The sequence below is a fragment of the Pongo abelii genome, chromosome 19 (assembly GCF_028885655.2).
Source record: "Pongo abelii isolate AG06213 chromosome 19, NHGRI_mPonAbe1-v2.0_pri, whole genome shotgun sequence".
NCBI lineage: Eukaryota > Metazoa > Chordata > Mammalia > Primates > Hominidae > Pongo > Pongo abelii.
In genome coordinates this window covers 28320594-28392682 of record NC_072004.2, presented here as the reverse complement: position 1 = coordinate 28392682, position 72089 = coordinate 28320594, and the positions used below count along the sequence as shown (strand labels likewise).

At 39.8% G+C, this 72089-nt stretch overlaps 2 long non-coding RNA genes across 4 annotated transcripts; one reads left to right on the top strand and one right to left on the bottom strand.

Moving 5' to 3' along the window:
* Positions 1 to 40975: 40975 nt before the first annotated feature.
* LOC129051313 (uncharacterized) lies at positions 40976 to 44490 on the top strand. 3 transcript variants are annotated; one of them, XR_010138163.1, is made up of 3 exons: positions 40976 to 41435; positions 41800 to 42086; positions 43884 to 44490. It is a non-coding gene; the product is annotated as an uncharacterized LOC129051313 (long non-coding RNA). The 3 variants fall into 3 exon arrangements; XR_010138164.1 differs by having other exon boundaries at positions 43880 to 44490; XR_010138162.1 differs by having other exon boundaries at positions 41800 to 42102.
* Positions 44491 to 45621: 1131 nt separating this feature from the next.
* Positions 45622 to 60818, bottom strand: LOC129051314 (uncharacterized). Its single transcript, XR_008515479.2, has 3 exons — positions 60553 to 60818; positions 59027 to 59065; positions 45622 to 47576 (listed from the first exon to the last, which is right to left on the bottom strand). It is a non-coding gene; the product is annotated as an uncharacterized LOC129051314 (long non-coding RNA).
* Between the last annotated feature and the right edge of the window lie 11271 nt (positions 60819 to 72089).

Here is a 72089-nt window from a genome sequence, read left to right as displayed (position 1 = left end):
TACAACTACATGGCACCAACAAATGTTGTTTTGGAAATATTGTTTTAATTATATATAGAATTTTAATACTCATAAAAGTTCCCTTGAAGTGTTAAACTTTATAAACAATTTTCATGAAATTTCTGACATGTTTTTACTGAGTTGTTATTTTCTTAACAAGAATTTATGGTCGAAACCCACAGGTCTAGTGTGAGTAAAAAAGAAATTATATGCAGTCGACAGCCTAACTCTATATAGAAAAATTAAAAAATAGAAAGTACTTAAATGATCAGTAATCATATACTTATCTTTCTTTTAAATCTTGGATTTCAAAAGTATATTACATGTATCAGTAATTGAACAATGTGTAATATACAATATTATTGAAAATAGAGTTGTTTTTGAACTGAATCAAATATTAGATGTTTACGGAAATATTAATTATAATAAACATCTATTAAATATTATGTACTTTAATGAAAAAAATCACATGCACATTTAGTATAATACCTACCTGCATGCAGCTCACCACTCTTTTCATTATTTTATTCCTCCAATCAACCCCTCCCAAAACAGATGATTTTATTTGTGCAATGGACATAGCAGTTTAAAGACGATGTGATGCCTTGATTATATATTTTTCTAGAACAACAGACAGCTTTGCAGAGGGTTAGAGTCTATTAATAATATGTATAGCAACTGGTCACTTGACATTTAATTTTGAATTTGACAACTTTGAGCCAGTTGTTTCAGAATTCTCACACAACCTAGTGTGCTGAAGAATGAATGCGGGGTATTTCAGTGATGGCAGTACATTTAAAACTATACTTAAAAAACACTTTTCAGTGATAAGTGGAGTTTTAAAAACATACAATTTTATTATGAGGGTGTGACACATTTTTTGAGAAGGCTAATTTTTAAACTGGAATCACTGAGTCTATTTATTAAACAAGCCTAGAAATATCTGCAGGAAATATGAATAGAAACTGGTAAGTGCTTTGTAAAGTCTTCCTTAAAGTTATTTTGTTACTTTAAGTTTTTTTATTTCTAGTAACAAACATGGAATGAGGTTAACTTAAGTAAAAAAAATTGCTTGAAATAATAAACTGTGGTTTTTCAAGTCAAGGGAATATTATACAAAGAAAAGAACCTAGAAAAGGTAGTGGGGAGTTTGTAGGTATATTGAACATCATTTTCTTAATTCTTCTGCAAGAAAGAATAAGCTAGAATTTTTGTTCTGTCTCCTTAAAAGTGGGATTCCCAGGAAATAAGCCTAATTAATGAGCTTTAATTATACATCATATATTCAATAGGAGAGTGGAAGAAAATTTGATTGACAAAACCCGTTGATTTTGGGAAGGGTGGATATTTGAAAAAAATGGAAAACCAATGCTGAATTGCAAAAGTTTTGTTAATGTATAATTCATTTTGAAATCTCAACTTCATTTACATTTTTAGTAACACTACCAGAAAATTAATCAACTCATTATGTTCATTGTATTTTGAGGGAAGATGAAAAACAACTGCCATCCTCATATTATAATCTTCAATTTACAAAAAATCATCTTGCTCTCCCAAATTTTCAATAAGATCTTGAAATTTCAAGTGTTTTCCCCATAACAACATTTGTACCTGATCAAGAACAGTGATATATATTGACAATATTATTATCCATTTATTTAGTATATATATCAGGGGTATATTTCTATGGGAAAGGAATAGACAATTAAATACTGACTTTTATGTGTCAGAAATGCTATTGTATTTAGAAACATGCTTTGAGACACACGTTAAAATTATTGATTTATTAATAAGAAAAAATTCAAAGCGATTAGTTTCTTTAATTACAATAAGAAGGAAGAAAGTGAATGAAATATAAAATTCTTTCCTATACGCTCCTCTATTTTATTCTGTTAGATTATTTAGAAAATAAAAACAGGAATATCATGCTGTCTTCAAAAAAATTATATTTTGGTCAGTGGTATAAATCATGTAAATTAAAATGTATTAAGTGCGGAAATATGTACAAAATTGTAGATAACACTTTCATTTTATTTATTTATTGGGAGACAGAGTCTTGCTCTGTCGTCCAGACTGGAGTGCAGTGGTGCAATCTCAGCTCACTGCAACCTCCCAATCCTGGGTTCAAGCGATTCTCCTGCCTCAGCCTCCTGAGTATTTGGGATTACAAGTGTGAGCCACCATGCCTGACTCATTTTTGTATTTTTGGTAGAGAAGGGGTTTCACCATGTTAACCGGGCTGGTCTCAAACCCTTAGCCTCAAGTGATCTGCCTGCCTTAGGCTTCCAAATTGCTGCAGTTACAGATGTGAGCCACTGCACCTGGCCTATAGATACACTTTCAGAGGAAAAAAGATATTATTTTGGTATAAGATGATGAATCAAAGGATTGTTTGTAAAAAGGTTAGAATTTGAGAACCGCAATTATTTTAAAAGACACATATCAGACGAAAAAATATTTTACGTGCAAGGAATATTGTGAGTTAAATCAGTGGGATGGGAAGAATTTAACATGTGTGGTTTTTAACATAAGAATAATAAATAATTTGTATCTATTTTATATAATCCAGCATACTCTGTATGAAATGGAAAAAACTTTTTCTATCAAAATGCTCTGAGAATAAAAATATTAGAGCAACTATTTTCACTAATATGCTTAATAACATAATATTAAAAATTTTGGAAGAAAGTTTCCATCCTACATTTCCATCAAAACTAAAATAATAAATTTCAATGAAAATAATTCCTACCTGAGTTTTGCAAAGGAGAATCTTGTCTTATTACTATAATTTTCATCAGTTTTAATATACAATTTTAATGTTTTTTAAAATAGACATTCTTCTCTAGATACTAAATATTTTTAGCTCACCTTTTTCTCATAAAATTCCTTTGGGGCTGAGGAAAAAGTGCTTTTCAAACTTTAGAGTATTTTATAAACAACAAAGGTAGCATTTTATCTGCTACCATTTTACACTTCACTGCTGCACAGAAGTGAGGAGGCCAAGTCATTTGGGGATCTGGGCATTAACTTTCTTACAAGAAGTTTACTTTCCAATATTGGACAAGTATAGAGTTTTCCCAAGAGACATATTTCATTTGGGTTGTACAATCAGTGTCAAGGTCCCGGAAGATCAGTATCCTTTTCAAGTCAGTTAGAATGACATCTGCCTCAAGCAACCTAGAGGAACAGCTGATTGTTCTAGTTCTATAGTAAGAATATAAACTCTTCCTGTAACTTATGATTTATGTCAGTATAACTCTAGTGGTAGAAGAGATGCATTTGGGAACAAGAAGAAATAGAAAGCAAGTTTATTTACTTAAAATATGCTTATAAGGTTTTATTACTTAAAATATTATAAATGGAAATATATACAAATGGCTATTAAAATAAGCGTGGTTTTAAATTTCAAAGGAAAGTAAAGTGAAATGCAAGAAAAGCAGGAATCTTGTAGACTATCTTGTGGCAGATACCACCATTATTTCTATTTTAGAGATAAAGAAATAAAAACATAAAGTAATATATATAAAGATATGAAGCTAATCAGTACCAAATACTAGCAAGAATGATTTAAAAAACCCTATCAATATCAGAAATGTAAAATATCAATTTATGTCTAAAAGCATATCTTTGTTTATGTCTAATACATATCCAAGATATAAGAAATAGAGAAAACTAAATAAAGCGAAATATTGTAATAAAATAATCTTTATATATAAAAAAGATACAATTCAGTTGGAAATATATAAAAAAATTCAAGCTATGGAAAACTTTCCATTGTGGATTTATCTTCAATTTTTAGATATGTATCAAGAAATAATTTATAACCTTAGAGTCTTGCTTAACTGAGGCATGATATTTTAAATTTAAAGGTAAAATAGAAATTATGTGGATCCAGAGTTAAATATTATTATGTTAATTGCACAATCTTACGAGAATTAAGAAACTCAGGAAATGAGTGTTAAATTGAACTATGGCATATAGTCAAGCTTTTAATTAATATTTCTCTCACAATTCTCATTAAGAATTAGAGCTGGTCTGGCTTTTTACAAATCATCAACATTGCCAAGATGGTTTGGAATAGTGCAGTGTTTCAGGGCAGAGAGGTTCATAAAGTTTTATTAGGTCCCATGGGAGAACATCAACTTGTTCTATTCTCCCCCAAGAAACAAACAAATTCACTCAGTGAAAAATCCTCTGTGAGTGAATCTTTGCACACTGATAAGGAGATGGTACAATAGTTGGCATTATAGAACTTTGATGATGTGGAAGAAACACATGGAAGTCATACTTTCTGGGTAAATCAACAAGGTTAGTTAGACACAAACAAAGATATTTTTCCCTGCGAAACTAATTTTGTAGAATTTAAATTCCACTTGTAATTATAGGGAAAAAAGTGGCAAAATATACACTGTCTGCATTTATTCTTGACCAAGAAAATCCTGAAAAGTATAATACTAAAAAATCGAAAAGGAAATGCTCACGCGATGTAAATATTAGGAAGTTTCCAACTCGGGAATTGAGGTATTACAGAAAGACTAGGAAGCAGATACCTACATCAAATATCATTAATTAGGTTAATGAGGAACCTTCAGTGGACTGGTTCTTATGCTTCTGAGGGGAAATGATATAGATGGAGTTGGAAAGGCCATGGGAAGCTCAAAGGTTTCAGCTGTAGATTTGTTCTTTTAGTCAAGCAAGCTGAAGGAAAGTATTTACCAACCTTTGGTGAATGTCTTGAAAGCTACTGTTTCGCATATGTTGTCCGGTGTTTTAGTTTTGGCAGAACGGCCACTATGGTTTGGGCTGGCATTGGAAGTTTAGAGCAATTTGTCTTAAAATATTTTCATTTGCAAAATTCAACGACACTGAAAGATGCTACAAAATGTAGCTTAGTCCCAGATGCTTATCAAAAATGCTTACTGAATAGCATTGGAGCTAATATAAATTACTAATTTCAATTATCAATAAGTATTAAGATGTAGTAAGAGTTTAATACAAGGTGATTACACCTTTCCAAATCAAACTAAGAACCTCTTAATCATCTTTGGGTAACATTTTTGAATAATTTTTTGTAACATTTTCCAAGAATGGCTAATAGCGTGTTTGCTTCATTTTCATAGTCAGATACCTGTGATTCATGTGAAGAATTCTCATACATTTAGTCAGAGTTTTATCTTATTTTATTTGAAAATAAATAAACATTTATTTGCCCTGGAATTATGTTTAATCTTGGCTCCAGGAGTTATGTAATAAACCATTGGTATATTTGAAGACTTCAACACTGGTCTTCCTATTTCATGTATCTTAGAGTTACTAGTTCCTTCTCACTTTTGAAGAAATTTTTTTTTTTTTGGACGGAGTCTCATGCTGTTGCCAGGCTGGAGTGTGGTGGCATGATCTTTGGTTACTGCAACCTCCAACTCCCTGGTTCAAGTGATTCTCCTACCTCAGCCTACCGAGTAGCTGGGATTACATGCACCTACCACTACACCCGGCTAATTTTTTTTATTTTTTTATTTTTAGTAGAGATGGGGTTTCACCATGTTGGCCAGAATGGTCTTGATCTCCTGACCTCATGATCCACCTGCCTCAGCCTCCCAAAGTGCTGGGATTACAGGCATTAGTCACCACCCCTGGCCACTTTTGACAGATTTTTAAAATTTCTATATGACTTTAATCATCCAAATTTTAACTCAAATGCACTCATGTGTGCATTTGTTAACATTTTGTTTTTTATTTTTGTGGCTACATAATAGGTATTTATATCTGTGGCATATGTGAGACATTTTCATATAAGTATACAATGCACCAAAATCACATCAGGACAAATGGAATATCCATCACCTCAAGCATTCATTCTTTTTTGTGTTACAAGCAGTCTGATTATACTCTTTTAGTTATTTAAAAATGTACAATGAATTATTGCTGACTGTATTCACCGTGTTGTGCTATCAAATTACAATGATCAGAATAACTTCTTAACCTATCTCCATATTTTACACTGACATTGAAAAGTCAGTTCCATAGAAAGCAATATTTCAATTCAAATAATAAATTATAGTCTTGTTAACTGTTATTTAAAATGTTACAGTGAAGAATATGAAGAAATTACATAAAATTTTCCCCTGGTTTAAAATAACACTCAAATGCCTAAATATATCAGAGCTATTTCTAATGATGTATTTAAGTTTGTATATCTTTACTCACAAATATTATTTGAAAAATAAGACAATCTTCTATTCCTTTATACATATTTACATATGTAAGCCATTACCTATTAGCTGGCAATTTTTAAAAAAACATAATAGGAATATATACCTTTTAACTTTATCATTCATTGATACTATTGACTACAAGAATAAAAATATATAAGTAAAAATATAGATTTTATATAACCAACACCAAATTATATGTGCATTTATCAAACTTTTGGAGGCTTTTACGTGAGAGGGCTATTACAATCACTCAAAAAATTTTAGAATATAAAAACTCCCTAATTTCAAGGAATGTAAATCTTTTAAGAGGCAAGCAAGTGAAAAGTTGAATCAAATTCATCAGAGGAAGGCCTATATCAAAATAATGGATAATTATTGAATTTTGAGAATTTTTTATTAGAAATATTACTTGAAACTTTGTCTCTGTCTATGGCTTAATTTTTTGTTATGTTTTTTGAAAAGCATGTTTTTTTTTTTAATTTAAACAATATAAGTACAAATTATAAAACCCTTCCATTGGCTAAAGTTATTAATTTATTTTTAATTATTATGGGTACATAATAGTGTCTATATTAATGGGGTACATGTGATGTTTTGATAGTGATATACAATGTGTAATTATCAAAACAGGGTAACTGGGATATTAATCACTTCAATTATTTATTATTTCTTTGTGTTAGGAACATTCCAAGTCTACTTTTTCAGTTATTTTAAAATATACAGCAAACAACTGTTATCTACAGTCATTCTATTGTGCTACTGTATACTAGATCTTATTCATTCTAATTGTATTTTTTTGTGCCCACTAACCATTTCCCCTCTATCCGCTTGTTCTGCTACCCTTCTCAGCCACTGAAAACCATCTTTCTAATTTCTATCTCCATGAGTTTATTTTTTCAGCTTCCACATATGAGTGAAGAGGTATAATATTTGTCTTTCTGAGCCTAATTTATTTCACTTAACATAATGTTCTTCAGTTCCATTCATGTTGTTGCAAATGACAGGATCTCATTCATTTCTATGGCTGAATAGTGCTCCATTGTGTATATATACTAAACTCTCTTTGTCCGTTCATCTATTGATGGAAAATTAAGCCAATTTCATACCTTGCTATTGTGAATATTGCTGCAATAAACAATTGCTGCAATATTATTGCTGCAATAAACAATTGCTGCAATATTATTGCTGCAATAAACAATTGCTGCAATATTATTGCTGCAATAAACAATTGCTGCAATATTATTGCTGCAATAAACAATTGCTGCAATATTATTGCTGCAGTAAACATGGAAGTATAGATATCTCTCTGATACACTGACTTACTTTCTTTAGGATGTACACCCATTAGTGGTATTGCAGGATGATATGGTAGTTCTATTTTTAGTTTTTTTAAAAACCTCCAAGCTGTTCATAGTAGTAATACTACTTCACATTCCAACCAATGGTGTATGAGATGATTCTATTCTCCAAATCCTTACCGGCATTCTTTATTGCCTATCTTTTGCATACAAGTCATTTTAACTGGGATGAGGTGATACAACTTAAAATGACCATGAGAAAACCGTACATATTATTGGAACTAAAATCAACAAAATTGATCGTAGCCCGTGTTGCTGTGGATGGAGAACAAATAAAATTCTCACACATTTGGGTAAAAAATCAAACTTTATAACCACCTTGGAAAATAGTTTGGCAGCATCTTCATACATTGAATATAATACCTGCCAGCTATTTCATCCTTAGATATTAACAAGAAATAAATGATAATATATGTCCATACAAAAACTTGTACACTAATCTCCATAACTAATTTTTTCCTAGTAGCCCAATACTGGAAACAACTCAAATGTCTATGAATAGGGGAATGGTGAAAAAAATGGACATATCCATACAATGGAAGAGTATTTGTCAATAAGAGAAAAAAACTTCATACATGCAACAAAATTGATAAATCTCAAGAATTATACTGAGTAAAAGAAGTCAAGCTATTACCTGCCTCCAAAAAAGACAATATTAAATGGTTTCATGTAGGTAACATTATAGAGAATACAAACTATTCCATACTGACAAAAATCAGGGCAATGCTTCCTTGGGGATGAAAACTAGGCAGCATTAGGAGAGTGAGACTGAAAGGAACATGAGAAAACATTTGAAGGTAATGGATTTGTTCACTGTATTAATACAATGCATTTTTACGTATAAGACTTACCAACTTCTATAATTTAAATATGCACAGTTAATTGTAAAAAAAGTATGAGTAAATAGAAAAGAAGCCACAAAGTCACTTAACACTGAATACATTTTTCAAAAAAGTTATTGTAGAAAAGGCAAAGCCTTATCTATGCTGTAAAAGTTAAAGGACATGCCACTAGACTAGATGCATAACGTGGGAGGGAGGGGAGAGCATTCTAGGCAAAGGAAGCAAATGAAGAATAAAGCATTAATGCCAAGAAGTGTTGAGAAGGAAATGATAACACTGGGATGAAAAACTACAACAGGGTGAAGAGCAGCTGTGAACATAACATTGGTAGATAGATTTATCCTCTAAGGGATGGCAATACAGTAAAGATTTCCAAAAAGGCTCATATAATAAAATGAGTGTCGTTGTTAGTGAAACAAAAGTCCTGGCAGAGAGTAAGACTGGAGGGAGAAAACATTAAGACAAACAAGAATATGCAACTTTAAATAAGATAAATATAAATATTTTATTGTTATAACGCTTTATACCCTATTGACCTTATGAACTTTAAAAACATGTAAAATATAAATCAAGAATATTCTGTATGGTGAGATTATAGAATCAAATAGCAATTCAAAGACCCCAGATTCCAAAATGTATTCTAAGTAGTATAATTTTTTTTGTTAGTAAGTGTAAAATCTATTTCAATCATATCTAATCAGCTTGCTCATTAGAAATAGCGTATAGTGTTTTCAGCTAGTAAATGAGTCTGTCACATTTCATTATTATTATTATTAAAGTATTATTAGTATCTACTTCTTTCCCTCAAAGTCATAACAGCCTATTCACTAGATAAAATCAGCTAATTTTTCCAACATTACACTTAAAACAAGTCTTTTTTCTGAATTGTTTGATGGTGACTTTTGAAAAGAACTTTCATGAGGTAGACAAAAATAAACTACAAAATACACATTTATAAAACCTAATTAAAACACAATGATATATGAATCTGGAATTAGAGAAAATAATCAGCATATAAATAGAATATGAGAAGAAATATCACCCTTGAAAATAATGATTGTATCATTTGTAATATATGTAATACTCATAACATTCATCTTGTGGGTTTTTTTTTTGCTTTTAAACAAACAGACAGTTTTGGATTTTGTTGTTTCATTTTACTTATAAGTGACACATATTTGTACATATTTGTGAGTTAAAGTATCATGTTTCAGTAATGTGTACATTATATAATGATTGAAGCAGTGTGATTAGCTTATCCTTAACATTAAACATTTACCATTTCTTTGAGATGATAGCATTCCAGATCATCTCTTCTAGTTATCCTGAAACATACAAAGCATTATTGTCAGCTATTGTCACCTACCATGTGATAAAACACTAGAAGTTATTCTTCCTGTCTAACTGTAACTTTGTACCTAATATTCAGATAGGCAAGTAACTTTGTCATGTATGTAACCTGGTCTAAATGAACAGTAAACAGTGATTGGCCTTGGTTTATTATGTTGACTAATAGAGAGATCAATGGTCATAATAATCTTTTTTCAAATATGTTTCCATGTGTAAAAAATTTTATTTATAATTTGAAAGTGCTCAGCTCTGCTTTTCTATATCGTTTTGATACCATTGTCCACAGTTGTATGCTTTCGATGCAAATATTTCAGATTATTTAAAAGTCTTAGTAATGAAGGTTAAAATTACTACATATTAATACATTATCTGCCATGTTTATTATAACCAAATAAAAAAGTTTGTCTTTTGATAGAATTTTAAACACAAGTGAGTTGTTCTTGTATTTTATGAAAAATGCTCATTTCAAGAGAACACATTTTGTCATTTTTATCAAATATATTATTTAATTAAAATTATAATGTCATTTCAAACTTTATTCAAACCTAATTCTCAACCTCTAGCCTGCTAGTCATGATAGTCTGAAATAATAATGACATAAAATACTCTGATGGGACAAATAAATTACTCTCACCTTTCTTGGGGAATGAGAAAGACAAAACACAGAAAAATCAGTAAAAGATATAAAAGCAGTTTTCTGGAGCTTATTGGTTATAGTTACTTGTTACAATTATCTGTGTTCATCTTAGTCGGTAATTACATAGCTGACTCTCTGAAAAGGGAACACAGTGATGAAAAGACAAAACTTGAATTTACACAATTAATTGCAAACTCTTTCTCCTAAGGCTGTATATTACACCTAAGAGAGCCTGAGCTTAAAGGTTATACTACTAATTCTCTTTTCAAATGGTACTTTTATTAGCCATTAAATATCACTCAGTGTGTGATTATTTTTACCCTTGTCTTAGAAATTGTGAACCTGAGACACTAAAATGGGTTAATGGCTCTAAATCAGACAATATATAAAAATCCCAACTAATTGGTTTTTATAAATTGTTTGGCTCGAGATATATGCAAAAAAAAATGAGTACAGAGCTTCAGGGAAAAACACATTAAATAAACGTGTGCTGTACAATAGGTAAATTATAAAATATCAGCTTTTGTACTCATCTTCTGTTCAACATCTTTATCTTTAGAATGAGTTGGCTACTTGTGTAATGAGGAAAACTCCCAGTAGTTAATCTGTTGCTACTCATATATATATATATATATATATGCCATCATATATATATATGCCATCATATATATATGATGCCATCATATATATATGTATGCCATCAGACTCCTGAAATTTTAGATATATTATTTTATTTTATAGAGCATATTTATGTTAGACAATATTAAAAAATGGGGCTATCCATTGGCTTGTTAAAATAAAGAATAAAATCCAAACAGTACTGCAATGAAAGTTGCCCGCTTAGTAGGGGCGTGTTTTTCTCACTTTTATAAATTCAGAGTTTGAATATAATACGGGCCAATACATTGATACTGCATATAAAATAATTAAAAAAGGAGCATATCATCAGGCAGTATACAAATCTTCCGGGATACGTAGTATTGGGTGTAGGCAGAAGCTACAGAAGAACTTAGGAAGTACAGTGGGTCAGGGACAGATGGTACAAAAAGAGTTATCACAAAATTTGCATTTCATATTTGGGTCCAAACACATACACATACACACACACACATACACACACACACACACACACTCTTATACAACTGGATTTGATAGTTTTTGATACTTTTTATAAACATTTTTAGGAATGTGCCCTTAAACCACGGACACAAAAGACCTCGCTCAAGTTAACTCAACTTGTCATTACAAGCAGAAGAAAGCAAAGCGTTGTGGTAGTGCATCTTGGAAATATCTGTAAGGTCTTTATCTGATCAGTTGGCTTCTTTTTATGTTTTTAAAACAAAATAGAATTTGGAAAATGCAAGCTGTATATTATATTTGTAATGAATTTTATCCTTCAAAAATGAAAGTGAGTGACTTCCCAGTAGTAAATATTTAAATACTTCAACAATTCTAATACTTAAATAGTGGATTGTAAATTTATTACTGAACTAAATAAATACTTCAAAGGTATTTTATTTACTCTGTAAAATATTGTCAGTTACCTAGCTTTATAATTTAAGGAGTTTTTCTTCATCTATAATAAAAATTTTAGTCTCTGAAACTATTATCATAATAGTATAGTTGTATGTGTTTGATTTTCTAGAGGAGCATATACTCACCAAAAAGTGTTTTACATCATCAAGAAGACTAAAGGAATAATAAAATTATTACCATATTGTAGAGTTGCTACAAATAATATGCTATGCTGCTGTTTCAACAAAACTGTCTATAATTTTTTTAGGCAAGTAACTCATTTCTGATATATCACATTAATGATTATGAAAACTGTAAATATATAAAGCAGGTATGAAGCAATAATTTTTTTTCTAATTCTTAAACTCTGGAAACATCTTTGTATCAGGAAATGTCTTTACTCTTAGTGATGTTTAGAATAGCCACACTTTTTAGTAATGCAAAAGGGATGAAAATGCCTTTTACCTCATGACTTATTTCACTTAGGTCACCATTTTTATACTTGTTTGATATAAGTTATTTAATTTTTTATTTTAATTGTATAATATTGCATGTTCTCACTTATATGTGAAAGCTAAGAAGGTTAAAATCTTGAATAAAGAATAGAATAATGGTTTCCAGAGGCTGGAAGTGTTGTGGAGAGGAGAAGATGAGAAGATATTGGTTAATGGGTAAAAAATAAAGTTAGAATCAATACAACCTAGTGTTCTGGCACAATAGGGTGACTATAGTTAATAATAGTTTATTGTATATTTCAAAATAACTAAAAGAATGAAATGGGAATGTTTCTAATAAAAAGAAATTATAAATGCATGAGGTGATATATATCCCAGTGACTCCAATTTGATCACGATAATGCATTACATTGTAAGCTTGATTTTTAAACATACATACATTTTGAAGAATCAAATAACCTACAAAATTTATCTATTACAAAAAAAAACACACACAGTAGCCAACCCTAGCTCTGTTTTAATGACAAAAACAGAAAAACCAAGGAGCAATGAGTGTATAAGCATGACATTTAGAAATATAGGGATTATATACAAAAGTACATAGCTATCCCAAGGTACGGTGAGTGGCCAGCTCCTCCCTTCAGCTAAGGCACTCTCAAAAGGCTGGCAGCTCAGGGCTGTTTGCAGGTGGCCCTCCCAGCACTGGGAGTAACACATAATCCTGTAGTGAAGGAGGATCTTGACAGTGTCACGTGGCTTCTACCCATTCCCTACTTTGGTGCTGGATCACCTTTTGTTCAGAATTGCATATTATTTCCTTTCTTGGTATCTCCTTTGTTTTGTTGTATGCTCTACTGTAGTTTCCTAAAGAAAAGTCCATAGGAGTTAAGATTTCTGAGACCTTGTACATCTGAAATCTACACTTAACTTTCAAATAATTGTCAGCATGGGACATAATTTAAGTTTGGAAATCAAATTTGCTTCAGAAGTTAAAGTCATTGCATCATTCTCCCTCAGCTTCAGAGATGCTGTTGAGAAATCCAGTGTCAATTTAACTTTTTATCATTACTATATTAGCTTTTCCTCTTTGAATTCACCTAGGATATTCTCTTTTTTCCCAAGTAATCTTAAATTTCATGCTTATTTGCCCCAGGATGGGTCTATTTTTATCCATTTTTTGTCTCTCAATGGGGCCTTGCAACTTAGAAATTTAAATTATTTGTTCAATGATTGTCTACTCTCTATTATATCTATGTTCTTTTTAAGTATTATATTATTAAATTAAATTTACAATAATTAACTATATATTCAATAATATATTAAAATACATATTAACATTATTATCAATGCATATATATTATGCATTACATTATTATATTCTATATAATATACATCGGGGTATTTTATTAAATGTATATTAAAATTGTGATGTATAACATATATCTAAATATATATATGTTTGTTATACAATGTATATGTATACATATACATATATGTATAACATGTATATACGTGTGTGTGTGTGTGCATATATGTGTACATATATGTAGTTAAAGTAAAATGGAGACCAGAACTGGAGAACCCCTGAGTAGACAAACCCATTAAGGCCTCATTAGTGATATTATATTAATCTTGCTATTAAGGCCTCATTAGTGATATTATATTAATCTTGCTTGGTTTGTAAACATAATTTAACTTGAGCTATCTCTCCAACATACCCATATTAAAGAAAACTAATATTTAAGGCTAACCAATCAAAAGTCATCAGTTAATTATAGTTAATTATGAATGTCGCAGCAGGATAGACCTAATAAGGCCTTATTGGTCTATTTTTGTATTGATGGTAATGTTAATATATTTGACTTTAATGAGTCAGAAATTGTCGTTACTTGACTTCCATGTTCTCTGTGTAAAAGCCTTCCCCTGGCATTCCTTCAGCACAGCCACTTTTGGTTTAGAGCAGCCTTATTCATGAATCACTGCTTGCTACAATTAAGTGTAGTGTTATTGTGCTTTTCTTTACACTTTAACAGACAAATTTTATATATAGTTATATATAAGCATATATCAATATACATATACTTATCATGTATAATTTGTTTATATTATATATGTATATATGGTCTACAAAAGTTCTGGTTTGGTTTGCAATTTTAAGTTTCACTTTTGTTCTTAGAGTGTCACAACAATATCTTTCAGTTTTTCCACTAAATTTCATTTCTCTGCTTAAATTCTTTTGTCTTCTGAGTATTTATGTAGTACCATAATATTGTTTCACAGACATGATAGCATTTCTTTTATCTCGGAAATGGTGATGAAAGTTTTTGCTTTTTTCTGTTTCTATTTTATTTTTAGTTACCTCCCTTCATAGTCTCTGCTTTTTCCAAGTGGCTTTCTTTAAGTGTCTCTGTTTAATATTAGAACATTCATTTCGTGTCTGTGATCTTGACTCATGTTTCAGAGAGAGTAATTAAATCTTATTTGAGAATATGTACACAGGCATGCTGTTTGGGGATTGCACATGTGGTGACCTAGCTAGACAATATTACTGCAAAATACCCAGAGTCAATGTATCAGGTCATTTTTGAGGGAATAATCAGGTTTCTGAAAATATAAATATTTCACTCTTTAGCTGCCCCTACTTCCTATTTTGGTGTGGTATTCTTCCTCTCAATTGTGGTAGAACTGTGGCCAGAAACATTGTGGTCCAGATACTTTTTCTACCTGATTGGGTAATAAATTTCAATTTTCTAAGATGATGAGAGACAGCCTCTTCTGATTGTTTGAAGTAGAAAATCCAACTTTCAAGTGATCTTCCAAGTTTCACCCTTTCTCCTAACCTACCTCATGTTGCCAGTTACTGAACCCTGTAAATGTTCCACAGTGCACGTCACTTTGCTGCTCAGTTGTCCATGCTGCCACTTTAGGATTTTACTTATTATGGCCAATTGACAGTTACCATTAGGCTGTTTTTTCTTTGCTTAAAATACTTTTGCTATTATTTCCCCTTCTAACTCTCAGAAGAAACAGATGCAAATGTTTGTGTTTAAAGCAACGGCTTCAAACTGGAAATTCACATTTACTAAAATTACCTGATTTAGCTCATTAAAAATAGAGAACAATTTAATTTATTTATATTATTATGTATTTGCAGTAACACTTTAAACTCCTTTATAACATGTGTATGACTGAATTCCAGTTATCTCAGCATCATTTATTGAGAAGGGAGTCCTTTCCCCATTGCTTGTTTTTGTTAGCCTCATTGAAGATCAGATGGTTATAGGTGTGTGGTTTTATTTCTGATTTTTCTATTCTGTTCCATTCATTTGTGTGTCTATTTTTGTACCAACATCAAGCTATTTTGGTTACCGTGGCTTCATAGTACGATGTGAGGTCGAGTAATGTGATGTTTCTGGCTTTGTTCTTTTGGCTTAGCATTGTTTTGGTTATTTGGGCTCTTTTCTAGTGCCTTATGAATTTTAAAATCATTTTTTTCTAATTCCATGTATAATGACATTGGTAGTTTGATAGGAATAGCAATGCAAATTGCTTTAGGCACTGTGGCCATTTTTATGATATTGATTCTTCCAATCCATGAGCATGGAATGTTTTTTCTATTTATTTGTGTTACCTCTGATTTCTTTCAGCAGCGTTTCATAGTTCTCCTTGTAGAGATCTTTCACCTCCTTGGTTAGCTGTATTCCTAGGTATTTCATTTTCTTTGAGTCCATTGTAAGTGGAATTGTGTTCTTGATTTCACTCTTAGCATAGATGTTGTTGGTGTATGGAAATGCTACTTATTTTTACACATCGATTTTGTATCCTGAAACTTTACTTATATTGATTATCAATTCTAGGAGCCTTTTGGTAGATTCTTTAGCATTTTGTAATAGAATCATGTCATCAGCAAAGAGAGTTTGAATTCTTCTTTTCCTATTTGGGTATCTTTTATTTCTTGTTCTTGCCTGATTGCTGTGTTTAGAATTTCTAGTACTACATTGAATAGGAGTGGTTAGAGTGGACATCCTTGTCTTGTTCCCAGTTCTCAAGGGGAGTGTTTCCAGTTTTTGCCCATTCTGTATGGGGTTGGCTGTGGATTTGCCATAGATAGCTCTTATTATTTTGAGATATGTTCCTTTAATGCCTAACTTTTTGAGGGTATTTAATATTGTTTTTGAATTTTATCAAAAGTCCTTTTTGTGTCTTTTGAGATAATCATGTGGTTTTTATATTTATTTCTATTTATCTAATAAATCTCATTTATTAATTTTTATATATTGAAGAAACCTAGGATTCCAGGAATAAAGCTGGTGGATTAGTTTTTTAATATGCTACTGGTTATTTTCATCTCTCTAGGTGTGATTTTAGGTTGTCAATTTCAGATCTCTAACTTTTTCATATGGGTGCTTTCCACTATAACCTTTCAAATTAACATGGCTTTAGCTGTGTCCCAAAGATTTTGGTATGTTGCATCTTTGTTTTCATTTGTTTCAAATATTTTTTTTATTTCTGCCTTAATTTAAATTTTCCCCAAAGTCATTCAGGAGCAGGTTGTTTAATTTGCATGTAATTATATGGTTTTGAAAGAGATTCTTGGTATAAATTTCTATTTTATTGCAATGTGGTTTGAGAGTGTGGTTGATATAATGGGTTCCTTAAGGATCCTTGCAAGGCTGGTCTGGTGGTAATGAATTCCCTTGGCATTTGCAAATCTGAAAAGGATTTTATTTCCCCTTCACTTTCGAAGCTTAGTTTGGCAGGATGTGAAATTCTCGGTTGGATTTTTCTCTTTAAAAATGCTAAATATAGGTTCCCAATCTCTTCTGGGTGGCAGAGTTTCTACTGAAAGGTCTGCTGTGGTCTGATGGGGTTCCCTTTGTAAGTAACCTAACCCTTTTCTGCAGCTGCTTTAATATTTTTTCTTTCACATTGATCTTGATGAATCTGGTGATTATGCGTTTTGGGGATGGTTGTCTTTTCCACTGTCTGACAGGAGTTCTCTGAATTGCCTGAATTTGAATGTCAACCTCTCTAGCAAGTTTGGGGAAATTTCTTTGTAGATCAAAGAACTATATGTTTAAAAAACACATAGCCGGGTGTGGTGGCTCATGCCTATAATCCCAGTACTTTGGGAGGTTGAGGTGGATGGATCACAAGGTCAGGAGTTTGAGACCAGCCTGGCCAGCATGGTGAAACCCCGTCTCTACTAAAAATACAAAAAATTAGCCAGTCATGGTGGCATGTGCCTGTAGTCCCACCTACTTAGGAGGCTGAGGCAGGAGAATTGCTTGAATACAGCAGGTGGAGGTTACAGTGAGCTGAGATTGCACCACTGCACTCTAGACTGGGCAACAGAGGGAGACTCCATCTTAAACAAACAAACAAACAAAACCAATAAACAAACAAAAGTCTGTAAAAGTAGTAGAAGAAAATACAAGTAAATATGTTTACAAGCTTGGGTAAGGAAGAATTTTTTTTTTTTTTTTTTTTTGAGACAGGGTCTTGCTCTGTCTCCTAGGCTGAAGTCCAGTGTCTTGATCACAGCTCACTGCAGCCTTGAATTCCTTGGCTCAAGCTATCATCCCACCTCAGCGTCCTGCATAGCTAGGACTCAGGCATGTGCCACACTAAGCTAATTTTTTATTTATTTTTTAAATTAATTAATTAATTTTTTTTTTGAGATGGAGTTTCGCTCTTATTGCCGAGGCTGGAGTACAATGGTGCAATCTTGGCTCACTGCACCCTCTGCCTCCCGGGTTCAAGCAATTCTCCTGCCTCAGCCTCCCGAGTAGTTGAGATTACAGACATGTACTATCACGCCAGGCTAATTTTGTATTTTTAGTAGAGACAGGGTTTCTCCGTGTTGGTCAGGCTGGTCTCGAACTCCTGACCTCAGGTGATCCACCCGCCTCAGCTTCCCAAAGTGCTGGGATTACAGGCGTGAGCCGTTGCGCTGCTAAGCTAATTTTTTTTTTTTTTTTTTTTTTGAGGCAGAGTCTCGCTCTGTTGTCTGGGCTGGGGTGCAGTGGCAGGATCTCGGCTCACTGCAAGCTCCACTTCCTGGGTTCATGCCATTCTCCTGCCTCAGCTTCCCAAGTAGTTGGGACTACAGAAGCCCGCCACCACTCCCGGCTAATTTTTTTGTATTTTTAGTAGAGACGGGCTTTCACCATGTTTGCTAGGATGGTCTGATTCTCCTGACTTCGTGATCAGCCTGCCTCGGCCTCCCGAAGTGCTGGGATTACAGGCATGAGCAACTGCACCCAGCCCTGCTAAGCTAATTTTTTAAATGTTTTTGCAAATATGAGATCTCCCTGTATTGCCCAGTTTGGTCTCAAACTCCTGGCCTCAAGTGGCTTTCCTCATGTGGCATCCCAAAGTGCTGGGATTACAAGTGTGAACCACCACACCTAGTCCAGAAAGATATTTTCAAACAAGAAATAAATCACAGCCAGATGCGGTGGCTCACACCTGTAATCCCAGCACTTTGGGAGGCCTGAGGCTGAAGGATCACCTGAGGTCAGGAATTTAAGACCAGCCTGGCCAACATGGTGAAAACCTGTCTCTACTGAAATACAAAAATTAGCCGGGCGTGGTGGCCAAGCCTTTAATCCCAGCTACTCAGGAGGCTGAGGCAGGAGAGTTGCTTGAACCCAGGAGATGGAGGTTGCAATGAACCGAGATCATGCCATTGTACTCCAGCCTGGGCAACAGAGACAAACTCCATCTCAAAAAAAAAAAAAAAAGAAAAGAAAAAAGAAATAAATCACAAAAAACCCAGAAAACCCAAGTCAGAGAGCCATTAAGACAAAAAAAAAAAAAAAGACTAATAAATTTGACTCCATCAAAAATTAAAACTTGTCGAGGCATGGTGGCTCATGCCTGTAATCCCAGCACTTTGAGAGGCTGAGGTGGGTGGATCATGAGTTCAGGAGTTGGAGACCAGCCTGGCCAACATAGTGAAACCCTGTCTCTACCAAAAATACAAAAAAATTAGCTGGGCGTGGTGGCGGGTGTCTGTAATCCCAGCTACTTGGGAGGCTGAGGCTGGAGAATCATTGGTTGAACTAGGGAGGCAGAGGTTTCAGTGAGCCAAGTCACGCCATTGCACCCCAGCCTGGGCAACAAGAGCGAAACTCCATCTCAAAAAAAAATGCATATCTTTCAACTCAGCAATCCCACTTCTCTATTCTCAAATAATACACATATGTATGTATAAAGAGGTATGTACAAGAATGTTCATTGTCAACACTCTTGGTAATAGCAAAAAACTGGAAACAATCATAATTTCCATGAAAAAAAGAATAGCTAAATAAACTATACCCTCACTATGCTATTCTACATAACAGTTAATAATGAGGATATGTATGGTGACCTGCCTGGAATCACAGTGGCCTCTGCTCCCAGCTTCTTCCTCCTGGGCTGCGCCTGTTCATCACCTCTTTTGCAAGCCCTGCCCCAGACCCACCCACTGTCGGTCCTCCCTGAACCCTTGACAGGCAGCTGTAAGGTTGTTGGCACCTGCCTGCAGAAAACCCTGCACCCTGCCCCACCTTCAGAGGCAGCCCCCTCCCTCCCACGCTCCACCCTGTTCCTGCTCAAGCTCAAGAAGAAAAATGGGCCACTGCTTGGGACCTGTGATGCCTGGCCAAGACGGACGCCCAGGACCTCAGCATTTCCTGTTATGTCTCGTGGAGGCATTGAAACCGCAGGGCCTCGCCCAGGTGCACACAGCACCCCACAGAATCTCCAATCCCAGCCCCTCCCCAACACTACGGGCATGGGACCCCTGGGCCCACTGCCTGGGCAGCTCTTCACTCCCTGCAGTGGGTTGATTTCAGTTGGGTTTGGGGTGGCACGGGGTGGGAGTAAGAGGCACCCAGGTCCGAGTAAGAGAGTAAGACCCAGGAAGATGGTCTCTGGCAGGCTTAGTGCCAACAGCGCCACCTACCCGTCAGCTTATTTGTATAAGCCTCAGGTGGCTCGGGCACCAGAGAGGGAACGGCCCCCCTTAAAGCTGGGTAGGGCCAGCCTGGGGCACCTTTTTGTTGTAGGAGGCCCACCCCAAGTCAGGCAAGAAGAGGCATGGGAGGGAAGCCCAAGAGCACAGCTGGTTTTGGGGTCCAAAGGACTCAAAATCACTCCCTGGTGGGACCTGGGGCAGGATTTCACCTGCTTCTGCTTCAGTGACTCCAGTGCGTTCTATCACTTGGGGGCACTTAGGAAAACAGAAACCACGTGAGGTGAATCAGAGGGATTTAATGCAGGAGTTGAGCTGGACAAGTGTGAGCATCAGTTCCGTGATGCAGAAGAAGCAGCTGTGCCCATGTGGAGGAGAAAGGGCTGAGAGAAGTTTATGGGGACCTGGAGCTCAGGGGAGGGGGCCCGGCTGGGTCTCAGAGCTCTGAGGAGGTACTGGGGATCCTTGAGCCATGAGGAGGGCCCAGATGTGGTGTCAGAGCTGGGAGGAGGGACCTGGCAGGGTGCGTAGCCAGCTGGGGCAGTGGTTTCTTAGTCTACAGGAGGCAGCCAGATGGGGTCTCCAAGCTCAGAGGCGGGGGCTGGGCAGCACTGTCTGGAGCCGTTTTGAAAGTGACAGGAAACCACACTGGAAACGTAGCAGTCACCATGCCACACGGGCTGACCTGTAAGATAACCGGAAGTTATTGTGCCCACATTTCTGCTTTGCGCCCTGACCACAGGCTGCCCCTCTGGGTGGCAGTGTGACTGTGCTGCCGGCGGCTCCTCCCCGCGAGCAACAGGAGGGTCGTCCTGAGGTCAGAGGGACAGCCCTTCCCTGCGGGTCTGATAGATGTCCGAGGTGGTGCCCTCCTGCTGCCACGGACCTGGCTGAGATGTGCCAGGCCTGTGCTGGTCGAGACTTCGTGACCACCCTGGGTGGTTATCTTTGCATCAGGGGTCAGCTTGGCACAGAGAGGTTAAGCTCACACAGGGTCACACAGCAAGGTGGGGGACTGGGGTTCACGCCCCAGTCCTGCCTTCCTGTCACTCACAGGCTGGTGGGAAGAGACCATCACTGTTCCCCGTGGGAGCCCAGCAGAATAGTGCCAGGACCCTGGACCTGGGTGGGGCCCTGGGACTGCCCCCCCTCTCAGCAGGGACAGCAGGCCTCAGTGGTGTGGGGTTTGCTCCCTGCAGCAGCGCCCCTGCTCAATCCTGGGGTGCACTCTGCTTTCCTTTGAGGGGAGGAGTGTTGAGGATCACCTGGCTGCCTGGAGAAGAGGGTGAGAGGGTCAGCAAGAAAGGCAGGGTCTCCAACAGATGTTGTTCCTCAGGCACTGGGAGCCTTTGTAGGTTCTTGAGAAGAGGAAGAGCCACGTGAGGCAAGTGGACTTACCTGTGGGGTGTCTGGGTGATTTCTGCTCATAGTCGACTCTGAAGAAATGGTCAGAGATGAGGAGATAAGGTGTTTGGGCAGCTGCCTGAACCCTGATGCAAAGAGTCAGCTTCAAACGTGACTCTGAAAAGGGAAGTGCCTGGGAGACAGAGGGGAGGTGGGCAGGCCTGGCCAGCAACAGGCCTCAGAGCTGGGCCACCTGGACCCTCAGTCCAGCAGTCCCCAGGGAGAGACAGGCTGGGGTGGATGGCGCTTGCTGACTGCCTCCTTTGGCCCTGCCCCATGGGACACACGGAGGCTACGGGCCGATTCCAGCACAGCCCTTCAGGAAGCACCCACTCTGCCATTCCCACCGAGGCAAATGCACTGACCCCTGACACCTGGGGCTGGTGCTGGCCACTCTGGACACAGTGCAGTGGGAGTGGGAGAAGGAGGCCCTCCAGCCGCTCATTGGTTAGCAACTGACCTTGGGGTAAGAAGGGGTGCTCAGAGACCGGGATGGACAGAGGCCATGTTTGCCACTGTCCTAAAGGCTGGGGCAGCCTGTGGAATGTAGATGAGGTGAGCTCGCTGCCTGGCTTTATCATAGGGCCTGTTGGAGAGAGTCCTTTGCTGAGGAGCAGAGGAAGGAGGTCATGGCAGTCACCCAGGCAAGGGAAGCTGGATCAAGTGGGTGGAGCAGTGGGGCAGCTGGGGGAGAAGCATGAGGAAGTAAATCCAGGTGCCTGATCTGGGGTCAGGCAGAGTAGCAGTGGACAAGGATGCCAGGCTCTGAGTTGGCCACTTACCCTCCAAGGGTATAAGCTGGGCTTTACAGCTTCCAGGGGAGTGGGCATTGCAGGGAGTGTGTCTTCTACCCGGGGCCCTCATCCATGGCCAGGCCCTCTGGAAGAAGTGGGCAGCCCCTCTGCAGCCCAGGAGTTCACACTCCCCAGGGAGCCAGCAGAGGCTGGCTATAGAGAGGAGCTCTGCAAGTGAGGGAACGATGGCCTTTCTGGGCTGACCCTGTGTTCCCTCCCTCCTTCTGTGTCCTCTGTGAAGGCCACTGCCCAGGAAGCCAGCACCCTCCTGGATGCAGGGCATCCTGGGCAGGGCACTTGGCTACTGATGGTTGGCCATCCTGGCTGGTGGCAGCAGGGCCTGTCACCTTCATCTGCTGGTTGCCTGCCCAAGCTGCAGGTGTTTGGATGAGCCCTTGCGGACCTGGACCATGTACTCCAGGAAGATTCAGGGGACCACGACCTCCCAAGATGGAGGGAGACTTCTGCTCTTCGGGTTGCCTGCTGCTGAGCCTGAGCGAAAAGGTGAGTGCAACTAGGATTTTGCCCAGGCCCTTCAGCTGGTTCTCACTTTGGCCAAGAACATTCTGTGATGGGCCCCCACAGCGCAGGTGTTTCTGTGTCATGGGCAATGCTGCCTTTCGGAGCAGTGCTACACAGAGGCCTGGATGAGAGCCGAGATCATTCTCCTGGTGGACCCAACCATCGTGGTCTGAAAAGGCTGAAGGCCAGAATCCAAAGGGAGGCATCTTCTGATTGCCAGCTCCACTGATGGCCGCCAAACCTCCTCTCAGGCCTAATCACAGGCCCACGCTAGCATTTTCATCCAGTGCCCTGGAGTATACCTGGCTCCTTCAAATTGGGGATGTGCCCACCTGCCCTCCCAGCCTTTCCAGCCCTAGGATGGGTCCGTGCTGGACAATCAGCCTCATACCTTTTTGTCTTGGAAGCAAAGGGGCAGCTTCCTGCTTACAAGGAGGGAATGTCCTAGGAGACCTACAGTTTCTTCTACCACAAATAACCTTATCCTTGAAGTTGGAGCCCTCTTGACCCATACCTGGGGCTCAGACCCAGAAGCAGCATCCCCGGGTCTTGTCCCTGACCTGGGATCCTGCAGGATGGAATTAAGGCCTCCACCCTCCCGCCGTGGCCCTTGAGGAGGCGGTGCCATGCCCTCCTTGGGCATGAAGCTGACTGTGATTTGAATCCTTGCCTGAGCTTAGGGCCAGTGTGGAACAGAGCCTAGGACAGCATCCTTCCCCAAAGACAGAACTCCCAAATGGGCCCAGCCAGCTGAGACCCATGGAGCTGACCTTTCAAGGTGCATTCATGGGGGTCCTTCCTGAAGAATCCAGGGCCTGAGCCATCACCTACAGCCATGGGTTTGATCTTACCCTCCTCTGCAGCCTTGCTTCCAATCAGAGACCACCAAGGGTTCTCTTAATGAGCAGGGTTCCCTGGCTTTTACTGGTCTCATCTCCCCATAAAACCATCAGAATGTAAATTGGTGCTTCCAAAGAGCATGAGAACAGCGTTTTCTGTGTGGATTCACCATCCTGTGCAGACTCGCTTGCTGCCAGTGTTCGGGAAACCTCTCTTGCATAGGGCAGAGGATGTCAGCCCCATTACTGTGGGTTTCACAGATGTGAGGGCCAAGCTGGAGGGTTTTCTCTCATGTCCGTGAGGGAGAGATGTGCTGGGTAGGCTGGCTTGGCATGAATCCTGCCTCTGAGGTCCTTCCTGGGTCTGCATTCAGGGACAGGGCCACAGCCACCTGTCCTGGCTTCTCTCTCCTGCCAGCCACTTTAATTTGCCTCCCCACTTGCTGGCCTTCTTCTTAACCCTTCCTTTCATGGTCTTGAACCCAGGAACAAATCCCTGCCCCTACCTCCAACTCAATTCTAGATTTATCTGACAGGCCCCTGAGCCAGTCCATGGGTTCAGGCAGGGAGGTGGCCCTGGTCCTCGACCTGCAACATGCCTCACCCCATGCCTCTGGTACCTGCCTACCCCAGGCAGCAGGTTAGGGGCCAGGTAGGGTTGGTGGCCTTCTTCCTCCTGAGGCCCCACCCACTACTCATCATCCCTTCATGGCGAGGGAGACTTCAGCACTCAATGCCACCTTCATCTTGGCTGGTGCCACCTGGGACCTGCTGGGCTATAGCCACAAGAGGCTGGGCAAAAAAGTGAGTGCCTCCCACAAGGAGGACCAAGGGGTTGGGGACACCACAGGGTGGGAGAGGGCTCTGAGGGAGGCCCTTCAGCCCTGCTTTGCCTCCTCACTTTCTCCACTTGGAATCTTCAAACAGTTTCTGCTCTTCCATGATTCCCTAATGCACATTCCTCACCAAGTCGCGCCTTTGTCTGGCCACCCACCATCTCTCCATCTGTTCTTCTGTCTGTGTTTCCATCTGTGCACTCGTTGGCCCAACAAACATCTCTGACAACCCAGGAGCCAGGTGTAGGCCCAGGTACAGGGGTACAGGCGAGTCCCTTTGGTCAGCTGGGTGAGCTGGAACCAAGGGAATGAGGCCAGGGCTGGTACAGAGGAGCTGATTTGCAGCAGAAGAGCCAGCCCCTGAGCTGCAGCAGAGTGGAGGTAGTGAGGAGCTGTCACCTGGGGGTGCCCACCCTTTCCCTTGTGCCATCACTCCTGTCATCCTCCTCAACTGGGGTGTCCTGCCTGATCCATCCATGCAAGGCCATGTCAGAGCTCATCACACTAAGTGTGCAGATGACCAGCCCGATCAAAACTCCTTCAGGGCCTTCTGGACCTCTCCTAGTCCCTGGTGTTTCTCCCTCACCAGGGAGCTGCACCTTTTGCCAGTGGCTCATCTGGCAGGTGTCTCTGGTCAGCCCTTGCCTGGCCTGGCACCTTGCTGTGGTCTGAATGGGCTCAATTGGCTGAAAGTATTATCAATAGAAAGGAATGTTTGGGTTCTTCAATTTCATTGTGTCCTGGCCTAGAAAAAAGTCCATTCAGATGGTTCAGGGACCTTAGAATTTTATTCTTTGTTTACAGGCTGATGCATTTTCTCCCTAAAATATGTAAAAGCAAGCTGTATCCTCACCACCTTGGGCACATGTTGTCAGGACCTCCTGAAGCTGTGTCATGGGCATGCCCTTAAACTAGGCAAAACAAACTTTCTCAATTAACTGAGACCTGTCTCAGATATTTTTGGAAGTGGAGGTCAGATATGCCTCATTTTACCTCTCCACCATCAACATTAACACAGAACTTAAGTCTCATGAGAACTATTTACAATCTGTTATCTTGGAAGCCTGCTACCTGAAGGCTTCATCTGCATGACAGAACCTTGGTCTCCACAACCACTTATCACAATCCAGACATTCCTTTTTACTGATAACTCTTTCAATCAGTTGTCAATTAGAAAAATTTTAAATCTACCTATAACGTGGAAATCCCTCTTTTGAGTGGTTCTGGCTTTCTGGACAAAACTAATTGGAAACCCCTGTTTTGAGTGGTTCTGGCTTTCTGGACAAAACTAATGTATTTTTTTTTAAATGTATTTGAAGTCTCATATCTCCCTAAAATGTACAAAACCAAGATGCACCCTGACCACCTTGGACACATGTTCTCAGGGTCTTCTGAGGGCTGCGTCATGGACAATGGTCACTCATATTTGGCTCAGAATAAATCTCTTCAAATATTTTACAGAGTTTGACTGTTTTTCTGGTTTGTTGTTGTTGTTGTTGTTTTGAGATGGAGTCTTGCTGTGTCACCCAGGCTACAGTGCAATGGCACAATCTCAGGTCACTGCAACTTCCACCTCCTGGGTTCAAGCAATTCTCCTGCCTCAGCCTCCAGAGTAGCTAAGATTACAGGTGCCCACCACCATGCTGGGCTAATTTTTGTATTTTAGTAGAGACGTGGTTTCACCATGTTGGCCAGGCTGCTGTCGAACTCCTGACCTCAGGTGATCTACCCGCATCAGCCTCCCAAAATGCTGGGATTACAGGTGTGAGCCACTGTGCCTGGATGAGTTTGACTGTTTTCATTGACAAATCAATACATGTATTAGATTTACATTAGTTTGATCTGAGGGTGCAAAGTGGGGGCTTCCAGGTCATAGGTGATTGTCAATTGGTTGAAGGCGTTATTATCAGTAGAAAGGAATGTCTTGGTGAAGATAAGGGGTTGTAGAAACCTAGATATTATCATGCAGATAAAGCCTCCAGGTAGCAGGCTTCAGAGAAAATAGATGTTAAATGATTCTGATCAGACTCTTAGGTCTGATGTTGATGTCTTAAGGTCTGTGTTGATGTTAATGCTGGAGAAATATAATGAGGCGTGTCCAATGCTCTCTTCCATCATGGCCTGAGCTAGATTTTCAGCTTCCCTCCAGAATCCCCTTGGCTGAGAGGAGGGGTACATTCAGATGGTTGAGGGGCTTAGAATTTTATTTTTGGTTTACATTCTTCCCCTTATGGCCAATATTTGCCAGAGTCAACATCAATGGATACTGATTTTTTTTCCCCTAGCATTGCTTCTGTGGCATGGCTGCCTGCCCTGTGTCCATACTGTCCTTCAGTGGAACTCCCTGTGGTGGAGGGATTTAAAAGCAAAAGACTTATAGACAAGTAAGTGTTCTAGGCCAGATAGGAATGGACTCGGACAGGCATTAATTACCCCTTAAAAGATTTATTTAAAGAGCCAAAAACAAAAAGTCAACAGCGAGTTTACCAAAACTGACTTTTCAATAATTTCTATGCATTGAGCTACTATAATCTTGATTTTAATTACAGACTTATGGCAATTAACTATGCAAAACATGAGTATTTTTCTAAAAAATAATTTTATATATATATATATATATATATATGTATCTGCAAAACTTATAACTGGGAGGATTATACCCAGGAGGCTTGGTCATGAGGTATCTTTATCATCTCAGTAATTATTTTCTTTTAATTCCAGGAAGCAGAACATTTTTTATGGTTGGGGTGGATAAAAAGGTGCCACATAATAGCTGAGAAAGCAAAGCCCTTTGTTTTATAAGCTGTTTAGGCACCTGTGTACCCTCCTTGATCTGGAGGGTCTGAGCTAACTCCCTCAAAACCAGCCCTTACGATCTCATGCACCCATCTCTTCTGCAACAGTCTCTGGGCCTAGAGGAAGGGTCCTTGCGTAGTCTTAGCAGTAGGACATTTGCAATGAAAAACAGATCGGGTCCAGTGGGATGCCAAATAACGGAGATTTGCATCTTTAATCTTCAGAATGCCATGATTCTGGTTTCCCTTGAAGTAAAACAAGGAGAGATAAATAACATGAATATTTTGACCATCAAGAGTATTTTTGTTTCAAAAGAGAAAAAAAAAACATTTCATTAGGTCACCATTAGAAAATATGAAGAAAAATTATAATCTTGCAATCATTGGAAGATTATTATAACTATGAAAAATTTCATGATTCTCAGGATTGTCTTGGCTGTATGCAGTCTTCTTTGATTCCATGTGAAATTTAAAGTAGATTTTTCTAATTCTGTGAAGAATGTCAATGGTAGTTTGGTGGGAATAGCATTGAATCTATAAATTACTTTGGGCAATATGGCCATTTTTATGATATGGTTTTTTCTATCCATGAGGATGGAATGTTTTTCCATTTGTTTATGTCCTATTATTTCCTTGAACAGTGGTTTGTAGTTCTCCTTGAAGAGGTCCTTCACATTTCTTGTTAGCTGTATTTCTAGGTATTTTATTCATTTTTAGTGATTGTGAATGGGAGTTCATTCACGGTTTGTCTTTCTGCTCGTCTATTGTTAGCATAAAGGAATGCTTGTGATTTTTGCACGTTGATTTTGTATCATGAGACTGCTGAAGTTGCTTATCAGTTTAAGGACTTTTGGGGCTGAGTTGACGGAGTTTTCTAAATATAACAGCATACCATCTGCAAACAGAGACAATTTGACTTTCTCTGTTCCTATTTGAATACACTTTATTTCTTCCTCTTGCCTGATTGCCCTTGCCAGAATTTCCAATACTATGTTGAATAGAAATGGTGACAGAGGTCTTCCTTTTCTTGTACCAGTTTTCAAGGTCAATGCTTCCATCTTTTGCCCATTCACTATGATATTGGCTGTGGGTTTATCATCAATAGCTCTTATTATTTTGAGATATGTTCCATCAATACCTAGTTTATTGAGAGTTTTTACCATGAAAGGGTCTTGAATTTTATCAAATGCCTTTTCTGCATCTATTGCAATAATCAAGTGGTTTTTGTCTTTGGTTCTGTTGATGTGATGGATTAGGTTTATTTATTTGTGTATGGTGAAACAGTCTTGCATCCCAGGGATGAAGCCGACTTGATTGTGGTGAATAAGTGCTTTGATGTGCTACTGAATTTGGTTTGCTAGTATTTCATTGAGGATTTGTACATCAATGTTCATCAGGGACATTGCCCTGAAGTTTGTGTGTGTGTGTGTGTTTCTGTGTGTGTGTTCCTGGTTTTTGGTATCAGGATGATGCTGGCTTCATAAAATAAGTTAGGGAGGAGTCACTCCTTTTCAATTGTTCGGAATAGCAAAAAGAACGAAGCTGGAGGCATCACACTAGCTGACTTCAAACTATATTACAAGGCTACAGTACAAAAACAGCATGGTACTCGTACCAAGGCAGACATATAGACCAATGAAACAGAACAGAGACCTCAGAAATAACACGACACATCTACATCCATATGATCTTCAGCAAACCTGACAAAAACAAGCAATGTGGAAAGAATCTTCTATTCAATAAATGGAGCTGGTAAAATTCACTAACCATTTGCAGAAAATTGAAACTGGACCCCTTTTTTTAAGCTGTATACAAAAATTAACTCACAATGGATTAAAGACTTAAATGTCAAGCCCCAAACCATAAAAGCCCTAGAAGAAAACCTAGCCAATACCATTCAGGACATAGGCACGAGCAAAGACTTCATGACAAAAGTGCCAAAAGCAATTGCAACAGAAGCCAAAATTGAAAAATGAGGTCTAATTAATCTAAAGAGCTTCTGCACAGCAAAGAAACTATCATCAGAGTGGATAGGCAAACAACAGAAAGGGAGAAAAACTTTGTAATCTACCCTCTGATAAAGGTCTAATATCCAGAATTTACTAGGAAATTAAACAAATTTACAAGACAAAAACAAACAACCCAATCAAAAAATGGGCAAAGGACATGAACAAACACTTCATCAGAGAAGACATTTACATGGCCAATAAACATATACAAAACCCTTAACATCACTGATCATTTGAGAAATGCAAATCAAAACCACAAATGGGATACCATCTCACACTAGTCAGGGTGGTGATTATTAAAAAATCAAGAAACAATAGAAGCTGGCAAGGCTGTGGAGAAATAGGAATGCTTTTACACTGTTAGTGGGCATGTAAATTAGTTCAGCCACTGGGGAAGACAGTATGATGATTCCTCAAGGTTCTAGAACCAGAAATACCATTTGATGCAGCAATCCCATTACTGGATATATACCCAAAAGAATATAAATCATTCTACTGTAAAGACACATGCACACATATGTTTATTGCAGCACTATTTACAATAGAAAAGCCATGGAACTAGTTCAAATGCCCACCAATGATAGACTGGATAAACACAATGTGGAACATATACATCATGGAATACTATGCAGCCATAAAAAAGGAATGATATTATGTCTTTTGCAGGGACATGGATGAAGCCAGAAGCCACCATCCTCAGCAAACTAACACAGGAATAGAAAACCAAACACTGCATGTTCTCTCTCATAAGTGGGAGTTGAACAACGAGAACATATGGACACAGGGAGTGGAACAAAACACACCAGTGCCTGTCGGAGACTGGGGGCTAGAGGGGAGGAAACTTAGAGGATGGGTCAATAGGTATAGCAAACCACCATGGCACATGTATTTAACAAACCTTCACATTCTGCACATGTGTCCCGGAACTTAAGTAAAATAAAAAAAAATAGAAAGATTTTATGATTCAATTTGTACTCAAGAAAATAAAAGGTAGAGCTGACATTTAGTAACAAGTATTACCCTTTTCCCTTAAAACAATCTCTCTCTCTCTTTCTCTCTCTGTATCTCTCTCCCTTGCTCTCCTTTTTCATTAAAGAGAAGTCATAGTAAGACCAATTTGCGTGAAAAATGTTTTAGGCTTATTATGATTGGCTTGTGATATGGTTGACCCTGTGTCCTTACCCAAATCTCATCTCAAATTGCAATCCCTCCTGGTGGGAGGTGATTGTATCATGGCAGTTGTTTCACCCATGCTGTTTTCATGATAGTGAGTTATCATGAAATCTGATGATTGTATAAGTGTTTGACATTTTCTCTTTTACACACACCCCCCCCACACACAGTCTCTCCTGTCACCTTGTGAAGAAGGTGCCTACTTTCCTTTCCATCATAATTGTAAGTTTTTGAGGCCACCCCAGTTATGCAGAACTGTCAATTAAATCTCCATTGTTTATAAATTACCCAGTCTCAGGTAGTATTTTTATAGCAGCATGAGAAGGGACTAGTACAGCCTGAGTATTCACATAAAGTGCAGAAACAAGAAATTGGCCACATAGGCTCCTATTAAGTTGGGTTTTTTGGAACTTTACCTAAAATTGTGTTATTCTAGTCAAAGCCTGGGTAAAATAACCAGTGTCCCTACTTGTCCCATTTTATAATAGAAGATGTACTTACTGAAGCAAACAACTATATTGTCATGTAATCAGAATACTCATAGCTTTCAACTTTTGGATAACTTAGAGAAAAGTAAATTTTCTCACAAAAAACATACTTTACCCAATTGTTCTAAACTATAAATAACTCAAAATAAAAACATTTGCTTCACTTTTCTTTAACGAGAGCAGTGGCTTTCAAACACGATGTCATTTGTTCATCTTGGAACTGCTATCCACAACCCAAGCAGCTCCTGTTAGATGGGAACTGCCTATCAAGCACTGTTGAATATGTAGCAGTTCTTCACATAGTTACAGTCAGTCCTATGGGAAAAGAGATGCTGTTTGCTTATGAGTATTATTCTCCTTGCATTCCTCAGGTAGCAAGATGCTATATCAAAAGTATTTGGATCCCCATCAGGGATTTGGGCCAAAGGACTCAGGGTCTTTGGTTGATCTTCATCTTATTAGTCTCAACATTGCCTCAGGCAATATCATTTTCCTCATTATAACTTTTGCCTTTTGATTAAAAAAACTTCTATCTAGAGGAAATAATGAATAAGTATTCAAACATATCTGTGATTCTTCTGGGGCAGGTCCTTTGACTTCCTTTTCCTTCCAATTTTTTTGCTTATTACCCTAATCATTTATCAAGCATCTGTAGGAGCCCTGAGGGACAGCAAATTTGATAAGGCTTCTCTGTCACATGATTGTGCTGAAAAGATGTTACCCAGAGTGCCAATGAAAAAGGGGCCCTTTTAACCCCTATATTTATTATGACCTAAGAAATAGTCATATTTGGTGGGGAAATATCCCAGACATCATAGAAGCCAGTCCCACAGGGCTTGCATGTGAAGCATATTAACTGCTTCATCTGGGGAGCTCCATTTGATATTTTGTAAGGAGAGTTGGGCAGTCTCCTTCTCAGAGCGAATAGACCTTATAGTGGTATTTATCTGGTCCCCTAGGCTGGTTGCAGGAATACCCTCCTGTGCACTTGGATCACATATTCTCATCAGCAATTGTTTAATAGTGACCTGCAGGTCCTGCATCAACCCAAACAATCTCTTTTATTCTGCAGCATTTTTCAGTTAAGGATTTTGTTCTTAAAGTCATTGTGTTTGCAATTTATTATAATAAAGCTCAAGAAACTGATACTAACCTACAATATGGAACAACTTCTTTGCATTGTACCCTATGGTTTAATAGTTACTTGATTTTGCCCTAACCCCACATTGACTATCTTCTTGGTAACCACAGGTCTCAGGTGTACCCTGGTGCTTAATTTTTTTCTTTCATCCATTTAGTTTTATATGTGTGTGTGAGTATATATATACATATATGTATATATATATTACATATACGTATATGTAATATATATTACATATACGTATATGTATATATATATTACATATAAATAATATATATTATTTTAAAGTGACTCTTAAATAGTTTTCTAACTAGGAAAAAGTTACATTTTCTTTAGCAAAATGCACATTTTGTGTTTTATAAACTTCACCAAAAACACATTTTACACTCCTGCTATTTTAACTTTCAGTAACCGAAATTCCCAGTGTAAAAAACTGAGATTTTAACTTAACGTTGGCTTTAAGATTTTAAACTAATGAAGAGAATTTTAAGATTAAATTTACCAGATTAATCTTACCAAAGATTACTGAAGTCATGTGAATTAAAAAGCATCTGAGCTAGCTTCTATCAATCTGATTGGCCCTTTTCTTTAGGTCAACTGATTCACGATCTTTCATGCAGTTTAACAGTGAAATATCACTTCATGATGACACGTATAAACAAGTAGATATAACAGACAAGCAGACAAAAGAGGACCCAAAAGATTTTTCATTTGCCTGTTTTCAAAAATTATCTCATTTACTTCAGACTATTAATTAAAAAGCTACAGCAAATGCTAAAGAGGAGAATTACCATCCAAGGCCTTCTTAAAAGAGGAAAGATGAAGCAGCAGGGTACAGCTTCTGAGATAGCAATTTGAATAATTTCAAAAAGAAATAGATTATAGAATTTAAAAATTAAAAACTTCTTGTATTAACAATATTTTAATGAAATTGTGTTTTATCCAATTATTTAGTTTTGTATGAGTGTATTTATAATATCAAAGTTCAATTTCTAGAAAAACTTTATTATATTTTTTAATTATAGCCAATTAATCACATAACATTTTTAAAATTTTTTTATTGTTTTTTACTAATCTTGATATAATTTATGTCATTCAGAAAATGCTTGGATTTTCTGGCTGGTCATAAATATTTATCTTCCTTGCAAAACCCAGTCATTTTATTTTAGGAAAAAATTTATCATACAAGACTCTCACATAAATTTACTTTTGTTTAAGCTTTCTTACAAAAAAATTCCTTATTTTTTTAACCTTTTTTTAAACATTGCTCTTGTTTCTTGGTTCCTTTTTTACCTTGTTTTATACAAAACATCTAAATAAGTTTAGAATTAGACCAAAATTTGTTACTAAAAACACATTAGTAACAAGAATGTTACTTTACATTAGTAAAACAAGAATGTTTTACTAATACATATACATTTAAATTAGAAAGTACCTAGAAATTCAGACATTTAATAAAATATTTAACATAACTTTAGGTCCTAAATTATGACAAGTTTGTTTCAAATATTTATTCCATTACATTTACCTAGTGTATTAGTCCGTTTTCACTCAGCTGATAAAGACACACCAGAGTCTGGGCAATTTACAAAAGAAAGAGGGTTATTGACTTACAGTTCCACATGGCTTGGGAGGCTTCACAGTCACGACAGAAGGCAAGAGCAGCAAGTCACATCTTACACTGATGGCAACAAGCAAAAAGAGCTTGTGTAGGAAGATTGCACCTTGTAATAATCATCAGATCTCGTGAGACTTACTCACTTTCATGAGAACAGCAGGGGAGAGACCTGCCCACATGATTCAATTACCTCCACTGGGTCCCTCCCACAACAAGTGGAAATTCAAGATGAGATTTGGGTAGGGAGACAACCAAATCATATCACCTAATTATTTTAATAGTTTACCTAGATTATTTATAAAAACTGTGATCATCAACATTTAAGGTTATTTTTCTCTCAACCATTTTTATAGCCTGTGAATTTCAGGTAATTACCTAAGTAAGAACCTTAAGATTAAATATAGTCCAGGTGTGGTGGCTCATGCCTGTAATCCCAGCACTTCGGGAGGCTGAGGCAGGTCAATCACTTGAGGCCTGGAGTTTGAGACCAGCCTGGCCAACATGGTGAAAGCCTGTCTCTACTAAACACAAAAATTAGCCAGGTGTGGTGGCACACGCCTGTAATTTCAGCTACTTGGGAGACTGAAGAATGAGAATCACTTGAACCTGGGAGGCAGAGGTTGCAGTGAGTTGAATTCATGCCACTGCACTCCAGCCTGGGCAACAGAGTGAGACTCCATCTCAAAAAAAAATAAATAAATAAATAAAGAGATTAATTATATGTTTACTTTACAAATTATTTAAGATTTAACTTGAATCTTTCAGTTTTCTGAAACTGATATCTTTCAATTTTCAGTAATAATGATATTAGTGTCTTATTTATTTAAAAATTATACAAGCAAAGATCATTCCAGTTTTGGCTGGGTTTACACTTTTGACGTCTTCTATAGTATTTGGCAAGAATAAGTATGAAATGGCTTAATCAATAAATACAAACAAAAATGTATGCTGCCAATTCTTGACATTTCTAATATTGATTTGCCAATTATTTTAAAGCTAGTTTATTTATTAAAGGTTTTGCATAAGTCTTGTGAGCTTGAAAAGCATTTGGGCTGATTATTAAATTCATGAGTACTCTTTAAGTTTAAGCCAAATTTGGTACTTTGTGGCCAGAAATACATAAAAAAGTGTACATACACATAAACACGCACATACACACTCATACAAACAAAGATTTGTAGCCTATAGTTTTTACATCAGAACTCTAAGATGAGATATTAGTACAAACTCATTGGTTAGCAAAAACAATAACAGAAAAAGCTGGATGAAAACACTAGATTTTATCTCAGTAGTTTCCTTTGATAGTAAAGTCTAGTTTACTTTAGACTATTAGCAGTCTAAAGTAAAGTCTTAAAGTAAACTATTGATAGTCTAAAGTCAGAGCAGACTTAAACAGGCAGAAAAAAAAGCCGAGAAGTAGAGAACTTAATAGTTGCAGGTGAACCTTTGAGCTCTGAATTTTCCTTGATGTAATTTGCCTGTCAGTTTAAAATGTGCATAAGATCATACCTCATGTGTAACAATCTGAAGTATTAGAAAACCTGGCATGCCCTTCCATTTACACAACCACTTGTAAGTAGACACACCATAAATCCAAACAGGGTGCCCAAGAGAGGTTGTTCTCCTTGTCTTTCTTCATTCTTAATTTGTTTCCCATGATTTTTCTTAAAAGGAAGAACTGGGCTGCGGCCTAGGATTTAGTGGAGTAGATCAAAAGGTACTGATTGTGGATGGGACTCCACAGTGTGTCAACACTAAGTGATTTCTGGCCTCTTATGTGCCTCAGTTTCTCTCTCTGAAGGTCTACCATCTGCAAAAGAGCTCACAATGTGGAGTGAGCAGCTCCTATATGTGTTTCCTGGATGAAGCTTTTTAAAATTAAATTGTTGGGAGTTCCCTGTAGGGCCATGGCAACATTGCAGGACATCAACACCCTAGACACTCCTAATCAGCCCTCAGTCACCCAAAGGTAACTTTCAGCTGGGAGAATCAAAATGCCTTTTCTCTTTGGACCTGAGGAAACTCAGTCTCTCATTTATCAAAAAAAATGACACTTCAGTTTCTCACCCAAATGGACAGACAAGCCAATAAAGATGAATTAGAAGAAAAAAGGCAATGGAAAAGACTCTTTAGAATGCACCTCTGAACTAGAATTAGGATGCTAAACAAACAACGTCCAAGGGGAAATACATATATATATATATATAAATATATATATATACACATTAGCTGTATATATATACACATTAGCTATATACATATACACATTAGCTATATATATATACACACACATTAGCTGTATATATATATATACATTAGCTATATTATATATATATATATACACATTAGCTATATATATATAGCTAAGACCACTTCCTGTATACTGTCCTCAGTCACCCCTAACTTTTTAGCTCTCATCTGCCATTACACATGCCAAGGTCAAATCCTCTCACAATGCAAGGGAATCTCTATTACTCCCCAAAACCAAAAAGGTAAAATAATGTGATACCAGAAAGCAGAGCTTTAGACCTAAAAAGAATCTGCCCGTGGCTCTTGAAACTCCACAGAGAAAACACAGCATTTCAAAAAGGGGTGAGTGGCATCTTTGTTTTGAGTTCTTTGAGGAGTTCAAGTCATTAGAAGCCTGCTATAGATATTTTTCTTGGTACAAAAGATTGAAAAGGAGAAGGAGAAATAGGGGAAAGAAAAGAAAGACAAGAAGAAAACACAGAAACCAAGTGCAGGGTTTTTTCTTTTTGCAGCTGTGAGAAATTTCAGACAATTCAGAGGCCTTGTTCTCTATAATTTGGAATTTTCATTTGGATTTGACCAGGTCCAGTAGAGTTGGTCAAATCAGATGGGAGAAAGACTAGAAAAATAACAACAAAAGCCAACAATATGATCACTGAATACTCTAATAGTAAGAGAAAATTAAGACCAGCTGGTTGTCAGTTGTACCCTTTAGTCATTAAGGAGAATTCACAAAACAAATAAAACCCAATTCAGCTAGATATCTAGGAATGGGGCCCTGGCTGAAGACTGCTCTCTGCCATTTTAGAAGAAAGAAGAAACTCAAACTCACCTTTTCTATTGGAGGTGAGCTGAAACCCCAGAAAGGAGTTACCTGCCTTTTATCAGTATGGAAGGAGGAAAACTTGACTTCACTGTTGGAAGAAAGCAAAACTCCATAAAAGAAGTTGTACAGCAAAATAAACTTTAGATGTCAACCAAATTTGGGGATATTAGGGATTCTCTTGAGGAAGGGGGCCCCCAGGCCTCAGCAAATTGTCTCATTGGTTTGAGCCATAAGGATAGATCAAGCTGGTTTGAAGCACTGAGAGGAGATTTGTCAAAGATCAGGGGCACCTGCACTCAGAATCTCTCTGTGGTTACTAGTTGGGAACCCAAAATATCAGAGACAGGTCTCAGTCAATTTAAAAAGTTTATTTTGCCAAGGTTAAAAACATGCCTGTGACGCAGCCTCAGGGGTCCTGATGATATTTGCCCAAGGTGGTTGGGGCACAGCTTGTTTTTATACATTTTGGAGAGACACAGTACATCAATCCATACATGTAAGATTTACGTTGGTTTGATCTGAGTGGGCAAGACAACTCTTAAGTGCAGGCTTCCAGGTCATAGGGAGATTTGAACATATCCTTTTTATTTTATTTTTATTTATTTATTTATTTATTTTTTATATGGGATCTCACTGTGTCACCCAGGCTGGAGCGCAGTGGTGTGATCTTGGCTCACTGCAACCTCTACCCACTGAGCTCAAGTGATCCTACCTCTTCAGTGTTCCAAGTAGCTAGGACCACAGATGCATGCCACAGTGCCTGGCTAAGTTTTTTGTATTTTTTTCGGTGGAGGCTGGGATTCACCATGTTGCCCAGACTGGTCTGAAACTCCTGAGCTCAAGGGATCCACCCTCCTCAGCCTCCTAAAGTGCTGTAATTACAGGTGTGAGCAACCACACTCGGCCAGATTTAAACATATTATGATTGGTAGTTAGTTAGAAGAGTTATTAGCAGTAGAAAGGAATGTCTGAGTCAAGAGAAAGTGTTGTAAAGACCAAGGTTTTATTGTGCAGAAGAACCTTCCAGGTAGCAGGCTTCCGAGAAAATAGATTGTAAATGTTTCTTATCACACTTAATGTTTGTGTTAATGTTAATACTGGAGGGATATAGTGAGGCATGTCTAATCCCCTCTTCCACAATGCCTGAACTAGATTTTCTGATTAACTCTGCAAGGCTCTTGGCCAAGAAGAGGAGTTCATTCATATAGATGGGGAGGGAGGTTCTTAGAATTTCATATTAGGTTTACATTTGCCAAGTTTTTCACCAAAACTAAAAGTTGCCAATAGTTAGCATTGTTCCATGTAATTGAGACTTCTGAAGAAACAGTTTTACATCCAAGGTGTTTAGGTAAAAGATTATAAGAAGGCAAATTTGGGCAGTGGGGGAGGGCGGGCAGGCTTCTTTAGTGGGTTACAGGATTGTTTTAAGTTAGAATAAAGTTGAAGGTTTGAGCAAGTTGTGGAAGGTTTGTAAAACATTTAACATTGTAGAAGAAATTCTGTGTGTATCTATATGTCTATGTTAGCTAAAGTTAAAAAAGTATTCAGATTTTTCATAAATTGAACATTAAAATAAAAGCACAACGTGATTTTCTTGGAACATTGATCTGCTCTTTAACAGAAAATTGTAAAGGGTTATAAGAAAGTTTATTGAGACTCTTACCTCATGGTCAAACATTAAACTTGGATAGATTTTTCTATAAAGTTATATTAAGAATTGAGTTTGACATTAATAGTACCATGATGCAAAGGTGAAATTTGGCTCTCCCTCTAGAACAACATTTTCATGTGATACTCAATAATGATGAAAAGTTTGTTTGCCTTTGAATAAGCTATAAGAAAAATAAGAAAAAGAAAGAGATTGTTTAGAAAGCTAAGTTTTCCCTCTATTAATGAGTACAGGTTTTATCCTTTAAAAAGTTTTGAGTTAACATTTTGACTAAATGGATAACTTATGGTAACCTAGAATTCTATTTTATAATATAAAATGATTTAAACCTTTGATATTTGACAAATGTTCCATAATCATATTATAAATTGTGTCTTTTTCTGACCTAATTGAACTTTTAGCTATTAGGTCTCCTAAAGTCCAAACATGACATATTTGATTTATATAATATAAAAATCATACAGGAAGCATGATCAAATATGAAATGGTGTTAGAATTTCTTTGTGCTATATTTGTAAAAATAGGTTATCATTATATATTCCAAAGTTATGGGAAACTCTTATAATTGTAATATTCCTTAGTGTACATTATAAATAATTATAACTGTTATGTAAAATTCTTGTATGGAACAGAAGTAACAAACTTTTCTATTTAATTTTGGCTTTAACAGTTGGTGTCCTAAAACTTTTTGCCATCCACAGACAATTGTTGGGACTTAATAATTATGCTTTTAGCTGACTCCTAACTCTTGCCATGAATCTTTTGGCTGCCACGGATTTCAGGGAACAAAAGAGACTGCGGGTAGGCTGGCTGCACTCCAGGTTGTGGGTAGTGGTCTAGTTGTGGGGGCTGGGGTTGTTTTCACTTTGCAGGGTGGTCTTCGGTCTTCTGGAAAAATCTTTGAACGTGGTTTGGCCTCCAGCCCAGCCCCTCTGGTTCTCTTCGGCCAGCGCTGATTTTTCTTAGCTACTATCAGAGTTCCACAGTGACCCTCACCAGCACTCCTGGACACCTTCTTCAGCCTTGCAATCACCCCAAGTGGACTCTGAGACACTCTCTCAACTTCACTTGCCCTTGTGGGTTGCCAGTTCCAGTTCCAAGATCGTGTACTAGATTGGACTTCTTTCTGTTGTGGTTCCTTCCAGTGCCAAACAGCTGTGCAGACAAGCAGGAGCGTCTGGGAGGCCCAGGATGAAGGGAGGAAGTGAGCTCAAAGGCCGGCCATCTTTCACTGACATCCGCCTCAGGGGTATCAGGAATGATTCCATTACCAACAGACCCCTCATCAACTCAACAGACTGTATTCCCATCGCCATGGGACCCAATTCCTGCACACAGCCTCTTTCGGAAATGGAATCAGAAGAGCAGTTTCCAGCGCCCACCGCACATGCTTGACACTCCTCGTCCTCCAGCGGGAAGCAACCAGGGAGACTGCCGAGGGCCCCGAAGTGGTTGGCGCAGGCAGCTTTTTCGCGAACCAGGCTGGCTCTGCCTGTCCCGTTTTCCTCTGCTTAGGCAGGCTGACAGCCCTGACAGTTCAGGGGCCGAGGTTGCCTCGCATATGCGCATGCGCCAGTCTCAGGCCTTGCATATGCACATGCGCCAGTCTCAGGGCACCATGTGCAACCGGTGAGCGAAGGCTTGCGTCACGGTGAATGCAACCGTTGCCTGCCGACAAATATCTGTGGCTTGGCGGAAAAGGAGACCGCTGTGGACCTGCGTCCGCATTAGACTCTAGCCTGTCTTCTTTGAAGGCTCCACGTGACATTCCCACAATCCTAAGAGATGGCAGTGGAGAGTTAGCCTGAAGAAATCTCAAGCGCAGCTTCAGAAATACAGCGCGATGTCCCTAAGAATCCAAAAGGGCCTGCAGGATGCGTCAGGCCTGCCTAGACGGTGTTGGTTTGAGTATCCTTGAAAGTTGCCCCCTGTGATTTCTAGGAACAGCCCGCCTGTGTTTCCTGGTGCTGCTCTCTCCCCAATGCGTCTTCGTGGTAGAGCAGTACCGCACAGTCTCAGAAGCTACCGGGCTGTATGTTGCTATGGGAGTGTTGCGAGTGATGTATGTTTCTGTGTGTGTGTGTGTGTAAGTGGTGTCCACTGAAAGCAGTGTGCCTCACACACTGCAGCGCTTTCGTTTTGGACTCGCCCCACCTTCTGGTGCGCGTGTCTGAGTGGTTCTGCTTGGACTGCCTCACTTCTTGTCCTTTGTTTTTCTGTTTCCTGAATGCGCAGTGAATTGGGGGGCTGGCCGGACACGCCTGGGTCCAAATCACATTCCCCTGCAAAGAAGCCACTTTTGCAGAAAGAAGAGGAGTACACCACACCTAAGGACAGACACCTCCCTAGACCAGGCTGGATCTGCCTGAACCATTTTCCTCTGCTTAGGCAGGCTGACAGCCCTGACAGTTCAGCTCCCGAGGCTGCCTCACGAATGCGCATGCGCCAGAATCTGAGCACCATGCGAAAGCAGTGAGGGAAGGCTCGCGTCACAGTGACTGCCACTGTTGCCTGGCGACAAGTATCTGTGGCTTGGCGGAGAAAGAGACCTCTGTGGGGTGCGTCCGCGTTGGACTCTCGCCTGTCTTCTTTGAAGGATCCACGTGATAGTCCCACATCCTAGGAGATGGCAGTGGCCAATCAGCCTGAAGAAATCTCAAGCGGAGCTTCAGAAATACAGCGCGAAATCCCTGAGGATCTACCCGCAGGATGCGTTAGGCCTGCCTAGATCTTGTGAGTGTGAGTCTCCTTGAAAGTTGCCCCCCTGTCATTTCTTGGTACAGCCCGCCTGTGTTTTCTGGGGCTGCTCTTCCCGGTAGGGTTTCGTGGCAGAGCAGTACCGCGCAGTCTCAGAAGCAGCTGGGCTGTGTGTTGCTATGGGAGTGTGGCGAGTGTTGTATGTCTCCATGTGTACGTGGCTGTGTGTGTGTGTCTGTGTGTGTCTAAGTGGTGTCTGCTGAAAGCAGTGTGGCTCACACACTGCAGCACTTTCGTTTTCATCTCGCCCCAGCTTCTGGTGCACCTGTCTGTGTGGCTCTGCTTGGGCTGCCTCGCTTCATGTCCTTTGTTTTTCTGTGTCTCCTGAATCCGCGGTGAATTGCAGGGCTGGCCGAGACACGCCAGGGTCTAAATCACATTCCCCTGCAAAAGAGCCACTCTTGAAGAAAGAAGAGGAGCACACCACATCCAAGGGTAGACACCTCCCATGACTTCTTTGTCCTGGGACCAACCGATCGTCGAAACCTCGCAACCAGAGCCTCGCAATCCTGTCTCAGGGCCGCTTGAATCCAACTCGAATTCGGTTTTGAGCCAAACAGGTGCTTCACGTCATGAGGTGGGCAATCCTCCATAGTCTTCGGATTTCATCCCGGGACAGAGGGGTGAGCAGCCGTAAGTTCAGATTGGAGTGAGTATATAATCTGGTGAAATGTGGGTGGGGTCCACACCTTTCCCTGCAAAAAGGTGCGGAGAGATGGCAGAAGGTGCTTCCAATTCCATCCTTGCTCTCTTCATTGCACAAGATGTTTACACCATGGCCCTGTGCCCAGGTGGGAGGACTCCAACATGAGGGGAACAGCTGGAGCACAAACTGGGGCCATTTGGGCCAGCTCCCAATTTTGGCTTTCCTTCACGCAGCCACATAGGAGTGGGATGGATTGATGCTGGGTGGGATGTGGCCTCCACCCTGGCCTCCTCTATTCCTCACTTCCATGTTCCTCATGGGTCTAGGGTTTGCTAGGTCTGCCTCAAAGTCTTCCACAGTAAAAGTTTCCCAGTCGCCAGAAAACGACACTCATGGAGATCCATTTCATGAGTGTTTCCTTCTAAACACTGTCACATTTTAATGACTGGGCAGCTGTGATATTTTTGTAATCGTAAATTCGTGTTATATCTACTATCCAGGAACTTATTTTTTCTCTCACTTCTTTTTTTTCTTTTTTTTGAGACGGAGTCTCGCTATCTTCCAGGCTGGAGTGCAGTGGCACGATCTCGCCTCACTGCAGGCTCCGCCCCCTGGGGTTCACGCCATTCTCCTGCCTCAGCCTCCCGAGTAGCTGGGATTATAGGCACCCGCCACCTCGCCAGGCTAATTTTTTGTATTTTTAGTAGAGACGGGGTTTCACCGTGTTAGCCAGGATGGTCTCGATCTCCTGACCTCATGATCCGCCCGCCTCGGCCTCCCAAAGTGCTGGAATTACAGGCCTGAGCCACCGCGCCCGGCCTTTTCTCTCACTTCTATCGGAAGGCGGCATGATTCCTATAGGATGAGAGCGTGCAGCCGTGTCTGGCTTTTGCCTGGTAATCTAGGCTGTGTTTAATTTCATCTACACATCCTTTCTCATTGTGGAGGCGGTTTATCATTGGGCTGTTGCTGGATGGACCTGACTCTTGCCACACATCTTTTGGCTGCCAGGGGTTTCAAGGAGAAAAAGGGACTTCGGGTAGGCTGGCTGCACTCCAGGTGGTGGATAGTGGTCTAGTTGTAGGGGCTAGGGTTGGTTTTACTTTGCAGGAGGCTCTTGGGTCTTCTAGCAGAAATCTTTCAACGTGGCTTGGACTTTACCGCAAGCCCTCTGGTTCTTTTAGGCGAGCACTGATTTTTCTTAGCTTCCCTGTGGTGTCAGCAATGACCCTCAGCAGCATTCCTGAACACCGTCTTCAGGACTGTTACCACCCCGGATGGCCTCTGAGACAATCTCTCAATTTCATTTGCTCTTGCGTGTTGCCAGTTCTACTTCAAAGACCTGGTACCACATTGGACTTCTTTTTGTCTTGGTTCTTTCCATTCCCAGACTGCTGTGCTGAGAAGCACGAGCATCTGTGAGGCCCAGAATGAAGTGTGGCAGTGAGCTCAAGGGCCAGGCCATCTTTCAGTGACAACCACCTCCGGTGTATAAGGGATGATTTCATCACCCGCAGACCCCTCATCTTACCAGATTGTATTCCCATCCCCATGGGACCCAATTCCGTCACACAGCCTCTTTCGGCAATGGAAACAGAAGAGCCGTTTCCAGTGCCCACCTTAAATTCTAGAAACTTTTCCTCCTCCACTGGTGCCTGACCACGGATATGGCCCCAGGAGGCGCTATGGTGGAGACTTACAGGGTCTCGCTGTGGTTGTCGCAGACAGCTTTATTCCCGAGAGCAGGCTGGCTCTGCCTATACTATTTTTCTCTGCCTAGGCAGGCTGACATCCCTGACAGTTCAGCTCCTGAGGCTGCCTCGCGAATGCGCACGCTACAGTCTCGGGGCACCATGCACAAGCCCTGAGCGAAGGCTCGCGTCAAGTGAATGTCACCGTTGCCTGGCTGCAGGTATCTGTGGCTTGGCGGAGAGGAAGACCTCTGTGGACGTGCGTCTGCGTTGGAGTCTCACCTGTTTTCCTTTAAAGATCCAAGTGATAGTCCTACAATCCCAGCAGATGGCAGTGGGGATTCAGCCTGAGGAAACCACAAGCGGAGCTTCAGAAATACACTGCGAAATCCCTAAGGTCCAAAAAGATCCGCAGGCTGCGTCAGGCCTGCCTACTCAGTGTGGGGGTGTCTCCTTGACAGTTCCCTCACTGATTTCTAGGTAAAGTCCGCCTGTGTTTTTCAGGACTGCGCTCTTGCCGGATGGACTTCCTGGCGAAGCAGAACCACACAGCCTCAGAAGCTGCCAAGCTGTGTGTTTCTGTATGAGTGCTCTGAGTTTTGGATGTCTGCGTGTGTGTGTGTGGCTGTATGTGTGTGTTTGTGGGTCTGTGTGTGTGTGTGTATAAGTGTCATCTGCTAAAAAATATTTGGCTCATGCACCGCTGCCCTTTCTTTTCGAGTCACTCCACCTTCTGGTGCATATTTGGCTCATGCACCACTGCCCTTTTTTTTCGAGTCACGCCACCTTCTGGTGCACCTGTCTGTGTGGCTCCGCTTGGGCTATGGGGCTGCGTGCTTTTTGTTTTCCCGTGGTTCCTGAATCTGCGGTGAATTGCGGTCTAAGACCAACAGGGATCCAAATCACCTTCCCATACAAAGCAGCCATTCTTCAATAAGGAATAGGAGCATATCACACCCAAGAGCAGACACCTCCCAGTACCTCATTGTCCTGCAGCCAACTCAGTGCCAGACCCTAGCAGTCCTGTCTGTAGGACTTCCTGAATCCACCTCAAATTCTGTTTTCAGCCAAGCAGGTGCTTCACTTCGTGAGGTAGGCACTCTTCCATCATCTTGTGATTTCATTCTGGTACAAAGAGAGTGAGCAGCTGTTAAGATAGATACAGGTGAGGGTACAATCTGTTGAGGTGTGGATAGGGTCCCACAATTTCAGCTGCAAAAAAGTTGCAGACAGATGACTCAGAAATTGCTACCAACTCCATCCCTGCATTCCCTTCATTGCACAAGCTCTCCACAACATGGCCCAGTGCCCAAGTTGAAGGACTCCAAATTGCGGGGGAGCAACAACAACAAAAAAGGTTTAACTTAATTTAAAAAAAGGTTTAACTCTGTGAGATGAATCCATACATCGCAAATTATTTTAACAGATAGATTGTTTCTACTTCTTATCCTGGGATATTAGGTTTTTCACTATAGTCCACAGTCGGCTCCAAAATGGCCCTTCATAGATCCTACAAAAGAGTGTTCCCAACCTGCTGAATCAAAACAACAGTTTAAGTCTGTGAGATGAATCCACACATCACAAACCATTTTTACAGATATATAGTTTTTAGTTGTTATCCCAAAGTGCTCAGTTTTTTACATTAGGTCTCACTGTTCACCAAAATGTCTTTTTTGTATATTCTACCAAAAGAGTGTTCCCAACCTACTGAATGAAAACAAAGGTTTAACTCTGTGAGATGAATCCACACATCACAACGCATTTTCACTAATAGATTATTGCTAGTTTGCATCGCGGGATATTCAGTTTTTCTTTTTTTTTTTTTAAATGGAGTCTTGCTCTGTCACCCAGGCTGGAGTGCAGTGGTGCCATCTCGGCTCACTGCAAGCTCTGCCTCCCAGGTTCACGCCTTTCTCCTGCCTCAGCCTCCTGAGTAGCTGGGACTATAGGCGCCCGCCACCACACCTGGCTAATTTTTTTTTTGTATTTTTAGTAGAAACGGGGTTTAACCATATTAGCCAGGATGGTCTCGATCTCCTGAACTCGTGATCCACTTGCCTCAGCCTCCCAAAGTGCTGGGATTACAGGGGTGAGCCACCACTCCTGGCCAGAATGCTTTCTTTTTGTTTTTTTGTTTTGTTTTGTTTGTTTTGTTTTGTTTTGTTTCTGAGATGGAGTCTCACTCTGTCACCCAGGCTGGAGTGCAGTGCTACAATCTCAGCTCACTGAAACCTTTGCCTCCTAGGTTCAAGCAATTCTCCTGCCCCAGCCTCCTGAGTAGCTAAGATTACAGGTGTGTGCCACCACACCTGGCCAATTTTTTTGTATTTTTAGTAGAGACGGGGTTTCACCATGTTGGCCAGGGTGGTCTCAAACTCCTGACCTCGTGATCTGCCCATCTTGGCCTCCCAAAGTTCTGGGATTACCCGTGTGAGCCCCCATGCCTGGCCAATCTTTTTCTTTTTTTAAATATATTTTATTGTGTATATTTAAGGTACACAATATGGTGTTATAGGATACATATACATAGTAAAAGGGCTACTATAGTGAAGCAAATTAACATATCTATAATCTCACAGATACCCACATTTTATTTAGTGTGGCAAGGGAAGGCAAAATCTACTCATTTACCATGAATCCCACACACAGTACAATTTTGTTACCTATAGTCCTCATGTTGTATATTAGATGTATAGGATTGTTCATCCTACATATCTGCTACTTTGTAGCTCTGACCCACATGTTCTTATTTCCTCCCTTCCTCTCTACCTGGTAACTGCTCTGTGTTTTTTTTTTTTTTTTTGAGGCAGAGTCTTGCTCTGTTGCCCAGGCTGGAGTGCAGTGGCATGATCTCTGCTCACTGCAACCTCTGCCTCGTTGGTTCAACAGATGCTCCTGCCTCAGCCTCCTGAGTAGCTGGAATTACAGGCACGTGCCATCACGCCTGGCTAATTTTTTGCATTTGTAGTAGAGTCAGAGTTTCACTGTGTTAGCCAGGCTGGACTTGAACTACTGACCTTGTGATCTTCCTGCCTTGGCCTCCCAAAGTGCTGAAATTACAGGTGTGAGCCACCGCTTCCAGCCTTCTATTCCTTTGTATGTGAAAATCGTTTTAACATTCCACATATAAGCAAGGTCATGCAATATTTTTCTTTCTGTGTTTGGCCAACTTCACTTGGTATAATGCCCTCCAGGTTCATCCATGTTGTGGCAAATGGAAAGATGTAGTTCTTTTTTAGGGCTGAACACAGAAGTTATTTTCATGTACAAAGTTGCAGTTGCCATACACACAAATATGTATGTATATGTCATACCCATATACAATTTTAAATACATATATGTGTTCTATGCATGTATAAGTATTTGTTTTCACAGAAATGTCACTCTAAATCAGTACCTAGGGAGGGTCATAGTTTCCTTAATCTACAAATCAATACACAGTATGAGTGGCTGCACCCTAGTTTAATAAGTCCTCTATTATTTAGGATGTTTTCCTGTTTCCCTTTGTCATTGTTGTTGTTGTTTTGTTTTGAGACAGAGTTTCACTCTTTTGTGTCAAGTGGCGTGATCTCAGCTCACTGTAGCCTCCCGAGTAGCTGGGATTATAGGTGCCTGCCACCACGCCCAGCTAATTTTTGTATTTTTAGTAGAGACAGGGTTTTACCATGTTGGCCAGGCTGGTCTCAACTCCTGACCTCAGGTGATTCATCCACCTCGGCCTCCCAAAATGCTGAGATTGCTGGCGTGAGCCACCGTGCTTGGCTGCTTTCACCATTTCAGACTGAGCTTGGAGAAGAACATGAAGAAAAACATGACTTTAAAATTTTGATGAATGGGGAAATCTCTTTCCATTCACCTTCCTTTCCTCTATTTCATTCTTATTTTAACATATACAAACAAAGATATGGATACATCAGTTATTAAAGAAACATCTATGTGATACCTATCCAGGTGAAGAAATAGAGCACTATCACCACCGAGAAGTCCTCTGTATGCCCCTAACTGATCCTAAAGTCTTCCTTCCCCTTATTAGTAACAGATACAACAGATATCCACCTGTGGATATCTGCCGTCCTCTCCTTGGTTCTCTTTATAATTTTATCATGTATTTTCTTTCTTTTTGGAGATGGGGCCTCACTCTGTCACCCAGGCTGGAGAGTATTGGCATGATCTTGACTCACTGCAACCTCCGCCTCCTGGATTCAAGTGATTCTCATGCCTCAACCTCCCAAGTAGCTGGGATTACAGGCACGGGCCATGTGCCACCATGCCTGGCTAATTTTTGTATTTCTAGTAGAGATGGAGTTTTGCATGTTGGTCAGGCTGGTTTCAAACTCCTGACCTAAATGCCGGGCCTTATTATGCATTTTTATATGCCTAAAGTAAAGTCTGATTTTGCCTGGTTTTTCTCTTACATAGTTGGAATAAAAGTCTGTATCCTGGTGCATCTGGCCCCTTTTACTCAATATTAAGTATTTAAGATTCACAGTTAGCATTGTTTCTGCATTCTATTAAAACAGTACACCAGCCAGGCATGATGGCCCATGCCTATAATCCCAGCACTTTGGGAGGCCGAGGCAGGCAGATCACTTGAGGTAAGGAGTTCCCGACCACCCTAGCCAACATGGTGAAACTCTGTCTCTACCAAAACTACAAAAATTAGGCCACATAGTGGCTAATGACTGTAATCTCAGCACTTTGGGAGGCCAAGGCAGGTGGATCACACGGTCAGAAGATGGAGACAATCCTGGTGAACATGGTGAAACCACATTTCTACTAAAAATACAAAAAATTAGCTGGGTGTGGTGGCACATGCCTATAGTCTCAGCTACTCGGGAGGCTGAGGCTGGAGAATCTTTTGAATCTGGGAGGCAGAGGTTGCAGTGAGCAGAGTTTGAGCCACTGCACTCCAGCCTGTGTGACAGAACTAGATTCCGTTAAAAAAAAAAAAAAAATTAGCCAGGTGTGGTGGTGTGCACCTGTAATCCCAATTATTTGAGAGCTGAGGCAGGAGAATCAGTTGAACCTGGGAGGTGGTGGAGGTTGCAGTGAGCCAAGATCGTGCCCTGTACTCCAACCTGGGCAATAAAGTCACAGTCTCAAAAAAAAAAAAAAAAAAGCCCAAGTGCAGTGGCTCCCACCTGTAATCCCAGCACTTTGAGAGTCCGAGACAGGTGGATCACCTCAGGACAGGAGTTTGAGACCAGCCTTACCAACAAGGTGAAACCCCATCTCTACTAGAAATACAAAAATTTACTGGGAGTGGTGGCACATGCCTGTAATCCCAGCTACTCGGGAGGCTGAGACAGAAGAATTGCTTGAACCCGGGAGGCGGAGGTTGCAGTGAGCCGAGATCGCACCACTGCACTCCAACCTGGGTGACTAAGCAAGATGCTGTCTCAAAAAAAATATGCATTTATATTTATATACATAAAATAAATATGAAAAAATAAAAATAAATGAAAATACAGTACACCAGTGTGTTTTCCTTCATTGTTGGTGGACATGTGGGTTGTGTTCATTTTTGTCAGTTACAAATGATGCTGTTGTGAACATGTTTGTATTTCTATTTGGTTACCATTAGTGTGTATTTATGTATAGTATAAAACAAGAGGTGAAACCATAGGTTACAGGATAAACATATCATCAGTTTTACTAGGTATTATTGGTTTCATCCCAATGTTAGCACACCAACTGACAGTCTTACAATGTCTGATAATTCCCAAATCTTCGCATTCTTCTTGACATTTAATTTTGTCAAAATTTTAATTTGAGTCTTTTGGTGGATATGTGGGATGACTGTGATATTAATTTACTGGGCCTTTTCTTCTCTGTAACAGGCCCTGTCAAGATATATGTGTGGTGTGACAGGGGTAGGAGCCCCTAGAGGTAGCGTGGGCTCTGGAATTCTTAATCATCCTATGTGAAAAAGTTGGTGGGGCTGTGATTTTTTTTTTTTTTTTGGAGACAGAGTTTTGCTCTTGTTGCCCAGGCTGGAGTGCAGTGGCGTGATCTCAGCTCACTGCAACCTCCGCCTCCCAAGTTCAAGTGATTCTCCTGCCTCAGCCTCCCAAGTAGCTGGGATTAGAGGCATGTGCCACCACACCCAGCTAATTTTTTGTATTTAGTAGAGATGTGGTTTCACCATGTTTGTCAGGCTGGTCTTGAACTCCTGACCTCAGGTGATCCACCTGCCTCAGCCTCCTAAAGTGCTGGGATTACAGGCATGCACCACTGCACCTGAATATTTCCTATGTGCAGTGTTGTAGCCAGGGTACAAAGCCACTTCTTAATGATTCTGTCATCCAAATATTATATCTTCTCGATTCCCCTTGAGATATGCTCATTCCTCCATACAATTAAGCAATCTCAATTACTCTTGAAGGAGCATAAAATCCTCCCTGTCTAATCATGGGTCTTTCCAAATTATTTGTTGGCTTGTGTTTAAAATACGAAAAAGAGAATGTAGATTTTGTTTTCTTCTTTCTGCTTAACCTGAACAAAATGTCATAGATACCTCCTAGCCTGTTGCTAAACCAAGGAGAGTCACTTGAATAATGAACAAGACTGGAGGGAAATCACATGGATAATTTATCATTACACTATCATCATATACATGGAACTCATCAATGAAGCTTATGAAAAAAATTGAGTCATTTGTGGAAAAGTGTAAAGAGAATATAGGAGATGTCTCAAGTGAAGAGAAAAAAGCTGCAGAAAATAATTACAAAAAAAGAGTGTTAAGATGTAAACACAAATTCAGAGATTCAGGAGCACAAAGGGCTAAGTTAAGGGAAAAAAGACTTATCAATATTTTCTTATTCATTATGGAGAGCAGGATGAATTCTTTAAAGGTCAAATAATTGTGAGTCTGATATATCTGATGATAATTTGTATTTCTAATGTTGCAAATGGTTGTGAACTCATAGTCATGATTCCTATTTCCTTTAGACTAGTGGCCATGAGTTTGACAAAAATCCATTGGGTTAGTATTGTTATCTATGTGTGTTCATCATGCTATGTGTTAAAATAAGTCCACCAATTTTTATCTTGTGTTTGTTTTCATTTCATTTTAGTTGAGGTTCTTTGGGACAGGGTCTCACTCTGTTGCCCAAGCTGGATGTGCAGTAGCAAAATCACAGCTCACTGCAGTCTCTACATCTCCAGGCTCAGGTGATCCTCCTACCTCAGCCTCCCAAGTTGCAGGGACTACAGGCATGAGTCACCACACCTGGCTAATTTTTGTATTTTTTGCAGAGATGGGGTTTTGATATGTTGCTCAGGCTGGTCTCAAACTCTTGGACTCAAGTGATCTGCCCACCTTGGCCTCCCAAAGTGCTGGGATGACTGGCATGTACCACTGTCCCCGGCCTGTTTTCATTTTATTAATTGGCTGATTCATTCAGACACATAATTATCAAGTCAATTCTCACTCTTTCCTTAGCACTTCCCTTCAGTTTAGCTTAGAAAATCTATTCCTATTTTAAAACATATATGATTATTTGAGTATGGTGGCACACATCTGTAATCCCAGCTACTCAGGCGGCTGAGGCAGGAGTATCACTTGAACCTGGGAGAGTGAGGTTGCAGTCAGTTGAGATCTCCCCACTACACTCCAGCCTGGATGACAGAGTGAGACTCCATCTCAAAAAAAGAAAAGAAAACAAAACAAAACAAAAGGTTTTCTCCAGATCATTTTTACATTTAATTATTCAGTCTGTTTTAACTATACCTTAATGTAAAGAATTCAGTAAATATAACTTAACACCTACACACTATTAGTTAATGTACCTAACACGGTTTATCGAATAAACCAGTCCATTCCCAACAGCATCAAAAGTAATTACATTTCCCAATGTAAATTAATACAGCCATTATGGAAAATAATATGGAGATTCATCAGAAACTAAAAATAGAATTACTGTATGTTCCAGCAATCCCTCCTGTGGGTGTATAGCTAAAGGAATTGAAATCAGCAAACTGAAGAGATAACTGCACTACCATATTCACTGCAGGATTATTCATAATAGCTAAGATATAGAAGCAACGTAGGAGGCCAGCATTGGATGAATGGATAAAGAAAATGTGATATATATATATATATATATATATATGTCTGTGTACATATACACACACACACAAAGGAATACTATTCACTCTTTATTTATTTATTTTTTATTTATTTTATTTCATTTTATTTTATTTTGGACGTAGTTTCACTCTTGTTGCCCAGGCTGGAGTGCAATGGCATGATCTTGGCTCACCACAACCTCCACCTCCCGGGTTCAAACAATTCTCCTACCTCATCCTCTCAGGTAGTTGGGATTACAGGCATGCACTATCAAGCGTGGCTAATTTTGTATTTTTAGTAGAGACAGGGTTCCTCCATGTAGGTCAGGCTGCCCTCGAACTCCCGACCTCAGGTGATCAGCCCACCTCAGCCTCCCAAAGTGCTAGGATTATAGGCATGAGCCACCATGCCCAATCTTACTATTTACTCTTTTTGTTTCCTTTGAAATGAAGTTTCCCTCTTGTTGCCTAGGCGGAAGTGCAATGGTGCGATCTCAGCTCACTCCAACCTCTGCCTCCCAGGTTCAAATGATTCTCCTGCCTCAGCCTCCCAAGTAGCTGGGATTACAGGCACCCACCACCACGCCAAGCTAATTTTTGTATTTTTAGTAAAGGGGGTTTCGCAGTGTTGCTCAGGCTTCTCTTGAACACCTGAGCTTGAGTGATCCACCGGTCTCAGCCTCTGAAACTGCTGGGATTACAGGCGTGAGCCACAGCACCCAGCCAAAACTACAGATTAGTGTATTAATAGTCTGAAGCACTGTAAAATATTGCTGAGAAAACAGATGACTAATATCATCATCATAGAGCACAAAATAAGTTCTGGTATTATTAGGAATGTCATAGCTCTGACTAACACATACTTGGAAAACTCATTCTATTAGAAATTAAATTATACTAATACTATTGACAATCACTTTTATAGTTATCATTGCAAACTCAAAGACAAGAAATAAATTCATCACCAGAAAACATAAAACAAGTACTTAGCCTTACTGCTGAGAAGCCTGTAGTTGCCTTTTACTGAACGGCACCTCAGTTCTTGGGATAAAATTTGAAATGGCAACTGGAAGGACAGCTTTAACTTTAAAATGGTTTTATTTTTAGGGTTGTCATGTTATAAAAGCTATTCTCACATAGCTAAGCTGTTGCAAAGAGACCAGGTTTTGTGAAAGTTTTTCATCAGATGTTTCATGTTGTCCTCACTGCAACCTCAAACAATGGCAAATGCTTTGTAAGCTGCTGAAATGCAAACTCAGCTGATAAATTAATAAAATTCTGTTTCTTTAGGCCAGTCACGGCAGCTCACACCTGTAATTCCAGCGCTTTGGGAGGCCGAGGCGGGCAGATCATGAGGTCAGGAGATTGAGACCATTGTGGCTAACATGGTGAAACCCCATCTCTACTGAAAATACAAAACATTAGCCGGACGTGGTGGCACGCGTCTGTAATCCCAGCTACTTGGGAGGCTGAGGCAGGAGAATCGCTTGAACCTGGGAGGCAGAGGTTACAGTGAGCCAAAATTCTGCAACTGCACTCCAGCCTGGGGGACAGAAGGAGACTCCGTCTCAATAAAATAATAATGAAAAAATGAATAAATAAAATTTTCCTTCTGTAATGTCCTAAGCCAGAAAATATTTGTTAACATTGTTAACAGGAATGAATGGACATGGATGGACCACCCAAAGATTCTCCTATTTCAGGGTCAACTTCAAAGAGAAAACATCAATTTCACTGTGTTTCTTGCTTACCCAGGTCAAGAGTTACCAATACCGAGACATCCAACTGCACAGAGATTGGACCTAGAGCAGCAGGAGGGCGTATATAAATCACAGATACTAGAGGGAATTGCGAGAGGGAGCAGAAAAATGATTCATCTTTATCAGGTGTGGTCTGCAACTTGTAGGATGTAGAATGTAGCTAGTGGATAGAGAAAGAGAATTATAAAAAAATTAATGCTCATTCAAGTTTATTTTATGAACTAGCCAAAAGTCGCACATGGATATTCACAGTAGGTAGAATGATCAGAGCAGAAGTAGCGCTTTTGGCACATAGTTATTGGGATTGAAGGGGAATTCATTTTAGCTTTAGTTTTAAAATAGATTTAATTACTTTTATTTTAATTAATTATTCTAAAGCTTTTAATTTAAAAAAGTTTGTAATTTTTATTTTGGCAAAATATACATAGCATAAAATTTGCCATTTTAACCATTTTTAAGTGCATAGTTCAGTGTCACTAAATACAGTCACCTGATTGTACAACTGTCACCACCATCCATCATCTCTAGAAATTTTTCTTTTTCAATTTCCCAAACTAAAACTCTGCATTCTTTAAACAATAGCCCTTCCTTAATCTCTTTTCCCATTAACTGGGAACCTTCATTCTACTTTTGGTTTCTGTGAATATTACATGCTACATACCTCACATAAGTGGAATCAGGCAGTATTAGTTTTTTGTATCCAGCTTCTTTCACTTGGCATTATGTCAAAGTCCATCCATGTTGTAGCATGCGTCAGAATGTCCCTTTTTAAGGCTAAGTAATATTCCACTGCATGTCTATACCACATTTTGTTTATCCATTCCTCTGTCAATGAATGCTTCCACCTTTTGGCTATCATGAATAATGTTACTATGCACATGAATTTGCAAATATCTGTTGAAGTCCTTGCTTTCAATTCTTATGGGTTTAACCCCAGAAGTGGACTTGCTGACTCATATGGTAATTCTATGTTTCATTTTTATTTATTGATTTATTTATTTGAGATGGAATCTAGCTCTGTCACCCAGGCTGGAGTGCAGTCATGTGATCTCTGCTCACTGTGACCCCCACCTCCCAGGTTCACTGCAACCCCCACCTCCCAGGTTCAAGGGATTCTCCTGCCTCAGCCTCCTGAGTAGCTGGGAGTACAGGCACGCAGCACCATGCCCAGCTAATTTTTGTATTTTTAGCTGAGATGGGGTGAAACCCCATGGTTTCACCATGTTGGTCAGGCTGGTCTTGAACTCCTGACCTCGTGATCTGGCCACCTTGGTGTCCTAAAGTGCTGGGATTACAGGCATGAGCCACTGAGCCCAGCCTATGTTCCATATTTTTTTAAATTTAGGAACCGCTGTACTCTTTTCCACCATGACTATACCGCTGTAGATTCCACCGGCAATGCACAAGAGTTTTGATTTGGCTACATCCTCACCAACACTTATTATTCCCTGGTTTTTTGATGATTGCCATCTTAATGGGTATGAAGTGGTATCTTATTATGGTTTTGATTTGCTTTTCCTTAGTAACCAGTGATGTTGAGCGTCTTTCATGGGCTTGATGGCCAGTTGTATATCTTTTTTGGGAAAATTTCTATGTAAGTCCTTTGCCTATTTTTTAATTGGGTTGTTTATTTATTGCTGAGTTGTAGGAGTTCTTTATATATTCTGGATATTGATCCCTTATCAAAGATATTATTTAAAATATTTTCTTCCATTCTGCCGGTTGTCCTCTGATTGCACAAAAGTTTTAAATTTTGATGAAGTCCACTTTACTTATTTTTTTGTGTTTTACTTATGCTTTTGGTGTCAGAAAGCTTTTAGTTTATAATTTTAAATATATCACATCTCCTGCCTCATAAGTACCACTGGGCAAGGTCCCTTTTATGTACTCAGCTTCTGTCAGAGGTAAATGTATTTTGAAGTGGAGAACAAAGATAATTGCAAAATTGGCATGGAGAACTAAGGTAATTATGAAAGTTCCAGATACAAAGAGAGAGGGCTCAATATGCCAGCAGTTCTCCACCAATCCATCCTAGAAGTCTTCTTTTAGGATTGCCTAAATAATGCAGGGGATGGGTGCAAAGTGTACAAGTGTTCCAGAAGCGTGTAAACAAGGTACAGAGAAAAGGATAAGATAAAATAAGATGATATAAAAATATTAGGAAAGCCTTGTTCAGAAGATTGCCTACAGAGGCAAAAGGGACAGTTTCATTTTGCTGAGGGAAACAGGGTGGTAAGAAGCCTCCTGGGGAAGACCCCCGCTTACTCTGATACAGAGAGAAGGTGTAAAATAACTTAATGGGAGAGCATCAGGCTGAGATAGCTCCCATGGCCTGGGTTCCTACATAGACAAAATGAAAAGCTTAGCCCATCAACAAGCGGCCCGCTGAGTATTAGCTGTGTAATGAGAGACCTACCACCAGGATAGTTCAAATAATGCAACTGCCCAAATTTTTGCCAATCAAACAATTTCTCTACTCTACTTCTATATTCACCCTATAAAAGCCTTCCCTACAAACACCTCTGGTAGATCCTCCAACCACTTTCAGTTTGGAGCTGCCTGATCCATGAATCTCTGTTTGCTCAAATAAACTCTTTAAAAATTTAATATGCTTAAGTTTATCTATTTTTTTTTCTCATTTTTAAAAATTGAAATGGGATCTTCCTATGTTGTCCAGCCTGGTCTTAAACTCCTGAACTCAAGGGATCCACCTGCCTCAGCCTCCTGAGTCGCTGGAATTATAGACGTGTGCCTCCACACCCAGCTTACATTTATGTGTAAACAAGGGTTTGACCCCTTTCTGAAATGTATTTGTGTGAAGACCTGTACCCACAGTGATATGGCAGGCTCATTTTAGACCATTGAGCACTTTTGTCTCTGGACACCATTTGCCCTTTGTTACCTGCTCTCCTAAAAAATTCAAGTGTAATTCAAGTTAGTTTACCCTCTGCTGATCAGGGGAGGTTGATCTTGGTACAAGTTCAAGACAGGCACTCACACCTTCATTCATACCCCAAATCTCAGCATCACACAATACACCCATGTAATAAACCTGTACAGATACCCTCCAGAATCTAAAATGAAAGTTGAAATTCATTAAAATTGTAAATTCATCTTATTAAAAAACAAAGATAAATATACTTCTTTCCAATTTTGATATATATTATACTGACATACACACTGTATTCTATGGTGAATTATATCGATTAAATTTCACATTTTAAACTAACACTGAGTTACTTTGAAAAACTCTGTTGGGTCATAATGTGTTATGTTTTTAGCATATTTTAATACAGTTTGCAAAAATCTGTTTTAAAATTACATCTATGTTCCATAAATAAATACATATGTAAAAAATAATAAATGTTTATATTATTCAAGTGACGATTATAGCGATCTTTTTGAATATCTACTTAACCTCAGCTAGCTTTAAATTCAGAAGTAGCAACTCCATAGAAATTCAACTTATTTCTACCTTATTACTCATACTTGTCTCCTTGAAGAAGCTTCATTGCTATCACCCAGTTTAGACTGGGATGTCATAAATCTCTAGACTGAGTAGTATAATATTCACTATTCAAATAAAATCAAATTATTATTATAATATTATGACACCTCCAAATACAAAAAGCAAGCCCATGGATGTTAGGTTAAGGTATAGAGACAGGTATTCCTACTTACTGTCTTTTAGGGCAGACATATCCCAGCCAAGCTGATTGCAAAATGAAATGGAAACCATATGGTGGAAGGGGACTTGGGACTCACACAGATTGGATTTTCATTCCAGCCCTCACATACACAAGCTGCGTGACTCTGGGTAGATTGCATATTCTCTTAGAGTTTCAATTTCTTCATCTGTACAATGGAGGTTAATGCCTATGGGCTATGGCTGATGTAGGGATAAAAGAACCAACATGGATGCATGGGCAGGGCCTGGTCCATAGAGCAGCTGGCACCAACAAATGGAAGCCCCTTCCCATCTTGTCTTTGCATGCACTACAAAATCCAGAATATGTGGGTATAAAAATTACTCTTATAAGAGACATAATTGGAAACTTTTGCAAAAAGAGTTTGGAAAGGTGTCACATCTTGTGGCATGAGGAGTTGTGGGCATACACTTGAACTTTGTGCTGTGAGATATCCACAGGACTTCATTCAGTAGTTTAAGAGAACAGTTTAGATGTCATCTTATTCATCTACCATAGAACTTCCTCTTATTTTCTGAGATTTCTAGACAATAACTTTTACAGCTCTAATAATGCAGTTCTCTCCCAGTTGTTTGGACTATTCTAATAGATACAAAGCAGTATTTCACCAGCAGATGCTACTGCAGTTTGTATGATGATTTCAAACTGAGAATCCATTTAAAGTTATGCAATACTTTTTTGGAAATAGGGTGAAAGTAGTTTAAGTTTAAAATCCTATAAAATAGGTTTACAGTAAATAATTATTTGTTGCAATGTATATCATACTACCTTATATTCACACATGTGTTTGTGTCCTAATACATATGTATGAGAGTGAAAGTTACCTGAGGTCAGAGACTGTGCCATATATTCCCTGCACCACTGTTGCCTGTCTCAGCACATGATATACAGTAGATGCTCAATAAATACTTTAACTTAAAAAATGCACTAAGAATAAATCTTATTAGACATCAAAATATGTACAAGTACAATCTAGGGACATGATCAGGAGCTCAAAGGTCAATCTTATTTATTTGTTTATTTGGAGACACAGTCTCACTCTGTCGCCCAGGCTGAAGTGCAGTGGCACGATCTTGGCTTACTGCAACCTTCGTCTCCCCGGTTCAAGCGATTCTCCTGCCTCACCCTCCAGAGTAGCTGGGATTACAGGTGCACACCAACATGCCCGGCTAATTTTTTTGTATTTTTAGGAGACACAGGGTTTCACCATGTTAGCCAGGCTGGTCTCAAACTCCTGAGCTCAGGCAGTCTGCCCACCTTGGTCTCCCAATATGCTGGGATTGCAGGTGTCAGCCACCACACACAGCCACAAAATGTTTTAAAGTAGCTTCAAAACCCCTCTGCAAATAGGTGTTTTCATAACAAGATGAAAACAAGAAAACATTGAGCTTCATATAATAGAAGGGTTCTGCCTGGATTTGCATGTGGCCCCATCATTTGTTTGCTGTTGGGCCATGGTCAGGTTACTTAGCTGCTCTCTGCCTCCACATAGGCTTTATGCCTGTGCATCCCTCATCTACAAAATGGGAATAATAAGAATATCTAACAATTAGAAGTGGAGAAAATATATGTAAAGTCCTTTGAAAAGAGCTTGTCAAAGCTCAATAATTGTCCTCAATAATTGCTCTCAAAAATTGTCAGCTATCATTCAACAATAATCATAATGATAAAAATGTATGACTCAAAGAAAGATTCCTACCTCATATCCAGCTTCCCAAAAGAATATCAGACGTTGGACCTGTGAAAGGAATGACATTGAGATGTATTTTCACAATGCTAAGTTGTTTTTTTCTCTTTGCCATTCAATTTCTGCAGTCCCCACTCTAAGCCCATGGTCCACCTTTTTATTTTTCCTCCTAAAATGTCTTCGCTTCTCATAAAATTTACTTTTCCTTAAAAAGGGCCCTTATCATCCACTCACTCTTTTGCCCTTCCCAGAAGTTGGCTAATGGGCACAAAAATACAGTTAGATGGAAGGAACAGAAGATTTTCTAGTGTTCAATAGCACAGTAGGGTGACGATCATTAACAATAACATATATTTCAAAATGACTGGAGGAAAGATGTGGAATGTTCTCAACACAAATAAATGATAAATGTTTGAGGTGATGGATATGCAAATTATACTGATTTGATCACTACACATTGTATGCATGTATCAAAATATCACATGTACCCTAGAAATATGTATAATTGTCATGTGTCAATAAAAACAAAAAGGCCTATTTCTCTTTCCTTACTCCCCACATTCCCTCCTGTCCAAGATATGTGTTGTTCCTGGTGCTCTCCTACCCCACGTTAGCGAGCACTCAGCCAGCAGGGAGGATCTCACAGGTCATATCCTGAGATCAACCCTCCACCCCTTCAGGTAATAATCCTCCTGCTTTTAGTCATTTATATCCTTTGGTTCATAGATATTTTGAGTCAAGTGCCTTCTAACTACTGACCTACATAATATCCCTTGGTTTTTAAAGATAATACAAAGTGGATTTTAGTAACTATCTTGAGGTGTCACAGAAGCTAATGAAGTTGGGGATTCCATGAAGCCACCCAAGCACTTAAAGCCCATCTCCTGGGTACCTTTTCCTTAGCTCAAGGCCACATAAAATCAGAACTTGAATTCCAGCCCACATTTGCATCATGTCTAAATAATTATGAGTTATAAATGATGTTAGCAAATAGTTAAATATGTTCTATTCTCCTACTTCAATAAATATACTGCCATAATAACCCACAAGGTCAAAGTCGAGTGTAGAATTCTCTGATTTCTTGGTGCTCTGCACGGGAATGTGGTAGTAAAGGGAGAGCCGATCCTCAGCCCCAAGCTAAACTTTTTTCTTTCATCATAGCTAGCCCTGTCCTCTCTTGAGAAGCCTTGCATACCCCTGTGTGGGGGACTCCCTAGGCCCCATGCAAGCTCCATTCACAATTTTCACCCCTTCAGACAGCAGAGCCTTGGGCACCATTTGGACAAGCACAGTTTGTGCTTTGAAATGGACCCAGGGAAGAGGCCATGCAGGCTCAGGCACATTTGGCCGGGGGCCTGAGTGCCCAGTGTGTGCCCTAGAAGACAGGGTGAGAGCTCTGAGTGGGCCGGAGTACAGTCATTGGAGGACCAGAGAGGCACCTTCTCAAGCGCAGGATTCAGGGCAGGGGTCTTCTTGCCCAGATCGAAGGCTATGATTGCTTAGTGCAATGGCGCCTGCATCATGTCTTCTCAGCTCACCTTTCATTCAGTCTCAGCCACCATGGGAAGTTCCATGGAAACGCAGGCTTCCCTTGTGCTGCCAGCAAACTCAAGCTACACTTTCTGCCCTAGGGCATCTCCATTATTGTAGGATTTTTCCTGAGCACAAATACAGCCCAGAAACACTTGCAGGTTAACAGCCTCAGGGGAAGACTTCAACCAGTGTGGGACAGATGGACGAATGCTCCAGGCTCATGTTTCAGGTGGACAGTTCTGGATAACTTTCCGGAGCCTCTAGGAAGGTCCTGCAGAAAAAATTGCATGGCAGGAGCCTCAATAGCATGCCATTATTTTGGGTTTTCTTTCTTGCCTGGCTCACTCTTCCCACTTCTGACTCCTGCTTCTTGGAATCACTTCCCAAATAAACCACCCACACCCAAGTCTTTACTCCAGCTCTGCTTTTAGGGATACAGACACACCTTGGAGATATTACACATTCTAGGTAACCAGAATAAGGTGAATGTCACAACAGTGCAGGTCACACGAAATTTTTTGCAATTCACACAAAATTCTTTGCTTTCTGGTGCATATAAAAGTTATGTTGCCAGGCATGGTGGCTCACGCCTGTAATTCCAGCACATTGGGAGGCCGAGGTAGGTGCATCACCTAAGGTCAGAAGTTCGAGACCAGCCTGGCCAACATGGTGAAACCCTGTGTCTACCAGAAATACAAAAATGGTGGTGAGTGCCTGTAGTCTCAGCTACTTAGGAGGCTGAGGCAGGAGAATTGTTTGAACCTGGGAGGCAGAGTTTGCAGTGAGGCAAGATCACACCACTGCACTCCAACCTGGGCAACAGAGCCAGATGCCATCTCAAAAAAAAGTTATGTTTAAACTACTGTAGTCAATTAAGTGTGCAATAGCATTATGTCTAAAATTTAATATATATACCTTACTTTGAAAATATGTGATTGCCAAAAAATGCTAACCATCATCCGGGCCTTCAGCAAGTCATCATCATTTTGCTGCTGGATGGTCTTGCCTCAACGTTGATAGCTACTGACTGATCAGGGTGGTGGTTGCTGAGGGCTGGAGAGGGAGTGGCAATTTCTTAAAATAAGATGACAATGAAGTTTGCTGCATTGACTGACTCTTCCTTTCACAAAAGATTTCACTGTAGCATGCTATGCAGTTTGGAACCATTTTACCCACAGTAGAATTTATATCAAAATTGGAACCAATCCTCTGAAACCCTGCCACTCCTCTATTAACTAAGTTTATGGAATATTCTAAGTCCTTTGTTGTTCTTTCCACAATGTTCACAGCATCTTCACCAGGAGTAGATTCCATCCTAAGAAACCACTTTCTTTGCTCACTCATAATAAGCAATAATAATACATTATTTTATACATATTATATATAATTATATAATATACATATTATATATTATATATTAATTATATTACATTATCTATTATAACATTATATATAATAATATATGATATGTGATATAATATAAGCAAAAATAATATCGCTTGGTTTTTAAAGATAATACAAAGTGGATTTTAGTAACAATCTTGAGTCGTCACAGAGGCTAAAGAAGTTGGGGATTCCATGAAGCCATCCAAGCATATAAAGCCCATTTCCCTGGTTCCCTCTTCCTTAGGTCAAGGCCACAAAAAATCAGAACATGAATTCCAGCCCACATTTGCATTATGTCTAAATAATTATGAGTTATAAATGAAGCTAACAAATAGTTAAATATGTTCTATTCTCCTACTTCAATAAATATACTGCCATAATAACCCACAAGGCCAAAGTCGTGTGTAGAAATCTCTGATTCCTTGGTGCTCTGCACAGGAATGTGGTAGTAAAGGGAGAGCCTATCCTGAGCCCCAGGCTAAACTTTTTTCCATCTAATTCCATTTATTTCCATTATGATTGCAGCAATTCGGCCAGGCGCGGTGGTTCATGCCTGTAATCCCAGGCTGAGGTGGATGGATCATCTGAGGTTGTGAGTTCGAGACCAGACTAACCAATATGGTGAAACACTATGTCTACTAAAAATACAAAATTAGCCAGATGTGGTGGCACATGCTTATAATGCCAGCTACTCAGGAGGGTGAGGCAGGAGAATCACTTGAAGCCAGGAGACGGAGGTTGTGGTGAGCCGAGATCATGCCATTGCACTCCAGCCTGGGCAACAAGAGCAAAACTCCATCTCAAAAAAAAAAAAAAAAAAAGATTGCAGCAATTCACTCACATCTTCAGGCTCCACTTGTAATTCTAGTTCTCTTGTTATCTTCACCACAACTGTGGTTACTTCCTCTGCTAAGGTCTTGAACCCCTCAAAGTCATTTATGAGGGTCAGAATCAACTTCTTCCAAACTCCTATTAATGCTGCTATTTTTACCTCCTCTGGTGAATCATGAATGTTCTTAGTGGCATCTATCATAGTGAATCCTTTCCAGAATGTTTCCAATTTACTTTGCCCAGATCCATCAAAGGAATCATGACCTATGGCAGTAACAGCCTTATAAAATATATTTCTCAAATAATAAGACTTGAAACTCAAAATGATGCCTCAATCCATGGACTACAGAATAGATGTTGTGTTGGCAGGCATGAAACCAGCATGCGTTTCCCTGTACATCTCCATTAGAGCTCTTTAGTCATCAGGTACATTGTCAAAAAGCTAAAGTATTTGAAATGTATCTTTTTTTCTGAGCTGTAGGTCTCAACAGTGGGATTAAAATACTCAGTAACCCATGTGGTAAACAGCTCTGATATCATCCAAGTGTTGTTGTTCCATTTATAGAGCACAGGTAGAGTAGATTTAGCATAATTCTTAAGAGGTGTCCTAGGATTTATGGAATGGCAAATGAGCATTGGCTTGTAACAAGAAAGTCAGCCTGTCTTTTAAATCTTTTTTTTTTTCCTGAGATAATGTCTCACTCCATTGCCCAGGCTGGATTGCAGTGGCATGATCTTGGCCCACCCCAGACTTGACCTCCTTGGCCCCACAATCCTCCCACCTCAGCCTCCTGAGTATCTGGGACTAGTAGCATGCACCACCATACATGGCTTATTTTTATTTATTTATTTTTTTTGTTAGAGACACGGTTCACCATGTTGCCCAGGCTGGTCTCAAACTCCTAAGCTCAAGCCATTCTCCCACTTCAGCCTCACAGAGTGCTGGGATTGCAGGCATGATCCACCCTGCCTGGCCTCTAAATTCATGTTATGGAGACTCATTTTCATAGTTAAAATGTCCTGAATTGACTGTGGCCTGTTGGGAGGCGGGATGGAGGAAGCTACTTATGGAAAATGAAAAAGGGAAGCCTACCAGAAGCAAGAAAGTGTCATCAATTTTTACATCAAGGACTCCATGATAAAGAGAAAGTACAGGTGGCCTGTTATCATGGCTGATCATTGGACTGTGGACTGCACCTGCATCTACCAGGTTCTTCTGGATAGTCCCAGTTTTAAATTTTTGACCTGATATTCATGAACACAGTGCTACTGGTCAGACCTTTGTCCAGGTTTAAGCTTCAGAACATAATGTCTTCATGCAGTGGGAGGCCTGGTTAGGGTTATGATTCTGCCCTGGGACATCTGCCCCTTCTGACCTGGAGGTAAATTTGGCATCTACTGTTTACCTCCACACTTGAACAGCCAATGATGGGCTGAGCACAGAGGCTCACATCTGTAACTCCAGCACTTTGGGAGGCCAAGGCAGGAGGATAGCTTGAGGTCAGGAGTTCAAGACCAGCATGGGCAATATAGTGAGACCTTGTCTCTGTAAAAACAAACAAACAAACAAAACCGAGGATGGGTGGGTGGCAGGGAGCAGTTCAACATGGGAAACCATTAATCTGAGAGCTGGAAGGTCTCTTAGACCAGCCCACCATTAACAGATGAGACTCTGCCCTGAGATTATAGCCCAAAGTAATGCATTGAGCTTTTCTAGAGATTTGAAAATAATCAATCCTAAAACCCCCAAGCATACTGCTATTGTTTGCTATTGAATAATGTTTTCTAGTCTGGGTGTGGTGGCACTTGCCTGTAATCCCAACACTTTGGAAGATTGAGGTGAGTGGATCACCTGAGGTCAGGAGTTTGAGACCAGTCTGGCCAACATGGTGAATAACTGTCTCTACAAAAATACAAAAAATTAGCAGGCCATGGCGGTGCACACCAGTAATCCCAGCTGCTTGGGAGGCTGAGGCAGGAGAATCCTTTGAACTTGTGAGGCAGAAGTTGCAGTGAGCTGAGATCACACCATTGCACTCCAGCCTAGACTACAAGAGACAAATTCCATCGCAAAAATAATAATGATAATAATAATGTTTTCTACAAGCAAGGGGTTACTTTGTACTGGGAACTGGTGTGAAGGGATTCACCATGAGTAAGCTTTTGGATTGATGACAGTTATTTCTAGGTCACGGAGGTGGGAATGCTTGTTGATCACCTTCTATGTTCTTTGTTATATTGATTGATTTTTTAATTATCATTTTTATAACAATAAAGTCATAAAAATAAGTAACTAAAATAAAGTAAAATAATCTAAAAAGGCCAAGTGTGGTGGCTCATGCCTGTAATCCAAGCATTTTGAGAGGCCGAGGTGGGTGGATCACCTGAGGTCAGGAGTTCGAGAACAGCCTGGCCAACATGGTGAAACCCCATCTCTACTGAAAATACAAAAATTAGCCAGGTGTGGTGGCAGGCACCTGTAATCCCAGCTACTTGGGAGGTTGAGGCAGGAGAATCACTTGAACCCAGGAGAAACTTCTTGCAGTGAGCTGAGATTGCGCCATTGCACTCCAGCCTGGGTGACAAGAGCTAAACTCCACCTCAAAACAAAACAAAACAAAAATCTAAATGTAATTGAGTTGAATATTTAAACTTTTAACTGACATTTCAAATTAGATTCTAATTCCATTTAAAAGAGCATCTCATAGAAGCAAAGGTACTCAATTATATTAACTCTGTGGTTTCATTTAAGTAATTTGTTTTGTGAAGGGACACAAATCCAACCAGATTTTAACAGTGTATAAATATGTATTTATTAATTTAATTACAATGACAATAATCTATCCATTTAAATAAAGGAGAGCATCTGATCTGTGTTCTGGGACAGTGTGCACTATAGGTGTGTGGAAATACCGATGCCCTCAGCTGTGTGGCAGGCTCAGTGGGACCTGGAGTGCAGGAGCCCCTGGGCCATTCACCTCTGGCCACAAAAGTCATTGTTCATTTACACCCAACTTCTATAGAAATATTATTTTCAGTGGTTGTTATGATGCAAAAGAAAAGAAGCAGGGAGATTTATTAAATCTTTACATATAAGTTATGTTAGTAAATAAAGTCTACTTTCTTCTGGCTTAACTAAAAATCTATATGAGTATTTATGCCTTTTGGAAATTAGAGATGCCAATTTAAATATTATGAAGCAAAGCAACTGATTATTAGGTAAGACAGCCAAGTACAACTGCAGAATTGTAGAGGTTATCTGTTACATGTATAAGAATATTTCATAGCAATAATCTTTTAAGACGCTGTGAAGACACTCCACAGTGAAGCAGAAATTAGAACAGAATTAATAATACTGTGTATGCTCTCAGTTCACCAATTTATCAAAACCAGCTTTATGATTCAGGAGGGTGTCTGCTCTTTTGCAACTGGAAGAAAAGAAAGAATATTTTATTTTTTGACTCTTTAGATTTTCTTCACTAACAGTATTTCCAAGGCTAAGCAAGGGAGTTGCAAGTAACACCAAGAGAAAAAAGCAGTCTTGAGCAGCTTTTTAAAAATAGTCTTAAAATATGGAAAATGAAGCCAGGTGTGGTGGCTCACTCTTGTGATCCCAACACTTTGGGAGCCTGAGGTGGGAGGATTGCTTGAGGACAAAAGTTTGAGACCAGCCTGGGCAGCATAGCAAGATCCTCATAATTGCAAAAAATAATAATTTTTTAAGAAATTAGCTGGATGTGGTGGTGCATGCCTTAGAGTCCCAGTTACTTGGGAGGCTGAGGTAGGAGGAGCTCTTGAGCCTAGGAGTTCAAGTCTGCAGTGAGCTATGATTGCACCACAGTCCTCAAGCTTGGGCAACAAAGTGAGACCCTGTCTCTCTCTCTCTCTCTCTCTGTGTATATATATATATATATATATATATATATATATATGGAAAAGGAAAGGGGCCAAGAATATCAAAGACATTATTGAAGAAGAGGAAAGATTTGTCCTGCCAAATATAAGAACTTTTATAAAGCTACAGTAATTAAGACAGTGTGGTCTTCACTGATAAACTGACTAATGAAACAGAATAGAGAGCTCCCAAGCAAATCTCCACAAATTTCATCTTTGATATGTGATGTAGGTGACATGGCAGATCAGCAAGGAAAGAAAGGACTTTTCAATAAATAGAATAGAAAAATAATGGTTATTGATATAGGAAACAAAATGAAATTATAGTCCTAGTTTACTCTATATACAAACATTAAATTCCAGATGGACAAAAGACTTACACGTCAGAAACAAAACTTCAAAACTTTTAGTAGAAAATGTAAGTGAATGAGACACAAAAAGCCACTTAACCTTTAAAAAAGATTAGACATTTTGACTATCACAAAATTAAGAACTTTTTACATCAAAAAATGGAAAGATAGGCTGGGCATGGTGTCTAAAACCTGTAATCTCAACAGTAGACCACTTGGGGTCAGGAGTTTGAAACCAGGCTGGCCAACATGGTGAAACCCCATCTCTACTAAAAATACAAGAAATTAGCCAGGCATTAGTGGCAGACACCTGTAATCCCAGCTACTTGGGAAGCTGAGGCATGAGAATCCTCTGAACCAGGGAGGTGGAGGTTGCAGTGAGCCACTGCACTCCAGCCTGAATGATAGAGTGAGACTCTGTCTAAAAAAAAAATAGAAATTAAAAATAAAAGTAAAAAAGTGAAAAGATAAACTATAAATTAGAAGATATTTGCAGTACCTAAAACCTACAAAAGATTAATATCATATCAACTAAGTGCTCCTATGAATTAATTTTGGATAAAGAGCTCTTATGAATTAGTTTTAAAAATAGCCATCCAACAGAAAATTGGGAAAAGACATTAATACGGATTTCACAAAAGAGAAAGCCCACAAAATATAAAAATTTTCTTAACCTCATTAGTAATCAGGAAAATGCACAAGATACTTCACATCTATTCTCTCCACAAATATTAAGAAGTTTGACAATACCAAAGGTATTAGTCCATATTCACACTGGTGATAAATACATACCTGAGATGGGGAAGAAAAAGAGACTTAATTGGATTAAGGGTTCCACATGGCTGAGGAGGCCTCAGAGTTATGGCGGTGGATGAACAGCACTTCTTACATGGCAGTGGCAAGAGAATATGAGAAGGAAGCAAAATAAGCAAAAGATGAAATCCCTGATAAACCCATCAGATCTTGTGAGATTTATTCACTATCACAAGAATAGCATAGGAAAGACTGACCCCAAAGATTCAACTACTGCCCCATGAGTTCCTCCCCGAACGTGTGAGAATTCTGAGCAATACAATTCAAGTTGAGATGTGGGTAGGGACATAGCCAAACCATATTATTCTGCTCCTGGCCCCTCCAAATCTCATGTCCTCACATTTCAAAACCTATCATGCCTTCCCAACAGTCCCCCAAAGTCTTAACTCATTTCAGCATTAACCCAAATGTCCACTTTCCAAAGTCTCATCTGAGACAAGGCAAGTCTCTTCTGCCTATGACCCTGTAAAGTCCAAATCAAGCTAGTTACTTCCTAGATACGATGGGGGTACAGATAATTGAGTAAATACAGCTGTTCCCAATGGGAGTAATTTGCCAAAACAAAGGGGTTACAGGCCCCAAGCAAGTCCAAAATTCAGCAAGGTAGTCAAATTTTAAAGCTCCAAAATGATCTCCTTTGACTCCATGTTTCACATCAAGGTCATGCTGATGCAAGAGGTGGGCTCCCACAGCCTTGGGTAGTCCTGCCCCTGTGGCTTTGCAGGGTATAGCCCACCTCCTGGCTGTTTTCATGGGCTGATGTTGAGTGTCTGCAGCTTTTCCAGGCTCATGGTGCAAGCTGTCAGTGAATCTACCATTCTGGGATCTGGAGGAGAGTGGCCCTCTCCTCAAAGCTCCACTAGGAAGTGCCCCAGTAGGGACTCTGTATAGGGGCTCCAACCCCACATTTCCCTTCTGCACAGCCCTAGCAGAGGTTCTCCATCAGAGCATCACCCCTGCAACAAATTTTCACTTTGACATCCAGGTGTTTTCATACATCCTCTGAAATCTAGGTGGAGGTTTCCAAACCTCAATTCTTGACTTCTATGCATGTGCAGGCTCAGCACAACGTGTAAGCTACCAAGGCTTGGTGCTTGCACTCTCAAGGCCATGGCCTGAGTTCTATGTTGTCCCCTTTCAGCCGTGGCTGGAGGGGCTGAAACGCAGAGAAACAAGGCTCTATGCTACACACAGCACAGTGAACCTGGCCCAGCCCAGAAAACCATTTTTTCCTCCTAGGCCTCCGGGCTTGTGATGGGAGGGGCTGCTGTGATGACCTGTGACATGTCCTGTAGACATTTTCCCCATTATTTTGGGGATTAACATTCAGCTTCTCATTACTGTTGCAAATTTCTGCTGACAGCTTGAATGTATCCTCAGAAAATGGGATTTTCTTCTCTATCACATTGTCAGGCTGCAAATTTTCCAAATTTATATGCTCTGCTTCCTTTATAAAACCGAAGGCCTTTAACATCACCCAAGTCACCTCTTGAATGCTTTACTGCTTAGAAATTTCTTCCAGCAGATACCTTAAATTATCACTCTCAAGTTCAAAGTTCCACAAATCTCTAGGGCAGGGGCAAAATGCTGCCATTCTCTTTGCTAAAACATAACAAGAGTCACCTTTGCTCCAGTTCACAACAAGTTCCTCATCTCCATCTGAGACCACCTCAGCCTGGACCTTATTGTTCAAAACACTATCAGCATTTTTGTCAAAGCCATTCAGCAAGTCTCTAGGAGGCTCCAAATTTTCCCACATTTTTCAGTCTTCTTCTGAGCCCTCCAAACTTTTCCAACCTCTGTCTGTTACCATGTTTCAAAGTCACTTGCACATTTTTGGATATCTTTTCAGCAGCACCCCACTCCACTGGTACCAATTTACTGTATTAGTCCATTTTCACACTGCTGATAAAGACATACCCAAGTCTGAAAAGAAAAAAAGGTGTAAAGAAAAAGAACTGTAAATGGATTTACAGTCCCACATGGTGGAGGAGGCCTCAGAGTCATGGCAGGAGGTGAAAGGTACTTCTTACATGGCAGCTGCAAGAGAAAATGAGAAGGAAGCCAAAGCAGAAACCCCTCATAAACCCATCAGATCTCATGAGGCTTATTCACTATCATGAGAATAGCACAGGAAAGACTGGCCTCCGTGATTCAATTACCTCACCCTGGGTCCCTCCCATAATATGTGGGAATTCTGGAGATAGAATTCAAGCTGAGATTTGGGTGTGGACACAGCTAAACCATATCACCAAATATGGAGAGACTGTGGCTCAACAAGATCATCTCGAACTAATACAGCAGGTGAGAGTTTAAATTAGAACAACCACTTCGGAAAGCGATTTGGATTATCTTATAAATTTGAGCATTCTCATATGTTATGGCAAAGTAATTCCTCTAATATAGGCCCTGGAGAAACTCTTGCCCATATGCACCAGAAGTAGTAAAAAAATAAATGCTCATGTAATGCCATTCATAATAGCAAAAATCTGGAAATAAGCCAGATGAATGAACATTTGTTCATTAATAGGAGAATGGGTAAATTGATAGAAGAATGGGTAAATAAATTATACCCTTAAATACTAAATAGTATGTCATTTAGGGCAATCATATGTATGCAATAAAACAATGTTTTTTTTAAAGGAAGGGAATCCTAAATATAAATTCAGGGTAGTACTTACCCTCGGGCTGAAGGGTATAAATCAGGAGAAAGGACAGAGGAGGAGCAGATGTTAGGGTCAGAATCCTAGTTCTTGGGTTGTGTTCTGGGTTCACAAGTGATTACCATATTGCTCAAATACATTTACATAGAGGCCCAGGCACAGACAAGGATGAAATAGGAGCCAAGGTGTGCTATGAGCCAAGGATTATGATTAATCCAATTTTGTGCACTTTAAGCCCTTTGAAAAACAGAAAAGCAAAACAACAAAATAATTTTTAAGAAATTGAATATAGGGCGCTATGTCCTGAATGTGTCCTCCTAAAATTAATTACCAATGTCATAGGATTAGGAAGGAGGGCTTTTAGGTAGTGATTCAGACATGAAGGGAGAGTCTTCACAACTGGGTTTAGGTCCTTACACAAGGACTGGAGGGAGTGGACTTCCCCTGTTTTGCCCTTCCGCCTTCTGCCATGTGAGGACACGGTGCATCACCTCCTGAAGACACCGTGCACAAGATACCATCTTGGATGCAGAGACCAGGCCCTCACCAGACACCAATCCTGCTGGCGCCTTGATCTTGGACTTCTAGCCTATGGAACTATGAGGAATACATTTCTGTTCTTCAGAAATTACCCAGCCTAGTGTATTTTCTTATATACTAGCACAAACTCATTAAGGCGTAATGCCTCTTGTCATTTTCTTCTAAAATTTTCTTTGTTGCCTCTTTAGCACCGGGGCATTTTATATTTGACCCTTCATAATATCTCTTACTTTTGGTTTCTCACATTTCTGTTCCAAGTGTATTCTTAGATACATATTTTCCACTATTTGTTAGTATCCAGGTCAGAAAGTCCAGAATACCTTCTTTTAAGGCTTCTGTTTCTGCAACAATGAAATATTAATGCCTCCTGTAAACTAGGTGTTTCCTTTCCAATTGTAACTGCCATCTGAAAGCAAAGTAGAATTACAGTCTATGAGTGTGGGGTTGATTTTTAATGTATCTAGAGTATGGTTAAATGCTGATTTTTAATCACACAGATACATGGATTGCTTGGCACACTAGGGTATCAGTTGCTAGTTATCTCTGTATTTATCCATGCTGTTACAAAGGGAAAGTACAGACCATGAAGTTGGACCAGCTGTCATACCCACAACATTTGGGGAGCTTTGATTTTTTTTAACCTTCAGCTGCTTAACTATCATACGTAGCAGCTCAGGTGAAAAGCACCTTTATTGTGGGGACTTTCCCTTAGTGCTCTGTGGCAAAATAGAGCAGACCTATGTAGAAGCATTTAAGTATTTTGTGCAACAACAGGAAAATTAAAGGAACAAATTCTTATTGTATCCTTTAGTCCCTGAAGACAAAACCACAGTGACAGTAACTAGGTCATGGCATTGTATTCAGAGAGGGTCAGCCTTGGTCTTTGAGAATGAGTCCGCTTTACCCCACTATCAAGACTCACTGAGCAAACGGGAAAGTTCAGGTGGAACATGCAGTGAAGAGCAAACACGGTGGGGGGCGCTCACTGTCATGCGCTGCCATTCCTGCCATGGTCAGCAGACCTGTCTTATACTTGACAACAGGAAAGTTGAAAAACATTTTCTT